At 41.1% G+C, this 72,089-nt stretch overlaps 1 protein-coding gene, 1 long non-coding RNA gene and 1 pseudogene across 6 annotated transcripts; 2 read left to right on the plus strand and 1 right to left on the minus strand.

Annotated features, from left to right (window-relative positions):
* Positions 1–1,467: 1,467 nt before the first annotated feature.
* LOC148006567 (zinc finger protein 431-like) lies at positions 1,468–14,748 on the plus strand. Of its 3 annotated transcripts, none has more exons than XM_087654994.1 (5): positions 1,468–1,616; positions 9,865–9,949; positions 10,155–10,215; positions 11,257–11,444; positions 13,700–14,748. In XM_087654994.1, exons 1-5 carry the CDS (start codon positions 1,614–1,616, stop codon positions 13,723–13,725), a joined length of 363 nt encoding a protein of 120 aa, XP_087511120.1. In that variant the 5' UTR covers positions 1,468–1,613; the 3' UTR covers positions 13,726–14,748. The 3 variants fall into 3 exon arrangements, with proteins under 3 accessions (XP_087511120.1, XP_087511118.1, XP_087511119.1); XM_087654993.1 differs by having other exon boundaries at positions 1,494–1,616; positions 9,823–9,949; XM_087654992.1 differs by having other exon boundaries at positions 1,472–1,616; positions 9,823–9,949; positions 11,257–14,709.
* A 6,126-nt stretch (positions 14,749–20,874) lies between these two features.
* On the plus strand, positions 20,875–21,727 carry LOC148006568 (protein S100-A11 pseudogene; annotated as a pseudogene). The gene has a single exon (XR_015684983.1). The product of XR_015684983.1 is annotated as a protein S100-A11 pseudogene (transcript).
* A 26,725-nt stretch (positions 21,728–48,452) lies between these two features.
* Positions 48,453–63,493, minus strand: LOC102549488 (uncharacterized). Of its 2 annotated transcripts, none has more exons than XR_015683877.1 (5): positions 63,059–63,493; positions 59,874–60,071; positions 58,985–59,060; positions 57,582–57,734; positions 48,453–54,387 (listed from the first exon to the last, which is right to left on the minus strand). It is a non-coding gene; the product is annotated as an uncharacterized LOC102549488 (long non-coding RNA). The 2 variants fall into 2 exon arrangements; XR_015683878.1 differs by having other exon boundaries at positions 48,775–54,387; positions 62,956–63,070.
* Between the last annotated feature and the right edge of the window lie 8,596 nt (positions 63,494–72,089).

The raw sequence follows: 72,089 nt of genomic DNA on the forward strand, positions 1-72,089 counted from the left end.
TTGAAGGATTAGAATGTGTGGCTTTGATAGAGGAAATGTGTCAGTTGGGGTAAGGTTTCAAAAGCCCTCAGCAGTTCTAGCCTCTCTCTCTGTCTCTGTCTCTGTCTCTCTGTCTGTCTCTATCTCTCTCTGTCTCTCTGCCTCTCTCTTCCCCCCACCCCCGCTACCTACAGCTGTAACACACTCAACTTCTGTTACAGCCCCATGCCTGTCTGCTTCCTATCATGGAAATTGTAAATAAATTGTAAGTAACTTTCTGAAATTGTAAGTAAATCCCCAATTGAGTGCTTTATTTCATAAGACTGACTTTGGTTGTGTTGTCATGGAAATATAACAGTGGATACAAGTTTGGTTCCCAGTGCCCATGTGGGGCAGCTCCCAGCAGCCTCTAACTCCAGCTCTAAGGTATCCATCACTCTCTTCTGGACTATGTGGGTATCTGTACACACACACACACACACACACACACACACACACACACACACACACACACACACAGAGAGAGAGAGAGAGGGGGGGGGTTAAGAAAGACACAGCACATGTTCTGGGCATCTGAAGACTGGGAATGTGCACTGTTCCAAGATCTGAGCTGTTTGAAAGGCAGTGTAAAGGGAGTGAGCAGTAAGAAAGAGTTAGAACGGTGCTCCACAGACACTGCAGGCAGAACCTGCAGACCTTTCCTGAAGGCTGCTGGTCGCTGTGCACAGCGACCCTGGTGCCCATCAGAAGAGTAATGATCCAATGCTTTAGTTGTGGCCACAAGACACCTGGTGCTATTGCTAAAGCTGAAGAGAGTGACAAGGACATTGTCCAACTACCCCTACTGAATCAGTCTCCTGGGGCACCCAATGCTGATGTTGCTACTGGCCAGTTGTTAGAAAACCTCAGTGGTTGTGTCCAATGCTACTCGGTCATTCTTGAGGCCATTTACACTTGAGATTGCTGATTCAGGTCCATTTCTCCAGGCTCTTCTGCTTCTCAATACTTCTAGCCACACTTCATTTTGTCCAGTGCTCATGACTTCCGAGCACGCAGCCTGGATTCTCCCAAGTCGCTCCTCTATGTTTTCATTCAAAATTGCCTCTTCCCAGTGTTTTGTGGCTCCCACTCATATGCTTCTTGATTAAATGCTTCTTGGTACTTATTGATCATAATTTTATGGCTGCATTATATTTTATATTATGTATTTTAAGACACTTTCTCATAGCTTAGCCTGCCCTCAATCTGTAGTGAAGATAACCTTGAACTCCTGATCTTTCTGTATCATTCCAAGGGCTGGGATTGCAGGTGTCTACCACTACGCCTGGCTTTCCAACATTAGTACTACTGAAATGCAAATCTGTTGGAGGAGAACTGGTCGCAGCTGGAACCACTAAGTACTTCCTCTAGAGTAAGCTAGAGTTCTAAGGGTGGTGGTCATGTCCCTCAAGACTCACTAGCCAATCAGAACCTCCAACCGGGTCTGCCAGTCAGAAGAGGAGGCGGCTCTTCCTGGCACCAAGCCTGCAAGTTCCTGTCTGATCCTTAGCCTGCTCAAACGTTTCGGCGAGTTATGTTCTGAGTTCCTCTGCTGGGTGCTGTGAGGGAGTTCAGACAAGCTCGAAACTCCAGACATGGTAAGGGAAGGGTCATCCGCCACAAAGGGGAGGAGCAAGCAGCTTAGTAAGGGGTGTGTGTGTCTTCCCAGCAGCTGGACTGTAAGCAGCGACCAGACTGATATGGCCACCTGTGAGGTGCTTTGTGGTTCCACTTTGTGGTTTCTTGGACCCAGCGGTGGCCTCTGAATAAATTTATTATGGGGGCTGCATCTCCACAAAGCATTTGGGGTAGGGGGGTTGCGTGCACAAAAATACTTGACAGGATGTCAAATCTGAGAACCCTAGTTTCTCTATTATCTTCTCTAAGTTCTGCCTGTAGCATTTGGAGGTAATTTTATGGAGGCTGTACGAGGCATCTCATATGTTGGGTAGCACTCCCAATATTAAGCTGCGATGTAGATGAGAATTTACCAATTCCTTTTAAAAAAGATTTATTTTATATATATGAATACACTGTTGCTCTCTTCAGACAGGCTAGAAGAGGGTGTTGGATTCCATTACAGTTGGTTGTGAGCCACCATATGGTTGCTGGGAATTGAATTCATGTCCTTTGGAAGAGCAGTCAATACTCTTAACCATGGAACCATCTCTCTAGCCTCCAATTCTTCTTCTTCTTTTTTTTTAATCTTTATTAACTTGAGTATTTCTTATTTACATTTTGATTGTTATTGCCCTTCCCAGTTTCCGGGCCAACGTCCCCTAAACCCCTCCCCCTCCCCTTCTATATGGGCTTCTCCTTCCCATCCTCTCCCCATTACCACCCTCCCCCCAACAGTCACATTCACTAGGGGTTCAGTCTTGGCAGGACCAAGGGCTTCCCCTTCCACTGGTGCTCTTACTAGGCTATTCATTGCTACCTATGAGGTTGGAGGCCAGGGTCAGTCAAGAATTGGGTAGTTAGCCCCCAATTCTTATAGTGACACCAAGTAGGGTGTAGCTGAGGGAAGACTGCCTCAACAGTAAGCCACAGGTATAAAGTATGCTACCAGGGCCTGTTAGAGAACAGTATGCATGTGTTTGTTTACCAGGATTGTCCAGACATTTGTCTCCAAACCAGAACAAATGAGACAACTCTGGTTTACAGTCAGGCACTGGGCTGCTCATGAGATAGCAAAGAACAGGCCCTTAACAAGGTGCTCAAGGTAGCTTTATAAGGTGACAAGCAACATTAAGGCATGGTGTTGATTGTACTCTGACACTTGAGTGAGAAGAGATAGAGACTAGTGAATGAGTGTCCTCCAACCTCCTTGGATTGGGGTCAGGGGATTACAAATAAAGAGGGACCTGTGTGAGAATCGAGTTCACTGGGCTGGAGAGATGGCTCAATGGTTAAGAACACTGACTGTTCTCCCAGAGGTCCTGAGTTCGAAACCCAGCAACCACATGGTGGCTCACAACCATCTGTAATGAGATCTGATGCCCTCTTCTGGTGTGTCTGAAGACAGCTACAGTGTGTTACATATAATAAAAATGAATAAATCTTTAAAAAAATTCATCTCACTGACCAACTTTGAAGCTGGTATAATCACAGCACAGAATGGAGGGGGCAAAGGGAAGGTGCGGGCTTTTTTGCTCTGACAGTAGTTGGCAACAGCAATGAGTAGTCAACTAATCAATTTCAGGAAATCAGTAAAATTCCAAACTGGCCATCTTTGGGGTGGGGGGTTTCACAGAACAGGGCAATCAGGAATCTGGATGAAGGACTGAACTCATTTCTAGAAACCAAATCTCTATATTTACAGTAGTTCAAGCAACACACGATCTAGACAAACGAGTGCTGTGTTCCTAAAAGGAATGTTATTTTCCCTGTTAGAAAATACCCAATGTGAGAGAAAAGACAGGATTAACACTGGGTGTGCCCTAGTACATATGTTTAGTATCTGAATAATACTGGACCATAAAGTGTTTCAAGTTTTTTAAATAGTTTTCGAAAGTATAATTAAATCGTTTCTTTCTTTTTTCTCCCTACTGTTAACTCAGAAACCTTGGAACAAATGGTTGAGGAGCGGATTTAGGAAATCAAACACAGCTGGCTATCAGCTTCTCTCAGCAGACCTCAGTCCCTACCTATTATGTCACATGGCTGACGTACCTCACTCTCTAGCCCAGGGCAGAGCTCCCCTTCTCCCAGCCGCCATTCCTTTTGTAATCCAACCATCACGGTTACGTGATCATTTTCATCTGTCATCCTCATCTCTTTGTCTGGATCTTGCTTCTCCCTTCCTCCCTCTCTCCTCATGGCTCAGCTTCACATCTGTTCTGTATCTTCCAGATGTTCCTAGCTCTTGTTCTGTTCTCTTTTACATAAAATAATCTTTCTACTCCATCATCCCTGGGAGTGGTCATATCCTTTTTTTTTCATTCACTTCTCATTAACTGCTCCTTGCTATAAGATTCATAGACACTTTCTTTTTAATTAGGTCTGTGTGGTGATCTCAGCAGAGGTCCTCGGCCTCTGACCCTTACTGAGTCTGGATTACAATCAGAGCGGGACACTCTAGTACACTGACTGTGGAAATCTGTAGTGCTTATAATGTATAATGTCATTATCCAGGCTGTACATACAAGCATTGTTTTTGATGTGTAGTAGGAAGACATATTAGAAGTCTGAAGGTCTGGTTTCTCAAATTTCTGACCCTTCCACATTCAGTGCTGGGGGACAAATAGTTTAGGAATCAGTAGAAAGGAGGTGATAGGGATTATCCTTCAGTAATATTTGGTTAGAATCCTTCTACCTTTCTACTACCTCCACTCACAGTGGCATGATGCACCAAAATTTAATTCCAGAGTTCAAAAGGAGTCTCTAAGGTGCAGAATTTCTCAGGTGTCCATGGTGTTGGGTATGTGGATAAGACAGATTGCACTTCAGTGGGGCTACTTTTACCTGAAGTCATAAGGGGTCATGAGGGATTGCAGAGTCATAGCCCACCTTCCTGATCACCTTCATGCACAGAGAGAACTCTAGAACATGGGGAGTTGGAAAGACAGATCTGCAGTCACTGGAGGGATAGAAGTATAACAGTTTGGAGGTGACTTTGGGTTATTTTTATCGGGATCATGAAGTCTGTGTTTATTTAATTTCTTTACACATACAATCACAAGGAACATTGGCCAAGTTCAATTTTTTCCTGGTGTAGTTTCCTTAGGTATTGATGAAAACTTGAATACATTTTTATATGTTTGAATATATTTTTGGCCTTTTCTCTCCTTCCCCACATTCTTTCAAAAATGTTGTATGCATTCTTGATTATTGTATCTCTGTTGTAAATACAGAAATCACACTGTCAATGTGTATACTATTTCCTCAAAATACTATTAAGAATTGTGAGTTTTCTCACATGACATATAGCCTTGAAATCAACTTCCCTGTTATAAATTTTTAGATGTAATGTTTTCTTTGTCCTTGTGTCCATTCCTTCTAATGTACCTTCCGTGTCTGAGATTCTCTCTTCCGTCTGTGTTCTGTGGGTGAACCTTGACCCTGTAGTTCCTCTTTGCAGTCCTAAAATTTGGCTTACAGGATTCCCTCAGTTTGTGCTTTTTTAAAATTTTTATTATTCTTTTTCTTATTAATTTTTTTTATTCATTTACATTCTAAATGTTGCGTTTTTTCCTGGTTCCCCTGTCTAGAGTTCTTCATCCCATCCCACTCCTTAGCCACTCTGAAGGTGCTTCCCCACTCAAACGTCTACCCACCCCCATTGCCTACACCCATAAAGTTTTACACCGGGATTAGTAATTTCATGTAATTGAAGAGTATTGTATTTGGAAGTACAAACCAAATTAAGAGGGGTATCATATCATAATGTTTGAATACATTGTTGAGATGTATCATTTTTTTCTCTAGGAAAACTACTTTTCCCCTCTTTTATTAAATTATTTTTTCATTTACATTCCAAATATTGACACCCTTAATGGTCCTCCCTCCCAGAGTTCTTCACCCCTTTCCCCTTACTCTTTTCATCTGAGAGGATGCTCCCCTACTCACACACACCCTTTGTACCCACCCACCCCCACCTTACCCTCCTAGCACGGAGTGGTCTTTTCAGGTTAACTATCCCCACTGTTGTGCATGGAGTCCTGAAAGCCTGTCATATCACAGGTCTCTGGAACTTTCAGCTATTAAAAACAAGCACATCATGAATTTTGTAGGCCAATGGATGGAACTAGAAAATGTCATCCTGAGATAGTTAACCCAGACCCAAAAGGACATGCATGTTATATACTCACTGATAAATGGATCTTAGCCATACTTTTCAGATATTCATGATACAACTCACAGAAAGTATGTAGTTTAACAAGAAGGAAGGCCCACGTGAGGATGCTTCAATCCCACTTAGAAAGGAGAACAAAATAATCATGCGAGGCAGAGGGAGGGAGAGACCAGGGTGGGAGAGAAGGAGAGAGGAAAAGGGGATCAGGATCAGTTATGGGAGAAAGATAGGAAAGAAGCCCAGAGGCCCAGGAGAATGAATGGAGATGAGCAACCACGTGGTATGGGTGTGGGCAGAACCTCTATTTTATGCTTTCTTTATATTTCTATTTCCATTTTACCATCACAAACAGTTACATTTTCTTCAACTGTTTGCCTGTTTTTATTTCTATATTGATGGAATTTCTTGGTATTGTCTGTTGTTTGATGATCTTTCCTGCATTTATCTATTTCCTCTTGAGGGCCTCTATCACATCCATACGTTTAAGGTCTTTCCCTTGTATTTTCATTTTTGTTGGGATATTCAGGATTATCCGTGGGAGGATAGCTTTGCTCCCTTGGTGACATATTTTCCTGGCTGTCATTGGTTATGTTCCTAAGCTGCTATGTAGGCATCTAGGTTTGGTGTCATTATAGGTCTAGGTTCTGGTTTCTGGGTTTGTCTTCTTTTGGTGGGATTTTCGATCCTCGGTTTCTGTTGGCTCTCTGGATTTTGAGAGAGTTTATTGGCTGAGTGTTGCTTCATTTACTGCTCTGTTTTTGACTGTGCTCATGGCGGAAAGCTTGCTGGTTTTGGAGGTTGGGGGATGAAGACTCAAGGGAAAGATGATCTTAGTAATCCACAGGACACTGAACAGAAGAGAGGGGAAGCTGCCTTTTGTGTTCCTGTCCAGTGCTGTAAACGTAGTGTCGAGGGTGACAGATCGTGTGTTAGATCTAAGGACAGCCTCAGTGGTCTTCTGGCAAGCATGGCACATGGTTGAGAAGGTGCATCTTGCTGAGCAGGAGCTGGGACACAGAGACAGATAGGGCAGGAAAAGAAGGGCACTTGGGGATTGTCTGTGGCATTTATTGGCACCGTGGAAACTGGGACAGGAAGCTTTCCCTGATCCTGTGCTGCAGTGCTTCAGCAGCTATGAGAACTGGGTCTGGGGTAACGTAGTGGATAGGTCTTTGGACAGAATGCCTAGTCTTCTGGCAGTCATGGCCTGTTTCAGCAGGGAGTTTCTGCCTATAATCGAGGGCTCAGACACAGAGATGGCACGAGAAGAGAAGAGAAGATGGAATGCTCTTTTGTATCTACAGGAAGCATGGACATGTGAGAGGAAGCTGCAGTCCTAAGGGCAACCTTTAGTATTGGGTTTCAGGCGGCAGAACATGGGGACGGTCTGGTGGCATCTTACCTAGTTTCTTACTAACGCTTAATACTCAGGCGTCAGGTTCCCAGGGCTCATTTATTTGCTTCTATATTTACTTAGGTTTTTGTTGTTTATCTATGAAAGACTGTTTGCTTGTTTTTGATAAAATGTACTATGTGCATGGTCAGTCAGCAACTGTTCAGTTTGGAGTTGACCTGAGGTCAGATGCCAACAGCCAACCCAAACTGGGAGGCTCTTACCTACCCGCTCTACAGATCTAATGGTCTGACACCCTATTCCCTTGTGTATCATTTGTGCACACATGGAAGGCATTTTTTCTCTCTTATTCACAAACATGCATGTAAAATGGTAATAGATATAATTTCAAAACTGCTATGACTTATACAGCAGTTAGCTTAAAACAAGTTGTTTAGGTCTATAGTACAAAGCATAATCTGTTTTTTTTTTTTTAAATCTACGTACTTGCACTTGGTTTTAAAAGTTAGCATTTTCTCACATTGGTACAGACTTGTATCCAGTCATTAGTCACTGAAAACAAATGATTTCTAAGTGATCCCAAAGCACATGCTTTTCTTTATCATAAGCGAAGGAGATACTTTTAGCAGTCAATATTTTCTCCAGTGTTGCACCATTCTCATGCTTTAAGCAGTAGCCCAGCCGCCCAAAGAGGATGCACATAGGGAGTGAAAGAACTGGAACTGAGAGGTGCGTGAGGAGTTGCAGGGACAGAGCCAGATGAGCACTTTGAACCTGAAGCCCCATGTGTCTGAGACAGAGCTGCAGGAATTAGTATTTGCCCTCTTAGGTTTCTTGTCTTGGTCCAATGTATAATCTTCCTCCATGTTGGAATGGAAAAGGTTTTATCGTGCCAGTAAATATTTGAAAGACATCATTTGTTGTCTGATTTTACAAGATGTGGCAATCACAAGATGGCCTTGAATGTCAAAGGATTCTTTGGAAGTTTGAACAGTTCGGAGGCTTTTGTAAACATTGAAAAAAAATATATATGATTTATTTATTATATATAAGTACACTGTAAATTGCTGGGAATTGAACTCAGGACCTCTGGAAGAGCAGTCAGTGCTCGTCACCACTGAGCCATACCTCCAGCCTGATATATAGCTTCATGAGAGGAAGACCATGAACCTAGAGTGACCAGAGTCACAATGTACTCAGCACACTCGACCCACTTCCTGTTCTTTAAGTCTACTGTGTCGTGGTTGAAACTTAGCAGTCAGCTTCTTTCTTCTGCTCTCATGTCCTCATCATTACAGACTCTGTCCCTAGGTCACATAAGATGCAATAGAAGCGACTGTTATTCAGAGCTAAGACATTCCTTTCCCTAGCCTGACATTTTTATGTTTTGAGTTGTGTTTATGATTCTGATTTTGAAGACAAAAGTATTTCTGTGTGGCCTTGACTGTCCTGAAAGTAGGTTTGCTGAACAGGCAGATGATAATGATCCGTCTGCCTCTCTCTCCAGAGTGCTGGAATTAGATGTGGGGCAAAATGCCTAGTTTGTTTTGTTTTTATGTTAGCTGTTGGGGCTGGAATGTAGATTTTGTATGAGCAAGCATATGCGCATGTGCTGAACTTCAGGTACACTTGAACTGTGAAACTCGCAGACAGTCTATTATATTTCACAGGGTGTCAGGCATTCATGTCATTAGTACTATGTGGATGTTCATTGGATTACAGGTGTGTGTCATCATTTCTACCTGTGGGTTTTGTTTTGAATTTTTTGAATGAATGTATTTTCCCTGTACGCATGCGTAAGTTCATCCTTTGTGCCTGATGCTCACAGCAGGCAGAAGATATCTTTATAACTCCTGAACTTGGTCTAATGGATATTTGTGTGCCTCCATGTAAATATTGGGAACTTACCCCAATTATTTGCAAGACAGGGAATACCTCTGGTGAGCCACATCTCTGCCCTATGTTGCTCATTCATGATCAAGATTTATATAGCTAATATTTTCTTCTCTCCATTTGTAACTTTTTAAACATACATTCACTTTTATTAAGAACTTATTAATTTTACTGTTAAAACTGGGTTACTTAAGGTTTTTGGAAGATGACTACAGACCTGTAGTGAATGTACAATTCTCTGTAGGTACTTCAGAATAGACCTCTGGGTTTTTTCTATTTTTCTTTTTGTTTCTTTTATTGATTGATTTTTGCAGGGGAATTAGCATGTTAGTATGTACCTGTTGATGTCCTGGAACTTAAGGCACAGACCAGGTTGCCATGCCATGGGTCTGCCACTGATGACTGGGATTAAAGGCCGGAGTGAATGCACCAGCTTTCTCATCACTTCCTTATTAGTAATTATCATCACAATTGGTCAGATATATGCTCAGTACTGTTGAACTATTTTCTTGTTTGTCTTTATGTCTGTTAGTTCCCATTTCTCTTGCAAGACTTTATTCTATTCAAGGGGTGCAGAAATGACAGAGGTAAACCCTAATTATTATTAAGTTTTCTTCTAAAATGACTTGATTTCATTAGAGCATTTGTCTCAGGAATTAAGAGGAGTAATCCCCAAAATTAAGACTATATTCTCAATGAAGTATACATTTACAATGTTCTCAGTAATATGTTTTCTTATGTACATATGTATGGGATATTTTAGGGTATAGTGACCTATGATGATGTGCATGTCAACTTCACTCAGGAAGAGTGGGCTTTGCTGGATCCTTCTCAGAAGAGTCTCTACAAAGATGTGATGCTGGAGACCTATAGGAATCTTGCTGCTATAGGTAAGAATGAATTTCCTTTCACTTTTTAAAATGTAGGGACAAGTATTTCTTTGTTATTGTTACTTGTTCTTGTAATATCAGCTGAGAATAGTAAAAATGTGGTGAATAAATCAGGCATGGTTCTAAAATTCACAGAAGTTTTAGTAACTTAAATTTTGCCTAATTTCTAATAGAGTAACATACATTCTCTGGTACTATATTTTAGGCTACATTTGGGAAGATCTTAATATTGAAGAACATTTTCAAAGTTCTAGAAGATATGGAAGGTAATTTTCATGTGTAAACTGATAAAAATATTGCTTGGAAGAAATTTTAGTATGTTTTGCAAATTTTAAAGACAAGCAACATGGTAAAAAATGCACTACTTTAAGTTATGGATGATTATTAATTAATGACAAACCACATATGTCCATGCCAGATATCCATTTTGTGTTTTCACGCCATTCCTCTAAGTACAAAACAATTTGTTAACAGATCTTACAATTTAAATCATAGCGAAATAGAGCTATGCTGTAAACTGCCAGTGTGTTTAATCTCCTACAACTTAGATATTTCAAGGATATACATATTGACTAGGTGATAAGTATATGTCCAAAATCTTCTAATAAGCAAATAGTCCACACTAAAGCTGGTGTCAATAATATACTTGTAACAGTGTTGCTAAGTTTAGGAAGATGGACGGTTTATGACAGTCAAGAATGCTGCTGTGGAGGGACTTTATTGGTATTTAAAAGGGATGTTATATGTTACAATGTTACACGCCATGTGAAAATAGGAATATATTGAAAGAAGCAGCAATGCTCTCTCTCTTTCAGCACAATTAGAATATAACGTAGTACTCCCCACTTTGAGTAGGCTTTCTACATGTGCTACAAGTTTACAAATAAGTGCACCTCCAACAAACTTGCTGGGGACTATTGCTATGAGTATTAGGGACATGAAAAATTTTCTGTTTGCCTTGGTTCACTTTGCAAATGTCGTGTTACTGTCACCATAGCAAAAGTTATGAGTGCAATCATTGTGGGAAAGCTCCGAGTTCTTCCTGTTCACTTCAGATATGTGAACAAATTCATATAGAAAAAGGATGCTATAAATGTCAGCTATGCAGTCAATGCTCTTCCCAGTCCATGTATCTTCATCAATGCAAGAGAACACACAATGAAGGGAACTCCATACTCCATACGTGTAAACAAAGTGATAATACATTACTATCAGGTTGTTCTTTACAATTAGACAAATTGTAGATGAAAAGATTCATCAATGTAATGATGTGAGAAAGCTTTCATATTTGCCAATTGTCTTTGCAGACATGAGAGAAGTCATACTGAAGAGCAGTCTTCTCAGTTTATTCCATGCGGTGAAGCCTTGGTACTTCACCGTTATCTTCAAATACATAAAAGGACACACACTGGACAGAAATCCTTTGAATGTAACCAATGTGGTAGAGCCTTTTCAGGAAATCATCATCTCCTAAGACATAAAAGAATACATACTGGTGAGAAGCCCTATGAGTGTAACCTATGTGGTAAAGACTTCACACGACACTGTTCTCTTCAAACACATAAAAGAATTCATACAGGAGAGAAACCTTATGAATGTAATCAGTGTGGTAAAGGCTTTGTATGTCACAGTAGTCTCAAAAAACATAAAAGAACACATACAGGAGAGAAGCCCTATAAATGTAGTCAGTGTGATAAAGCCTTTTCAAGTCCAAGTGGTCTCCTGTATCATAAAAGAACACATAATGGAGAGAGACCATATGAATGTAATGAATGTGGTAAAGCCTTTAATCATAATGGTCATCTTCATATACATAAAAGAACACACACTGGAGAGAAGCCCTTTGAATGTGACCAATGTGGTAAAACCTTTGCACGAAACAATCATCTCCTACAACATAAGAGAGTACACAGTGGAGAGAAACCTTATGAATGCAAGCATTGTGGTAAAGCCTTTGCATATTATAATAGTCTCCAAGTGCATAACCGAACACATACAGGAGAGAAACCCTATGAGTGTAATCAATGTGGTAAAGCCTTTTCATGTACAAGTGGTCTCCTGCATCATAAACAAATACATAACACACACAGGGGAGAAACCTTTTGAATATAATCAATGTGTTAAAGCCTTTCCAAACCAACCTAGTCTGCAAATACATAAAACAACACATACTGGAGAGAAACTGTTTGAATGCAACCAATGTGGTAAAGCCATTGCATATTCATGGTCTTCTCTGAATACATGAAAGAATATCTACTGGAGATATATATTATGAGTGCAAGCAATGAAGCCTTTGCAAAAATCTGTAGTCATCATCTTGGAAGAATCCATACTGGATAGAAACTCTGAATGTATTTAATATGGTGAAGCCTTTTCAAATTCCACAAGTCTTCATAATCATCAAAGAGAAACCCTATAAATGTATTTAATATGGTGAAACCTTTGCACATTTCTACAGTTTTCATCATCATGAAAGTACTCACACTGTAGAGAAAGTCTGTGAGTGTAGCAGTGTGGATAAGCCTATATGTAATATGGTCCTCTGTGATCCAACACAACTCAAAACTCATGCAATGAAAATGACTAGAATTTATTGTAGTGAAGCTGCTGCTGCTGGATCAAGGCCAGAGAACATACTTGAAGGCTGAACTGTGACCCTCCCAATTCACCTCCTCACACTGAGCCACAGTGAAAACCAGAAAGGTCTGTGCCAAGTTACAGCTACATTTCCCCACCAAACAGGATTTAGTGATAGGGGCTTTGTTCATGGAGTTTACTATGTCATCTGATACAGAACGTAGGTGTTACAATCTAATCAATCATATCCACTGTTCTATTGTGGTTAGGAACAGGCATTATGTTTTGAAGAGTAACAGATGAAAGAACAAGAAATTATTAGGGGCACTCATTATGTTTTCAGGAACAAAAAGATGCTCAATGGAAGCTGGTCTACTATTTGGAAGTCTCCAGCTGCCCTAGGGCCTGGGAATTTGAACTTAGTTTCACCTTATGATTACAAAGAAGTTGATAACAAAAAGGCAATACTTAGGACATATTTCTTTTGCTTGTTCCCAACATTTATATATCACAGTCATTTTGAATACATAAAAAAACCACATTGGAGAGAAACCATGCAAATGTAATCAATGTGATAAAGACTTTTCACAACACAGCTCTTTGCAAATACATAAAGGAACATATACTGGATAGGAATCTTATGAATATACAGTTGATTAATTAGTTGCATGTAGTAGTGTGAAAAGTCATGAAAAAATGTTATACTGCAAAGAAAGTCATCATTGTAATCAGTGGGGTATTATTTTGTACTTCATGGTATCTTCATACAAGAGTAAAACATTTAATGTATAATCCATCTTTTAAAGCCTTTCCATATTACAGTCGTCTTTGAGGACCTAACCAGCTTTTATTGAAGGGAGACTATGACTATAAAGGATTTGGTAATATCTATAGCTGACACACTTACATTAAGTTACACAAGATTTTTCTGGAATTCTTTATATATTTTGTATATTACTTGTCTATTGGATACAGGGTTAGTGAAGAAATTTCCCCAATCTGTAGGTTGCTGTTTTGTCCTATTGACAGTGTCCTTGCCCTCCAGAAGCTTTTCAGTTTTATAAGGCCCCGTTTGTCTAGTTTTGATCTTAGAGCCTTAGTCATTGGTTTTGTTTAGAAAATTTTCTCCTGTGCCAACGAGTTTGAGGCTATATCCAATATCTCTGCTTTTAGACTCCGTGTATCTGGCTTTATGTTGAGCTCTCCAAAACACGTTACCCCATTAAAAAATGGGGACAGAGCTAAACAGAATTCTCAGCAGACGGATCTTGAATGGCCGAGAAGCAAAGAGTTGTTCAACATCCTTAGTCATCAGGGAAATGCAAATCAAAATGATCGAGATTTTACCTTACACCCATCAGAATGGCAAAGATCAAAAACTTAAGTGACAGCACATGCTGGTGAGGAAGTGGAGGAAGAGGAACACTCCCCCACTGCTGGTACAATTGCAAACTGGTGTAAACACTCTGGAAATCATTCTGGCAGTTACTTAGGAAATTGGAAATTGATCTACCTAAAGACCCAGCTGTACCACTCATGGCCATATACCCAAAAGAGATGGGCCCACCCATCCATCTTCAAAAATGTAACCCAGAATTGTTCCTGTATAAAGGAAGTGCATGGATAAAAATGGAGCAGAGACTGAAGGAAAGGCCATCGAGTGACCTGCCGCATCCCATGGGCCTGCATCAGACACTGACACTATTACTGATGCCATGCTGTGCTTGCAAATAGAAGTCTAGCCTGACTGTCCTCTGAGAGTCTCTACCAGAAACTAAGACTGATGTACATACTTATAGCCAACCATTAGAGGTCAGGGACAGTAATGGAAGAGTTAGTGGGAAGATTGAAGAAGCTGGAGGTGACAACCCCATAGGAAGAACAATAGTATCAACTAACCTGGACCTTCAGAGCCCCTAGAGACTAAGACCCCGACCAACGAGCATACATGGGCATGTCCTTGGCCCCAGACACATATATAGCAAAGGACTGCCTGGTCTGGTTTCTGGGAGTCTGATCCTGTAGAGACTTGCTGCCCCATGGAACTGGGATGCTGGGGGGAGGGTGAGGTTGTGGGGATTGGGTGCAGGGAATGCATGTGGGTGGGGGAAGAACACAAATGTGGGCAACATTTGGAATGTAAATAAATATAATATTTTAATTAAAAAGGCAAATTTTTTCTGAAGAATAAAATGTGACAAGTCCCAACAATTTATTCAAGCATTATGATATGATGCCCCTCTTTATTTTGTTTGCACTTGCTGATGCAATGCTCTTCCATTACATGAGTTACTCGTTCAGGTGTAAAACTTTATGGGTGTGTATTAGTGCCTTTTCTGTCGCTGTGATAAAACACAGTGTCTAAGGCACTTCATAAAAGATTTTAATTTTGCTTACAGTTTCAGAGGAGGATGGGATCACCATCAAAGTGGCAACACTATTGTCACAAACTCTCTTCAGATGTGCTGTTATCTAACCTGAAATGGATGTCAATCATTAGTCAAGGCTACATTTTAACTCCTGATTCTCATGTGTCAGCCTCCTGAATACAAGATAAAATATAGAATATGTACCCTAATGTGTGCTCCATTATCAACACATTTTAACAGTTCTAATGTTAAAATGCTCAATAGAAGGGAATATAGCAAACATTGTATTCTTCATATGTATTCAAAATAGTTTTTCATCTATCTGCCAGAGATATAATGAAGTAAGATGATTCGCCATCAGCTGTATATCCCACAGCATAGCTTCCCTGTTGTGGATGTGCACATAGCATTTGATGCCTCTTCATGTTCCCATTGTTACCATTGGGCACTTCAACTTGAAGTGTGCCTTCCAGGGGGATTAGAGATGCTAGATAATGAAATAGCACCAAGAGTTATTTTTAATAAAGCATTTCCTCTCTCTCTCTCTCTCTCTCTTACCCCCTCTCCCCCTCTCTCCCTCTCTCCCTCTCTCCCTGTCTCCCTCTCCCTCTCCTTGTGCCAGTGTATGTACATGTATGTATGTATGTATATATATAATGTGATTATGGGTTTTTAAGCCATGACAGGTATGTGGAGACTGGGTAACACCATTATCTATTTTGGTCATCATTATATGATTATCAAGGTCAGGTTGCCAGCATTGTATATCTTAGACATTTCCTACTGAGCCATCTTGTTGATGTGCAAATAATATTAGCTGTAACATTACAACATTACAGCAGTAAAATATTGTCTTCTTTTTCAGACTGTAAAGAGGAAGTCATTTTTTGCTTTTGTCATTTCCATAAGAATAAGCAGCCTAGTTTTGGGACTAGTATCCACAGGCAGGCAACAGAGTCAGGCACTCTCCCTGCTCTAGTTCTTGAGGATCTTGCTTGAATATCAAGCTGCACATATGCTACACAGTACAAGCCCATGAGTGCCCTTTGATTGGTGGTTCAGTCTCTGGGGACACCCAAGTGTCCAGGTCAGTTGACTCTTGTTGTTCTACTGTGGAGTTCTTATGCACTCTGGGTTTCCCAATCCCCCATGCAAATCCTCCACAAGACTGTTGGAGCTCTCTCTAATGTTTGGGGGTTAGATTCAACTTATACAGTTGCTGTCTGGAGCCTGTAAGAAGACACTTACGTTAGGTTCTGGTCTATAAGCATGACCGTATTGTTGACAGTGTCAGGGATTGCTTCTTGTCCATGGGATGGGTGTGAAGTCATTGGTAGGCTATGCCCTCAGGCTCTCCTCCTTCATTGTTTATGCACCGCCTGTAGGCAAAAGGTTTTGTAAGTGAGTTGGTATCAACATTTCTTCACTAGGGGTTTTGCTTGACTACAGGAGGTGGTCACCTCAGGCTCCATATCACCCAGTGCTAGGAGTGAGTCTCAGCTACAGTCATCCTCCTAGACTCCCTACAGCCTTCCCCCATTCCACATCTCTGCCACATCCTAGAGATGTCCTCCATCAGCCTGCAGCTGCAGCTCTCCACCTCTCCCCCTGCAATGTTCCCCCAGCCTTCCCCTCACGTCCCCCTCTCTCACACAGTTGCCCCTCTCCATTCACAACTAAAGACTGCTATTTCCCCCTCTGAGTGAGAGTCAAACATTGTTCCTTTTACCCTTGTAATTTAGCTTCTTTGCGTCTATGGATTGTACCATAGTGATCCTATAATTTGTGACTAAAATCCACTCATAAGTGAGTACAATCGAGGTATATCCCTTTGCGTCTAGGTTATATCACTAGGTTGTCTGATTTTTTTATAGTTTAATCCATTATTTTTCCTTGTTTTAATATCTGAATAGTAGTCTATTGTATAAATTACATTTTTTTAACTGTTCTGTTGAAGGATATCTGGATGGTTTCTACATTCTGACTATTACAAATAAAGCTATTATGCACAGAATGGAGCATGGATCCTATGGTATGGTGGAACATATTTTGGGTGTATGCCCAGGAGTTGTATGGCTGCGTCATGAGTAGAATTATTCCTAGTTTTCTGAGAAACCACCAGATTAATTCGCAGAGTGGTTGTACAATTTTGTACTCCCACCAGCATGGAGAAGTGTCCTCTTCACTATACACCCTCACTAGCATGTGCTGTCCCTTGAGTTTATCTTGGCCATTCTGATGGGTATAAGGATAAATATTAGTGTTATTTTTATTTGCATTTCCCTGATGACTAAGGACATTGAACATTTAAGTGTTTCTCAGCCATTAGGGAGTCCTCTTTTGAGAATTCTCCATTTAGGTCTGTACCCCATTTTAAATTGGGTTATTGGATTTGTTGGTGTCTAACTTCTTGCACTCCCTATGTATTTTGGATTTTAGCCCTCTTTTGGATGTCAATTGCCATTCTGTAGTCTTCTACTTTGTCCTATTGTTGGTGTCCTTTTCCTTTTCAGTTTCTTGAGGTTTTCTTTATTTATTGATCTTAGTGACTGAAACATTGATGTTCTGCTCACAAAGTTGTTTCCTATACCAGAATTGATGCCTATGTTCTATTTTCTATTCTATTAGAATCAGTGTATTGTGATTTATGTTGAGATCTTTGATCCATTAGACTGGATTTTTGTGCAGTGACAAGTAGGCATTTAATTGCATTGTTCTACACACAGAAATCCAAAAAGATCAGCCTCAGCTGTTGAAGATACTTTCCTTTTAAAAAAACATTTATTTTATGTATATAATTATCAGACACATCAGAAGAGGGCATTGAATTCCATTACAGATGGCTCTGAGCCACCATGTGGTTGCTGGGTATTCTCAGGAGTTCATAGCAGCTCCTTGTAAAAAAGGACACTGTCTGAGATCCTGAGAAGCAGGAGACACATCCCTCCAGGTGACCTGTAATTTGGAATAAGGGACTGTGTGCAGTAGGCCAGGATGTCTATTTTATTAGACATTAGATATTAGAATGTCTATTCCAGCTTGTTTCTTGGGTCACTTGCATAGAAAATCTTTTTCCAGCCCTTTATACTGAGGTAGTGTCTACTGTTGGTGCTGAGGAGTGTTTCCTATATGTAGCAAAGTGAAAGATCTTGTTTATACATATACTTTGTTAACCTGTGTCTTTATATTGGGGGAGTTGAGTCCATTGGTGTTGAGAGATATATATGGCTAAGGATTGTTAGTTCCTGTTATTTTGACATTAGTGATAATACTGTGTGTGTGCATATATCTCTATCTATCTATCTATCTATCTATCTATCTATCTATCTATCTATCTATCTATCTATCTATCTATCTATGTGTGTGTGTGTATCCCACAGACACAGTGATTCTACCACCACGCTTTCACTTTCAAACAAGCACAGCCTTTTCTTGGGAGGGGTACAAACTGACAGGAAGTTTTTCAACACATAAAGTTATTCTTTTCTCTCTTGGCTCTCTTTCCTTCTCACTTGATCACAGCTCGAGGCTGCACATACTCTGCATTCTTTTGTACACTCTGCTTTATCCTGTGTGCTCTTTCTCTTTTTTTTTCTCAAAATTTCACACGCCTACACACCTCTACTCAACTCTCTTTCACTCCCACACACTCTTCATAACACCTCACACACCACTCACATATATACTTCTTCACACACACCTCACACTCTCTCTTCAGTCACTTTTCACATGCTCTTTTCATTCTCTCTCTCTCTCTCTCTCTCTCTTTCTCTCTCTCTCTCTCTCTCTCTCTCTCTCTCTCTCTCACACACACACACACACCCCCCTCACTCTCTACTTGCTCTCCAATTGCTCTTCATATGCTCACACATGCTGTCCACATTCACCTCACTCGCTATCTCTCTAGCCTTTCTCTTGCCCCAGTCTTTTATTGATACTCCAAAACCAGGTAAAAAAGACATTGTATAATCATTGCCAAATCAAATTTAGAAGAATAACCATATCCTACAAAGAATTAAGAATTACAATTGTTCCCCAAAGTTGCAAGCTTCCCCTATTCCCAGGCCTGTAGCCAAACTAATAATAATTGCAAAGTTATCATTATTTAAACGTTACCTTTTGACTTACTGTACTTCAGAGCTCAAAGCTCTGAGGTCAGCTACTTGCATTTTCCTGTCAAGCTCTAATGATATATGACAGGACCAAAGCTGCCAGGAAATGGCCAGAAAGAATCAAGTTAACTCTTTACTCAGAAGTTCCACTAGCTTTCTGCTCCTGCCCATTGCACACAATGATTCTCTTCAGAGTCCCAGTGTTTTGACTTAGCTGTGCTAGCATAAGATTTTACATATTCTATACTTTCTTATCCAGGAACCACTCTCAAATGTTGTGCAAAACTTATTTCATAACTTGAATAGTTTTTTTCCCTTTTTCGGGGATCCCAATGTTTGCTTTAATTCATTTTCTAATAATTTCTTCACACTTTCTTTGCAAGTCAAGCATTAGCCTGTAACTACCATTGTGCAATTATTAGATTGTTTCCAAGATGAGAACACATAGCATTCACCTAGGCCATTAGGACTGTGCTGTGCTGTACCCCTAAGCCTCAATTTTTAATTGTTTAAGAATCATTACATCAGGGAACATTTAGTTTCATAGAATTCACCAGAGCAGAAGGAAAAAGAAATAGGAAAGCCAGATATAATAGGATAATTATGCACACCAAGGCCCACTGTAAAGAAGTCACACACAAATGAAATCTATAAAGTCGTAGTCCAGGGCTTTGATTAGGAGAAATGGAAACAACTGTTTTTTACAAAGAGCTGTCCTGGAGACTGAGATGTCTCTTTCCTGGCCTACTGCAGGCAGTCCCTTATTTCAGATGGTGGATCCCCTGGAGGGATGTGTTGCCTGCTTCTCAGGATCCTAGACAGTCAGCACTTTTTTTTTTAAACAAGGAGCCTGTTGATTGTCTTTCAGCTCTAGGCATGGGCAGGAATCAGAAGGGTCCTGTCCCTGATTGTTCCTAGGTCCTTGCACCCAGAAGGCACAGTTGGTACTAGGTGATTCCCTCTTGGGTCTGGAATGTGGGAAGAGGGTTGTCTCCTCTGATTTCTCAGGAGTGTCTGCACTTCTGAGGATCCAGCTCTCTCTCCCACAGGATTTGGGTGCAGGGAGTTCTTTGGCCGGTTCAGTTCAGTCCTTCGGGCATACCAGAACGGCAGGTACCGGGGACTGACTGGTTCCTGTTTTCCTGTGTCCAGAAGCACTGTGCAGTTTCCCGTTGGACCAGGGATGTGGGCAGGAGTATGCAGAAGTGGCAGTCTGTCCTACAGTCTCAGGGTGTCTGACCTCAGGTTTTTTTATTCTATGGATTTTTGTGGTGTCCTTGACCCCTCTTGAGAAATACAAAATAGAAAACTAGTCCCTAGAACTTTTGCCAGTCTGATATTTAACGTGTCCTGGGAGTGTTGTCTGATGACTGACTCATTGATGGGTCCAGGAAGCAAACTCTAATGAGAATGATGAGTCAGGGACTGGGTTCCATCTTTTTTCACAGCCATCAGGATGAACAGGATCAGGAAGAGGCTCGTTTTCACGGTGTGCCCTGGGAACTTCTTTTGTGATCTAGCATTCAGCCTGTAAAGTGGGACAATGGATGTCATATCACTCCTCTGTATCTGTTTCCTGCCAACCTTAGGATGGGCAAAGGGATACTGGGAGGCTGAGATGCTAGTCAATGGGGGATTTATCAGACGCTGGTACTGATGAAAGAGAAGGAGCTATCACACCAGCTGGACTGGTTAACATCAGCTTTTAGCATTTCCAGAGTTCAGCAGTCCCACAGGTGATCCCTGGATCCCTGGATGGAGTCTGTCAGCCAGGTGAAAGAGTGCTGAGATGAGTGCAGACTCGCAACAGAAATTGAAATTGTCTAGTAGTTGAGGAAGGTAAGAAATCCCAACACCAAGAGGAAAATCCCATTTTTAAGAATAAACAGGGGTTTTGTCCCAGTCACCATCAACCTCAGTTGCAGCTGTGCCTTGCTCCTCAACTTGGCACTAATGCCTACAGAGACAGAGAGATGCATTGAGTCCCTGATTGCTCTTTTCCAAAAGTACAATGGGAAGGATAAAAATAGCTGTCAACTCTCCAAAACTGAGTTCCTTTCCTTCATGAACACAGAGCTGGCCACCATTAGGAAGAACCAGAAAGACCCCAGTGTCTTTGACTGCATGATGAATAAGCTGGACCTCAACAGTGATGGGCACCTAGATTCCCAAGAGTTTCCCAACCTTATTGGTGGCTTAGCTATAGCATGCCATGAGTCTTTCCTTCAGACTTCCAAGAAGAATATCTAACCCTGTCCATTCACTTCCTGCCAGCAAGTCATCACCTTCTGCACCCCCACACCCCATCCACACCTGGGCTAAGCCTACCACACATACCACACATGCAGCCCACACCTGATTGGGAAAATAAAACAATGTCATTTTTTAATGTAAAAAAAATTAAGCAGGGATGCTGATCTGGAGTCCATTTAATCTGTGGTAGGCAGATCCACGTCTGTGGTTTCTTGATTTCCTGAAGTTTGTGCTAACTTTTGCTTACTAAAGGATAAACATAATTTCTTGCCATTGTATTGAAATCCATGTTTTAGAAACAGTAAGTAACTTGTGTTTGTTATAAACTAGAAGTAAACTCATGCCTCTAAGACCTAGTAAAAGATATAGGCTTAAAAGCCACAGAACATGGGTTCGATCCCCAGCTCCGAAAAAAAAGAACCAAAAAAAAAAAAAAAGCCACAGAACATTTTCTTGTCCTGACAGAAAGCCACATACGAAGCTTGAACAGAGAAGTTTTTAGCAGAAGTAGAAGCATCTTTTTGTTTGTTTATATTCAAAACACAACCAAATTGAAATGAACATCTTGAGCTTGTGGCTGAAATGAAAACTGCCAGTGTTCCATTATCTTATCAGAACTCCATTGTTCAATGATACTTTTTTTTCTTTTTTTTCGGAGCTGGGGACCGAACCCAGGGCCTTGCACTTGCTAGGCAAGCGCTCTACCACTGAGTTAAATCCCCAACCCATTGTTCAATGATAAAATTTGGAATTTGAAATAGCAATAGTATGCAGTGGAAATATGAACCCTTCCCCATTTTTTATACCTTTCTTATATCTCTATAACTTCATATGCCTTAAAATAATGTTTTAGAACCTAAAATAATTATAACTTTCATTTACCAACTTTAAACATCTTTCATCTGAAGCATTTTTATTTTTAAATCACCGATTCAAGTTGCTTTACATCCTCTAATTTTCATTACTTGCATTTATCAATCTCAAACATTTTCCATAAATGTTTTTCTAAGACATTAAGTGAGTTCAAATTTTATATTTTTTCCCACCAATAATTTAGTATGAGGTGTGGGTGGTTGGGTGGAAGAACATCCTCATACAAGAAGCGGGGGGTAGGGGATTTATGGATGGGAAACCGGGAAATGGGGATAACATTTGTACTGTAAATAAAAAATATCCAATGAAAAGAGAAATCAGCTCACAAGGGACCCATTCCTCAGTCAAGATGGCCCCGGTTTCAGAGTTAAAAATCTACTACTATTGCCAGATGCAGAGGAAAGTGGGCCAGAGAGGTCTTTCCTTGGTATTCAAGGCTTCAATGAAAAGTGATTTACTTTCCTGTCCACAGTCCTGCATTATATCCTTTCCGTCTTAGAATCTCAGAGTAAGCACAGCAGCATACAAGACTCAAGATTAGCCACGCGTCCTCCACGGAAACAGATTCCAAGAAGTGCATGCTCACAGGAGCTTGATATAGCTGTCTCCTCAGAGGCTCTGCCAGAGTGTGACAAATTCAGAGGGCAATGCTAGCAGCAAACCATTAAACCGAGAACAGGGTTCCCATTGGAGGAATTAGAAAATGGATTGAGGAGCTGAAGGAGCTTGCAACCCCATAAGACCAACAATACCAACCAACCACAGCTCCCAGGGACAAAATCACAACCAAAGACTACACATGGGCAGACCCATGACTCTAGCTGCATATATAGCAGAGGATGGCCATGTTGGGCACCAATGGGAGAAGAAGCTTTTGGTCCTGCCAAGGCTGGACCTCCCCAGAGTAGGGGAATGTCAGGGTGGGGAGGCAGGAAAGGGATGTGGTTGTGGAAGGGGAACACTCTTATAAAAGAAGGGGAAGGGGATGGGATAGGGGGCTTATGGCCAGGAAATTGGAAAAGAGAATAACATTTGAAATGTAAATAAAAAATCCAATATAAAGAAAAGGAAAAGAAAATGAAATACAGCCAATATTGAGACCCCAAGAAAGGGAAAATTATTGAAGTTAGGATATAAGTTTTTCATAACATTTGAGAGTGGTTCCTGGATAAGGAAGTTTCTAGTAAAACTAAGTCAAAATACTTCGACTCTGGCAAGAGTCATTGTGTGCAATGTAAAGGAACAGAAAGGTAGTGGAGCTACTGAGTTAAGGATTAACTGTTTCTTTCTAGTCACTGCCTGGCAGCTTTGCCCATGTCATTTATCATTAGGCTTCCCAGGAGAATGAAAGCAGCTGACCTTGGAGCTCTGAGCTCTGAAGTATAATAAGTCAAAAGTTAAAGTTTCAATAATGATAACTTTGCAATTATTATTAGTTTGGCTACAGGCCTGGGAATAGGGGACGCTTGAGACTTTGGGGAACAATTGTAATTCTTTTTTTTTCTTTTTTCTTTTTTTCGGAGCTGGGGATCGAACCCAGGACCTTGCGCTTGCTAGGCAAGCGCTCTACCACTGAGCTAAATCCCCAACCCCAACAATTGTAATTCTTAATCTTTTGTGGGATGTGGTTATTCTTTTGAATTTGATTTGGCAATGATTATGCAATGTCTTTTTGCTCCCTGCTTTTGGAGCATCAATAAAAGACTGGGGCAAGAGAAAGGCTAGAAAGTGAATAAGAGAGCGAGTGAGGGAGCAAGTGAGGGAGAGAATGAGAGCATGTGTGAGCATGTGCAAGAATGTAAGGAACAAGTGGGAGTAAGTGGAGAGAGAATGATGTGTACATGAGATTGTGTGTGTGTGTATGTGTGTGTGTGTGTGTGTGAGAGAGAGAGAGAGAGAGAGAGAGAGAGAGAGAGGAGCATGTGAGGAGTGAGTGAAGAGAGAATGTGAGGTGTGTGTGTGAAGATTGTGTGAGAGTAAAAGGAGAGACGTGTAAGGTCTGTATGAAGGGTGTGTGTGAGAGTGAAAGAGTAATGAGCAGAGGTGTGTGTGAGTGTGGAAGTCTGAGAAAAGAAAAGCACAAAGGACAAAAGCAGAGTGCAAAAGGGATTGCAGAGTGTGCAGCCCCAAGCTGCAGATGAGTGAGAGAGAAAGAGAGCAGAGAGTGAGAGGGCGCGGGGAGTAACTTTAAACCTTGAAAAATTGCCTGTCAGTTTGTACCCAAAACAAACAAACAAAAACAAAAAACCAGTTTTATTTAATAAAAGTGGGAAGTATCCACTGTATTGAGAGGTACAAACAATCCTACTGAGCATTTTGGTTTTTTTTTCACATTAGTTTTACATTTGCATAAATTCCTACTAACTCTATTCTTCTTTTTCTACTCTGTGAATCTCTAACAGATTTCTTATGTAACTGTATAGAATTCTTATTAATCATTCTAATTGGCTCTTCCTTGTGTTATTGATATATGTGTATTCATGAATGTAACAAATAATTTCCTTAACCATAAAAATATAGAAAAGAGTAGAATCAGGGAAAGAAGAGAGAGAGAATAAGAAAGCGAGGAGGGGTTCAAACAGCCCCTTTCATAGTAAGCCATACCTAACTGTTAACGCCAGGTAACTGCTAGGAGGAGCCTAGAAAGAATGTTAACAAGCTCTGTGTCAATGGTGGAGATAGGCCCAGTCCAGTTCTTCCTCAGACCTGTGTGACTCCACTAATCTTAGAAAGACACTAGCATCTGTGGGCCAGGATACTCTTGCTCTCTGCCTTCCCTTCCTCCCCAAAGTCACTCACGCTGCTCATCTTAGAGTGGGTACTGCTCTATAGGTTGGATTGATCCCAAATCCTGACCCAGGTCTGACCCATTAGGCCCTTTTCTCCAGTGGACCCAGAATGTCTCCATTAGCAACTGGGTCTTGTACTTAGCTGAGTCCTGGGCCCACCTCATATCCTTCCCACTGCATGAACGTTGGGAGGAAGAGGAAACCTCAGACATCTGCCTGCCTCAGACAACTGTCTGCACTGGGTTTAGCATGGGCCTAAAGCTCTGCTAGTCCGTAGAGCAATGGTTCTCAACCTTCTTGATGCTTCAACTTTTGAATACACTTCCTCATGTTGTGGTTACCCCCCAACTGTAAAATTATTTTGTTGCTACTTCATTACTTTAATTTTGCTAATGTTATGAATAGTAATGTGAATATCTGATATGCAGGATACCTGATATGCGACTCCCAAATAGAGAATCACTGTCTTAGAGGATCTGCCCGCCATGCTGAACCTGGTGTGGGCTGAGCTGCCTGGCAAAGGGCCTCTGGACCATGGATGTGAGCACAGTACAGGAGTCTTCTCCATGAAGGCAGCTGAGGTTTGACATTCTACAGAGACTCTAAGAGGAGAGAGTGGAATCTGATCAGTCCCAGAAAGCAGACCCTGTTGTACCCCACACTCTTCTCAATACTTAGTCTTCTGGCTCCCCTCCTGCCTATGGCCTCCATATCTATCCTTCCCACCAATCTTTCTCACCTTCTCTCTCTCACACCCCAAATAATTAAATATTCTGTGTATGTCATTCCCAGATCCTGCAGAATGAATCTGACATTCCAGGACAGGGAGTGAGTTACTTACTTTTCAGTTTACTATAACCAAATGCTGATATTAAGCAACTTAAGGGCAGAGGGCAAATTTTCACTTACAATCTGACGGTAGGGATCAGCACAATAGCAGTGATGTGAGGTCACAATGTGTCTCATTAGGAAGCAGAAAGCAGACAGAAAGTGGAAATTGTCATAGCTTTTAGTATTAATTTATTTATTCATTCCCTTTACATCCTGATCACAGCACACACACACACACACACACACACACACACACACACACACACACACACTCCTCTCCCAGGTCCCTTCTCATGTAACTGTAATATATCCAGTTTCACCACCAGGGACTCATTTCCTCAACTGGGCAGCACTTCTAACAGCTCCCAACTGGGGACCATCTGAGCCTGAGGGACATCTGACATTCAAGCCACTGCAGGGAGGGGAGAAGCAGTGTGAGTGCTTACCAGGTCTCTCTCTAGTGAGTTAGGGATGCCCAGGTCTGAATGTTTTGTTCCTCAAAGCTGTATGTTGAGACTTGGCCCCAGAGTGATGGTCTCAACAGATAGTACCCTTGTGTGCCATTAGATCATGAGTTCAGAGCCTCCTCCCTGGGGTTTACTCCACTTATGTAAGCTGCCCCATGGGGTTGGGGAGAGAGCTTAGTCAGTAAAGCACTCGCTGCACAAGCATAAGGTCCTGAGTTCAATTCTCAGCAAGCACATAGAAGCCAAGTGTAGTAGCTGTATGTAGCACCTATGATTTCACACTGGGGTATGGAATATGAATGAAAACAGCTCCCATAGACTCATAGGGAGTGACAATATTGGAGATGAGGTCTTGCTGGAGTACATGTGGCCTTGTTGGAGGAAGTGTGTCATGGGATTGCACTTTGTGGTTTTAGACACTCAAGTCAGACCCAGTTTCATTCTCTCTTCCTGCTACCTGCTGATCCAGATGTAGACCCAGCTCCTTCTCCAGCATCACGTCAGTCTGTGTGTCACCTTACACGCCATCACGGTGACAACGGACTAAACCTTTGAACTCTATGCTAGCACTAATTGAATGTTTTTCTTAGAAAAAAGAACATGCTTCCTGGTTGCTGCCGCTGCAGAGAGCCCGTGGGGAGCACCCCACGAGCGAACCTGAGCCTCGGGACCACAGGTAAGACCAAATTTTCTGCTGCAAGAAAGCTGCCTGGTGAGCTTGGGACACAGGAAAGCAGAATTTCTCTAGGACCGGGCACGTTCTGTGTTTACCGGAAGTCCCACACCCGCGGATTCCGGCCCGCAGCAGCTCTCTGCTCCCAGACCCGGTGAGAGAGAGACCCAACCGCCTGGTCAGGTGGGCACTCCTGAGGCTGCAGAGCGGAAGAGACCACCAACTCACCCCTGCCCACATCCCTGGCCCAAGAGGAAACTGTATAAGGCCTCTGGGCTCCCGTGGGGGAGGGCCCAGGAGCGGCAGGACCCCTGTCCCTGAGACACCGCCGGAACCTGAAAGAAACAGACCGGATAAACAGTTCTCTGCACCCAAATCCCGTGGGAGGGAGAGCTAAACCTTCAGAGAGGCAGACAAGCCTGGGAAACCAGAAGTGACTGCTCCCTGCACACACATCTCGGACGCCAGAGGAAAAAGCCAAAGACCATCTGGAACCCTGGTGCACTGAAGTTCCCGGAAGGGGCGGCACAGGTCTTCCTGGTTGCTGCCGCTGCAGAGAGCCCGTGGGCAGCACCCCACGAGCGAACCTGAGCCTCGGGACCACAGGTAAGACCAAATTTTCTGCTGCAAGAAAGCTGCCTGGTGAACTCAAGACACAGGCCCACAGGAACAGCTGAAGACCTGTAGAGAGGAAAAACTACACGCCAGAAAGCAGAACACTCTGTCCCCATAACTGACTGAAAGAGAGGAAAACAGGTCTACAGCACTCCTGTCACACAGGCTTATAGGACAGTCTAGCCACTGTCAGAAATAGCAGAACAAAGTAACACTAGAGATAATCTGATGGCGAGAGGCAAGCGCAGGAACCCAAGCAACAGAAACCAAGACTACATGCCATCATCGGAGCCCAATTCTCCCACCAAAACAAACATGGAATATCCAAACACACCAGAAAAGCAAGATCTAGTTACAAAATCATATTTGATCATGATGCTGGAGGACTTCAAGAAAGACATGAACACACTTAGGGAAGCACAGGAAAACATTAATAAACAAGTAAAAGCCTACAGAGAGGAATCGCAAAAATCCCTGAAAGAATTCCAGGAAAACACAATCAAACAGTTGAAGGAATTAAAAATGGAAATAGAAGCAATCAAGAAAGAACACATGGAAACAACCCTGGATATAGAAAACCAAAAGAAGAGACAAGGAGCTGTAGATACAAGCCTCACCAACAGAATTCAAGAGATGGAAGAGAGAATCTCAGGAGCAGAAGATTCCATAGAAATCATTGACTCAACTGTCAAAGATAATGTAAAGCGGAAAAGCTACTGGTCCAAAACATACAGGAAATCCAGGACTCAATGAGAAGATCAAACCTAAGGATAATAGGTATAGAAGAGAGTGAAGACTCCCAGCTCAAAGGACCAGTAAATATCTTCAACAAAATCATAGAAGAAAACTTCCCTAACCTAAAAAAAGAGATACCCATAGAAATACAAGAAGCCTACAGAACTCCAAATAGATTGGACCAGAAAAGAAACACCTCCCGTCACATAATTGTCAAAACACCAAACGCACAAAATAAAGAAAGAATATTAAAAGCAGTAAGGGAAGAAGGTCAAGTAACATATAAAGGGAGACCTATCAGAATCACACCAGACTTCTCGCCAGAAACTATGAAGGCCAGAAGATCCTGGACTGATGTCATACAGACCCTAAGAGAACACAAATGCCAGCCCAGGTTACTGTATCCAGCAAAACTCTCAATTAACATTGATGGAGAAACCAAGATATTCCATGACAAAACCAAATTTACACAATATCTTTCTACAAATCCAGCACTACAAAGGATAATAAATGGTAAAGCCCAACATAAGGAGGCAAGCTATACCCTAGAAGAAGCAAGAAACTAATCGACTTGGCAACAAAACAAAGAGAATGAAAGCACACAAACATAACCTCACATCCAAATATGAATATAAAGGGAAGCAATAATCACTATTCCTTAATATCTCTCAATATCAATGGCCTCAACTCCCCAATAAAAAGAAATAGATTAACAAACTGGATACGCAATGAGGACCCTGCATTCTGCTGCCTACAGGAAACACACCTCAGAGACAAAGACAGACACTACCTCAGAGTGAAAGGCTGGAAAACAACTTTCCAAGCAAATGGTCAGAAGAAACAAGCTGGAGTAGCCATTCTAATATCAAATAAAATCAATTTCCAACTAAAAGTCATCAAAAAAGATAAGGAAGGACACTTCATATTCATCAAAGGAAAAATCCACCAAGATGAACTCTCAATCCTAAATATCTATGCCCCAAATACAAGGGCACCTACATACGTAAAAGAAACCTTACTAAAGCTCAAAACACACATTGCACCTCACACAATAATAGTGGGAGACTTCAACACCCCACTCTCATCAATGGACAGATCATGGAAACAGAAATTAAACAGTGATGTCGACAGACTAAGAGAAGTCATGAGCCAAATGGACTTAACGGATATTTATAGAACATTCTATCCTAAAGAAAAAGGATATACCTTCTTCTCAGCTCCTCATGGTACTTTCTCCAAAATTGACCATATAATTGGTCAAAAAACGGGCCTCAACAGGTACATAAAGATAGAAATAATCCCATGCGTGCTATCGGACCACCACGGCCTAAAACTGGTCTTCAATAACAATCAAGGAAGAATGCCCACATATACTTGGAAATTGAACAATGCTCTACTCAATGATAACCTGGTCAAGGAAGAAATAAAGAAAGAAATTAAAAACTTTTTAGAATTTAATGAAAATGAAGATACAACATACCCAAACTTATGGGACACAATGAAAGCTGTGCTAAGAGGAAAACTCATAGCGCTGAGTGCCTGCAGAAAGAAACAGGAAAGAGCATATGTCAGCAGCTTGACAGCACACCTAAAAGCTCTAGAACAAAAAGAAGCAAATACACCCAGGAGGAGTAGAAGGCAGGAAATAATCAAACTCAGAGCTGAAATCAACCAAGTAGAAACAAAAAGGACCATAGAAAGAATCAACAGAACCAAAAGTTGGTTCTTTGAGAAAATCAACAAGATAGATAAACCCTTAGCCAGACTAACGAGAGGACACAGAGAGTGTGTCCAAATTAACAAAATTAGAAATGAAAAGGGAGACATAACTACAGATTCAGAGGAAATTCAAAAAATCATCAGATCTTACTATAAAAACCTATATTCAACAAAATTTGAAAATCTTCAGGAAATGGAAAATTTCCTAGACAGATACCAGGTATTGAAGTTAAATCAGGAACAGATAAACCAGTTAAACAACCCCATAACTCCTAAGGAAATAGAAGCAGTCATTAAAGGTCTTCCAACCAAAAAGAGCCCAGGTCCAGACGGGTTTAGTGCAGAATTCTATCAAACCTTCATAGAAGACCTCATACCAATATTATCCAAACTATTCCACAAAATTGAAACAGATGGAGCACTACCGAATTCCTTCTACGAAGCCACAATTACTCTTATACCTAAACCACACAAAGACACAACAAAGAAAGAGAACTTCAGACCAATTTCCCTTATGAATATCGACGCAAAAATACTCAATAAAATTCTGGCAAACCGAATTCAAGAGCACATCAAAACAATCATCCACCATGATCAAGTAGGCTTCATCCCAGGCATGCAGGGATGGTTTAATATACGGAAAACCATCAACGTGATCCATCATATAAACAAACTGAAAGAACAAAACCACATGATCATTTCATTAGATGCTGAGAAAGCATTTGACAAAATTCAACACCCCTTCATGATAAAAGTCCTGGAAAGAATAGGAATTCAAGGCCCATACCTAAACATAGTAAAAGCCATATACAGCAAACCAGTTGCTAACATTAAACTAAATGGAGAGAAACTCGAAGCAATCCCACTAAAATCAGGGACTAGACAAGGCTGCCCACTCTCTCCCTACTTATTCAATATAGTTCTTGAATTTCTAGCCAGAGCAATCAGACAACAAAAGGAGATCAAGGGGATACAGATCGGAAAAGAAGAAGTCAAAAATATCACTATTTGCAGATGACATGATAGTATATTTAAGTGATCCCAAAAGTTCCACCAGAGAACTACTAAAGCTGATAAACAACTTCAGCAAAGTGGCTGGGTATAAAATTAACTCAAATAAATCAGTTGCCTTCCTCTATACAAAAGAGAATCAAGCCGAGAAAGAAATTAGGGAAACGACACCCTTCATAATAGACCCAAATAATACAAAGTACCTCGGTGTGACTTTAACCAAGCAAGTAAAAGATCTGTACAATAAGAACTTCAAGACACTGAGGAAAGAAATTGAAGAAGACCTCAGAAGATGGAAAGATCTCCCAAGCTCATGGATTGGCAGGATTAATATAGTAAAAATGGCCATTTTACCAAAAGCAATCTACAGATTCAATGCAATCCCCATCAAAATACCAATCCAATTCTTCAAAGAGTTAGACAGAACAATTTGCAAATTCATCTGGAATAACAAAAAACCCAGGATAGCTAAAGCTATCCTCAACAATAAAAGGACTTCAGGGGGAATCACTATCCCTGAACTCAAGCAGTATTACAGAGCAATAGTGATAAAAACTGCATGGTATTGGTACAGAGACAGACAGATAGACCAATGGAATAGAATTGAAGACCCAGAAATGAACCCACACACCTATGGTCACTTGATTTTTGACAAAGGAGCCAAAACCATCCAATGGAAAAAAGATAGCATTTTCAGCAAATGGTGCTGGTTCAACTGGAGGGCAACATGTAGAAGAATGCAGATCGATCCATGCTTATCACCCTGTACAAAGCTTAAGTCCAAGTGGATCAAGGACCTCCACATCAAACCAGACACACTCAAACTAATAGAAGAAAAACTAGGGAAGCATCTGGAACACATGGGCACTGGAAAAAATTTCCTGAACAAAACACCAATGGCTTATGCTCTAAGATCAAGAATCGACAAATGGGATCTCATAAAACTGCAAAGCTTCTGTAAGGCAAAGGACACGGTGGTTAGGACAAAACGGCAACCAACAGATTGGGAAAAGATCTTTACCAATCCTACAACAGATAGAGGCCTTATATCCAAAATATACAAAGAACTCAAGAAGTTAGACCGCAGGGAAACAAATAACCCTATTAAAAAATGGGGTTCAGAGCTAAACAAAGAATTCACAGCTGAGGAATGCCGAATGGCTGAGAAACACCTAAAGAAATGTTCAACATCTTTAGTCATAAGGGAAATGCAAATCAAAACAACCCTGAGATTTCACCTCACACCAGTGAGAATGGCTAAGATCAAAAACTCAGGTGACAGCAGATGCTGGCGAGGATGTGGAGAAAGAGGAACACTCCTCCATTGTTGGTGGGATTGCAGACTGGTAAAACCACTCTGGAAATCAGTCTGGAGGTTCCTCAGAAAATTGGACATTGAACTGCCTGAGGATCCAGCTATACCTCTCTTGGGCATATACCCAAAAGATGCCTCAACATATAAAAGAGACACGTGCTCCACTATGTTCATCGCAGCCTTATTTATAATAGCCAGAAAATGGAAAGAACCGAGATGCCCTTCAACAGAGGAATGGATACAGAAAATGTGGTACATCTACACAATGGAATATTACTCAGCTATCAAAAACAACGAGTTTATGAAATTCGTAGGCAAATGGTTGGAACTGGAAAATATCATCCTGAGTGAGCTAACCCAATCACAGAAAGACATACATGGTATGCACTCATTGATAAGTGGCTATTAGCCCAAATGCTTGAATTACCCTAGATCCCTAGAACAAACGAAACTCAAGAGGGATGATCAAAATGTGAATGCTTCACTCCTTCTTTAAATGAGGAAAAAGAATACCCTTGGCTGGGAAGGGAGAGGCAAAGATTAAAACAGAGACTGAAGGAACACCCATTCAGAGCCTGCCCCACAGGTGGCCCATACATATACAGCCACCCAATTGGACAAGATGGATGAAGCAAAGAAGTGCAGACCGACAGGAGCCGGATGTAGATCGCTCCTGAGAGACACAGCCAGAATACAGCAAATACAGAGGCGAATGCCAGCAGCAAACCACTGAGCTGAGAATAGGTCCCCCGTTGAAGGAATCAGAGAAAGAACTGGAAGAGCTTGAAGGGGCTCGAGACCCCAAAAGTACAACAATGTCAAGCAACCAGAGCTTCCAGGGACTAAGCCACTACCTAAAGACTATATATGGACTGACCCTGGACTCTGACCCCATAGGTAGCAATGAATATCCTAGTAAGAGCACCAGTGGAAGGGGAAGCCCTGGGTCCTGCTAAGACTGAACCCCCAGTGAACTAGACTATGGGGGGAGGGCGGCAATGGGGGGAGGGTTGGGAGGGGAACACCCATAAGGAAGGGGAGGGGGGAGGGGGATTTTGCCCGGAAACCGGGAAAGGGAATAACACTTGAAATGTATATAAGAAATACTCAAGTTAATAAAAAAAATAAAGAAAAAAGAAAAAAGAACATTATTTAAATGACTAATTAATAGCATGACTAATTAAATTCTTTCATTTTGTGTTTTTGACCTAACAGAGCCTGCTCTGTTTACTGGAATTTGTTAGTTACCTGGATGTGAAAGCAGAATGCCAAGAGCTTTCCCCTAGTTTCTACCAAATCTATATGTAGCAGATGTGCAGCTCAGTCTACCTGTGGGACCCCCAAACACTAAAGTGGGGGCTGTCCTTAAAGCTGTTGCCTCTTTGTGGATCCAGTTCCCCTAACAAGAAGCCCTTCATTGGCCTCTGTGGAGGAGGATGTGCCAAGACCTGCAGAGTCTTGATGTGCCAGTCTAAGGAGATGGGAGGGGGAGGTGGGCTCTACTTTGTCACAATAGAAGGGTAGGGGACCTGTGTGAGGGGGGTTTCAAAGGGGGACAGTGATAAGGATGTAAAGTGAATATAAAATTAGTGACAAACTAAAGAAAAATACAAAGCTTGTTCAACAAAACAACTTGACACACATATGAACTCTAAGACACCACATGCATGCACATATCAGGACCACATGGTATCTCAGGGCTGTGAGGAGAAATGACAGAAACCTCTATGCATGACCCAGAAACTATCTCCCATTGATAACAGTTTACATAGGAAAAAGATTAGTTCTCTCCAAATAAGTGTCAGTGGGTTTACGAAGCATGTTTAAGGGTAGATCCAATGCCCAAAACTAGGCAAACAATGCAAAATAAATTCAGTGCTTCTTAGGGATTGCTGCTTGCTTGCCTGCCTGCTTGTTTCACAAGGCTTTGGTTTAGGTTTTTGCCTTAGTTGTTTGTTTTTCTTTTAGTCTTTTTAACTTATGGGACTTTTGCTTACATACACAGGATTTTCCTTCTGTGTTTGGGTGGGTGGTCGTTTTTGCATACAAACGTGTTTTTTAGGTTTTGTCTTTAGCTCTTTTTTTATCCATTTGTTTTGTCCTATTGTGATGTTTTAATTTTGACTTGCTTTTTTATAATCATCTTATTTCTTTTTAGATGGCTGCTCGTTTTGTGAAGATATAGGGATAGGGTATGGATTTGGATAAGTGGGAAGGTTGGGAGGATCTGGGATGAATTGCAGGATGTTCAACCATAATCAAATCACAATGTATAAAATAATCTATTTTTATGTTGCATATTTATACTAATTTGACCTCCATCCTGTATTTTATCTAGGATTACAAATTCACCCTTGGCAAGTATCTCATATGTGAAGAAGGATTTCAAGGCCAAAGACAAGGGATTTTAGAAAGAACACTGTTCTAGGACTGGAGTGAGACGCTCAGGAAAGGAAGAAAGCAAGGCTGTCTGCCAGGAGCCATTGCCACGATGTGGTGCACTGTGCTCAGTGGTGCTGCTCTAGGGCCTGTTAGGGCTTTCTTGACATGACCATGGCAGGTATGTTGGTCAGCACATCTGTCCACTCAGGATTTGTTCAAGTTCAAGAAGAGCAGTATTTCTCTGATCACTTCATATGAAGATGCTCTAAAGCCTGTCAGAGGGAACAAGAGTACAATCAACTAGGTGCTGACTGTAAGAAAGACATATTCTTCCATGAGTCTGACCTCACGTGTATCTTCCATAAAGCTGTGGTCATCCTGTGTAAAGGGTAGGAAAGATGATCAGAAATTAGAACCTGAGTTCCTAAACACTATTTGCAATGTAAGCCTTACAGCCAGGACAGAATTGCTGGACAATTCCAGCTTCTGAATGATGTAAAGGTATAGAACTACTATTTTAAGGTGTCTGCCTGTCACCTGCCTGACCAGATTGTTTCTCCTGGTCACAGCAAAATCATCTTTAATATCAATTAAGCACATCTTGCTTGCTCAGCAGTTGCTGCCATAGCATGCAAAGCACAATTTGTTGTTGTTGTTGTTATTAATCATTCCACATTTTTAAGTAGATGTTATCCTACTTCCGGGTTACCCCTCCACAAACCTTCCTCCAATATCTGCCCTCTCCTCTGTCCCCTTACCTATGTGAGTGTACTACCCCACAAAATCATCCTCTCTAGCCCTGTTGCTCCAGCTTCCCCCCCACGCTGGGGCACCAAAATCCCACAGCACCAAGGGTCTCCCCTCCCATTGATATGAGACAAGGCAATCCTCTGCTACCCATGATCTGCAGCCTGGAATCCCTTGCAGTATGCTCCATGGTTGGTGGTCTAGTCCCTAGGAGCTCTGGGTTGTCCAGCCAGTTGATGTTCTTTCTACAAGTTTGTAATCCTCCTCAGCCCCTCCAGACCTTCTGCCAGCCCCCCACCAGATCCCTGACCTCAGTCTGATGGATGGCTCCAAGGGACTATATCTGCATTGGCCAGTTGCTAAGTGCCTCTTGGCAACAGCAACAGTTTTGGGGTTTGGTGTCTGCATACAGGATAAATCCCCTGTGGGGTGGTCCTGTGATGGCCCTTCCTTCAATCTGTGCTCTAGTTTTTTGTCCCTGTCATTCCTTTGGACAGGAACATTCCTGGGTTAAAAACTTTGAGATGGGTGGGTGGCCCTATCCCTTGACTGGGGGAGACAATACCTAGAGGTATTCTCTCCAGGTTCTGTCTCCTGTTCCCTGAGCATTTTGGCTAATGTCAGCCTCTTGGGGTCCAGGGAGCCTTCTCCTTCCCTTGTATAAGACCCTCCAGTTGCTACCCCCTTTTCCTCATCCCCCACTGCTACATATTTTTATTTGATTTCCTGATCCTCTGTACCTCTCTCAGATCCCTTCAGTACCAGATACTGTCCCCTTATATCTTCCCCCTCATCTCCCCCTCATCTGCCTCTCCCAGTTCCCTTCTCCCTCCACCTCTCCTGACTGTCCTGTGTCCCCCTCAATGCAGGACTGAAGCATCAAAGCACATTTCAAAACAATAGACGTCTTTTCCCACAGCTCTCTTTCTACTAGGTAGGACAGAGTTGGATCTTATTCTTCTCCATTCTGACAATCTTTCACCTGATGTTTTTGATCTGTCTTTATATCACATCATCATTGATATAATTGATGACTATGATCAAGAGCAGGAAATGGAGGCATAAAATCTGCTAGAGCTGAAAATGTGCGTGTAAGATCTGACTCTCCCAAATTTAACTTTCAGTATACTACTGCCCAGTGGAAGCTATGCTGGTGATATAAACGTGAGTGAGTAGGTTATCTTGAGTTGCATATATTACAACAGGTATAAGATATGGTGTAGGTCCCTGTTTACAAAGAAGGTCAGTTAACTGGTGAAGCCATCTGCTCTGAGATGTGAGTATTCTCTGGACCTCCTAGGTATGCCTGACTCTTGAGATCACCAGATAACAGATGACTAAAGTAAGTTCAGCAGTATATTTGTATGACCCATTCACACTTATTTATATTTGTTTTTGTCATAGAATGTTGTCTGCAGCAGCCTAAATTTGATAGGACATGTGGTTTCGTAATTTTATTATGTAGAATCAATTTGTGTTTATTGGTAGAGAGTACTACAATGGGCCTGACAGTAGAGTGTGTATTATCTGTTGAGGACATATCCTTTTCCTATTACTGTTTACATATTTTTGCTCCATGATTATTTCCAACTGTGTTATAAGCATCTAATTTCTGAGCCTTGCAGGGAATCTATGTTAATAAAGATGCTTGGTGCTCACCTGGTGAGAGAAATTTGATTTTTTGAAACCATGTAAAGGTAAAAGAAAAAACAAATTCTATAAAATTATCCTATGATTTTAGGGATCTGTCATGGACTATTTACACCCTTGAATGTACTTTCCAACCACACAGTATGCACACCCAACTAGAGAAGGATGTGTACACACACACACAGACACACACATGCACACACACACACACACACAACAAAAAGCACAAGCACCTGAATACACAGAAACAGAGAGAGAGAGAGAGAGAGAGAGAGAGAGACAGAGAGAGACAGAGAGAGAGAGACAAAGTGGGTGGGATGAAGAGAAATAAAATCAAGGCTTCTGGTGATGACTCCACAGATAAAGGCCCCTGCCTCTAATCTAGATGACCTCTCTTCAGTTGTGCTTTCACTGCACATACACAAAATCCATGCTGCATATGACCATCACACACAGATAATGCTATTATAAAGCATGTATACATGTGTAAGTGATTAACAAATATGTTCTATTGCCGAAGGGGAAGAAAACAAAATGATGTGAGACTATTACACTATGACACAGGCCAGTTTGTTTACTGCTCAGAAGCAAAAAGGTTTTTGTGTCATCAGCTGGCATGATTTTTCCCTTTGTGCATCTCTGCAAGGTAGTTTCCTTGGGAAAGTAGACCCTTTCTGTCTCTAGTCTCTGTAAACGTTCAACATGGGGATACAGTACTGTTGTGATGGACAAGGTATGGAGAAAAGGCTCAGGGACCCAAAGAACTGAAGGGGCTTGCATCCCATAATAAAAACAATGCCAGCCAACCAACCAGAGCTCCCAGGGACTAAACCACTGCCCCGAGACTATACATGGACTGACCCAGGGCTCCAGCTGCATAAGTAGCAGAGGATGGCCTTGTTGGGCACCAAAGGAAGGAGAAGTCCTGGATCCTGCCAAGGTTGGACCCCCAGTGTAAGGGAATTTGGGGGAGGTGTTGGGAGCGATACCCTTGAAGCCCTCCATTGTTGATGTTATTATGGTTAGAATTAAGTATGACTGGGTTGATGGAAAATCCCCAGCCAGCTGCAGAAGACTAATACAAATCTGGTGGTCAAAATGAATAATAATATGATTCGTCAAGATACCCAATGTGATGACCTGTAACCTTTCTGAAAAGCCAACATCCTGCTGACTAATAGATATGACAAACCTGTGACCTTTCTGACATCCTGTCAACATCAGCCTATTCCCTGACCACACGAATATTGGGTCCTCGGCCTGCGCAAATGTTTCTTACTTCCCACCTCCCTCTGTTACCCATGTTATGGTATAAATTCAGCCTTGGGGAAAAATAAAATTGTTGCCTTGATCAAACTCTTGTCTTGGTGTCCTTCTTTGAGTCTCTTGTCCCTCATTCTCTTCCAGGTACTCTGCAGCCCGTCATTGATGGGGGGGTGGCAGGAAAGGGGTATGGGGAGGGGGAACACCCTTATAGAAGAAGGGGAGAGGGAGGGGATAGGAGGTTTATGTATAGGAAACTAGGAAATGGAATAACATTTGAAATGTAATTAAAGAAATATCAAAGAAAAAGAAGACAACAAGGACGACCTGGGGTCAACACCTGAAACACACATACAGATCACAACACTCTATAATGTCAGTTCCAATGAGCATTGCCATTTTTTAGCCTTGCAAGCATGGGTTAGCCAAGGCAGCACACATGTAAACATGCAAAGAACACATGCACATGAAACAAAAAGAAATGTTTGAAAAAGATCTGTAGCGTTCATTCTGTATTGGAACTTACTTCTGCTGAGCTCTGTACTTTGGTCCCTATCTACATGGAGTTGATAAGAATCTCAACTGTATAATGAATTCAGGAAATATTGAAGATTTCTTCACTTTCCTTTTCTTGTGTGGTCATCTAAGAAACATGTTTCCTAAAGTCCTGTGTCTAGGGTATTTTCTTTCATTGTTTCTTTTTGTGATTGACACAGGGGGCCACTTCATAGAAAAGATTTACATGGAACTGGGTATAAAATTCAGACTGCCCCAAGTTTATTAAATGGCTTGTTCTGTCCCTCAGTGAGACAGATACAGGCTAGATTAGGGCAGATTAGTAGTAGATAAAAACATATTAGGAAGCGGCTGTCCAGTGGGTTCAGAGATCTCACAGGGGAAAAAGAGGGAAGTCATGCTTGTAGGCTAAAGCAAGGCAAGGGTCTTGGGGTGGTGGTGACTTGGAAGGTAAGAGCTGGGATTATGTCCAAATGTGGTAAAAAACTGAACCCCTGTGTACGCACTCCTGGGTGGTTTGCTGGAAACTAAATAGATTAGGCTTGATGATATGTTGGTCCAGAGTTTGCTGCAACTGGCAGGGAGTTTTCTCTGTGGAATCAGGTTTGGGGAAGAAGTGCAAATGTGGTTTTCCAGCTTGTGCAGGAAATGAGCAGGTGTTCTAGCCTAACATGTATGATCCTCCTCCTTCCTCTTACTACATACTGGCATTAAAGATGTGATACACCAGACTAAGTCCTTTAAAATGTGCCATATTTTGTGCTGTGCCTTACCATACATATAGTGGAACTGAAATGGAGTTAGAGTGAGGCATATCTCTTGAGACACAACTCAAATGACTATTCATCCCAGATATGGAGCACAGGACAGAACACAGAATAGATAGGAACAAATGCCATCTTGGTGAACAATGAGTTTTATTGGGGTTACTTACAGAATTCTAGGGGAAAAATTACTTACAGAAGTAGAAATTATTCAAATACAGAGTCATCATCAAGCACGACAAAGCATAGGTGAGATCTCACAAAAGCTGGGAAGTGGCAGCACACTGCACAGCCTACAGATATCACAAGTGGGAGAGTGTTCTGTGAGGAAGTTCAGCATATACTATAAAGTGACTCAGTTCATCTTCTAGTCAGTTCAGCTACTTTGTTTCTGCAAGGCACCTGATCTGATCTGAGAGTCTTTAGAGCTTGCTTTGACTGCAAGTCTTCTTAGAAGCTTTGCATCATTGAAGAAACTCTCAGCAACCAATAATGTTTACTCTGGAGAGGGGTGTCCTAGTGAGTCTGTTCATTTCAGGGACTTTCTGAAGCTAATTTGTTGATTACCTTCTGGATAAGGAGCATCCCTGTAGGGTGTAATTGTTCAAACTCCCAGGAAACAGCAATATAGCACTCTACCCCCATCCTGCAGCTCTCACATTCTTTCTGCCACCTCTTCCGCAATGGTCCCTGAGCCTTGGAAGGGAGGTCACAGTTATCCACTTATGGCTAAGAATTAGGCCACTGTATCACAGTAACAGTCCCTTGATCTCAAGAGCTTCACTGATGATTGAGTTGATGCTGACAATTTGACAATGTATGGCATTAAAAGCCCTCTTGTTTAGAAGGCAATATGGCAGCAACATCTAATCCATCTAATAAAAGGACAGAAACTGTTCCCCATTTTGACCTGTGACCAGCACATCTAAAGGCTTATGTCCAGACTTATAGTATCAGATAAACTCCCTCTTATTGAGTGGGTCTTCATTCCAATCAGAAGACATTTGGACTTCTTCATGTTAACCCAGCAACTACAGAATGAGAGGAACATCCTGTTTGGCTTGTCACTAATTTAACAGCACGGTACATAGGGAAACAGGAATGCTGGTGACAGATCTCTACCAACAACCTGCATAGCACCCTCTTTCACTATGATTGCCTACCAGCAGGGTGGGAGCTTTTAGATCAGTCCCAGCATCATTCCTATGTCCTATAGTCAACAAATTGTCTTCAGCAAACAGTGTCTTTCTATTTACTTCTGGCATACAACCTGCATTAGTAGCAATAGAATGTATGCTTTGTAGGCTCTCAAGGGTTTCCATGGCCATCAACTCTCAGGTATGTAGCCGATCCATTGCACTTGGTTTTCATTTAGTTACCACATGCCTTCTGGGAGTTATCATTTTTTATACAGGAAAGATACCATTTGTATTTTTAACTTTCAATTAACCCAGCCCCACTAGGACTGTGAGGTAGACAGAATTACCCACGAACCTGGATGGCTCTCCAATAGCTTGCAAAACACTCAAAGATTACCCTTGTGTCATTCATGTAAGAGAATGTTTTCCAGAGGATGGGCAGGAGAAGGCCATGAACCAGCATCCCCTACCAAACCGAGGGATTAAAAAATGACCTTATTGAAGCACTCAAACTGTCTCTTTCATCTATTCTAAGCAAGGGACCATGAATCTCAGAAGTTCACAACCTAGAAGATACTAAAGTTGAACATAAGCAAAGTCTAACTCACTATGGAAACGTTTTATCCAGTTGTATCAGTATCACTTCCTCCACAGATTAAAGTAGGTATAAAACAATGACATTAGCCGCTAACTGACTTAGCTCCCTGTAATGCTCAGTCATTTCTCTGAGCTGTTAGATTACTAGATCCTGGAGCTCTTTCATAGAGCCATCTACATATCTCCATCCATCGTTAGCTCAGTAGGTCTGACTTAATGGGATCGACCTACTCAGGAACAAAGGGACAGCTGACTGTGCTCTTGCCTGCTGTACCCGCTAGGTTCATATGTGTGTGGAGTGCTTGGTTAGCACTGTAGCTGTCTCATATAGCTTTAGCTTCCCCCATTCCACAAATGTCACTCTTTCAGAGTTTATACCTGAGCAAATCATCCCCACGCCTATCCTGAACCTTTCCAAGAAGGAAATACACACTGCTTATTCGTTGGGAATGTTTGCCTCTGACCTGATAATCTTCACCTAAATATTCTCTCACAGATGCCATCAGCCTACTGTTCCTTGGAATTTTAAGCAATCCAGAAGCCCTTTAGCACAAAATTTGCCATTCCAGGAGTGAGTATTTTTGTTGTTGCTGTTGAGGGATAGAATGCCTACTTCATACAAATCATTCTACTTTTTCTTTGAGGAGCCCAGACAGACCTCTTCCTCTACTTTTCCATAGTCTTAGCTCATCAAGGGCGCCCTCTCATTTTCCAGACAGTTTCCTTCTTCCTCTAACACATTCAGATCAGCAAAAGCTTTGACTATTTTTAAAGGGGCAGCAAGGTTGTTAACATTTTATAATACACTGGATCAGTCCACTGGATAAACCTTTTCTTTTAGGAGTCAAATGAATACAATTTCATTGTCCTAGTAAAAGAGCCAAACACAGTCTCTTCTGATTTTTCACAGAAGATTTTGTCCCTCTCTTTCGGTCTTCCATTCCCTGATATTTAGGGCATGCCATGGAGTTAACCATGTGTTTCTAATGGATTTGACTTGTCAAACCAGTAATGAGTTGTTTCCCTCACACAGTCTCGGGTTACTTTTTTTTTTTGCCTTAAGGAATGGTGGAAAGTTACATTACTCAGCTTTCCCAGCACTCACACTGATTATATTTAATTCCTATCTTTTCCTGTAGCACCATGAGTTAGGTGGCACCAAGCTCTTTTGTTCCTTGTTTAAAAGCCTCTTTTATTCCAGCAGTTCAAAAGCTAAGAACTTTCTGATGACCATAAGTTCTTGTAAGAGACCAATGTTAGGGACCTTACTGCATGTTGGATTATAGATTTTTCTCTCTTTTCCTACTATAGCTTGGACTTGAAGTGCACCTTTCATTGCTCTTCCTACCACTCTCCCACCTGCTCTTTGACCCACTTTCCTGGCCAAACCAGAAGTTCAGATGGAGGACACTAGTCACGTCTCCCTTTTCATGTTTCATTAGTTTCTTTATAAGATTATCTCTCAATAATCTTGCTGCCGTCTCAACAAATCCAAGTTGTGAGCCTTAGGAACTCTCAGAACCTAGGCACAAGCTTATCCTCCTAGGGAGGCTCAATTGTATTTTGCAGCAAGAAACTTCAGGATGAGAGACCAGTTATAGAAGCCTTAGAAAATGTCAGCCCATGCTCATGGAAACACACACTCATGATGACATCTGATGACTGTGCCAGGGTGTTTGTTATACTGAATAATATTCAATAGAGGTGTCCAGAGGCACACAGTATAAAGTTCTTTCCACTGATATTGCAAAGCTCACTGTCATCCTGTATTTTTTTTACTGTACGACTTCTGCTTAAAAATCACAAGAAACCCAAAAATTGAATAGCAATTTTTGTTCAAAGTTTCAATTCTCCCTATCTTGTGTACAAGTTGGAGGAAATTTTAACTAATTAGCTATGAATATTTGAATCTACAAAATGTTCCATAGTCATATAAGCCATAAGAAATGTGAATGTGCTAGGAAAAAACAAAAACAGAAGCAATAACAACACAACAAAAATACATCATCCTCAAAAGCAGTTCTGAGAGAGGACTTTCAAAATCACACTAGAATATTTTTAATTGAATACTAAATCCAGGATATAAAAGATGCTTCAAAGCACTTTGAATATGAGCATGTAAAGGGAATATATTTAATCACGAATATGAAGTCAGCCTGGCAGATCAAATCTGAGTACTGTATAGGATAGGACTCTACATATGTTGTACAATAAAACAGACACAATTTCTCAACTCGCCTCTGCCTCTAAGGGACTGAACCATTACCCCTACCTTTCTCATTTTGTCCTCTTGAAGAGGAGCTTCCCTTACATAACCTATCCCACCATGTACATGAGCCTCCTTTCAGGAACACAACTTGAGGAAAGACTTAGAGCATCATGGATTCCGAGGATTTATTGTCAACAAGAAAATCTCCACAGACGTAAAACAGGAAAAATCCCAGATGTCATCACTGATAGCACTGAGAACCTAGACATAAGCACATCCTCCTAGCAAGTATCTCTGGGTGAGCGCGCAAGCTGAGAAGCCTCAGCATCTTCTCATACAGGGAAACAGACGCTCAGGAGCACCTGTGCTAGGAGTACCAGAGCGAGCCCTGGAGGGCGTGTTGTGCGCTGGGGATTTAGTAGCACAAAGCATGAAACTATTCCTATTGCAATGTCCATCCCTGGGGTGATCAGTGCTGAGCCATGTCCCATTCAGGATGTCGAAGAATTCCAAGAACAATTGGCAGAATTTATCCTGAATCTTGCATTCTGAATCACCTCTTATAAAAATCTATTAAATCCATTACTGACTTCGAATGACACAAAGAGGGCCCACTGTTATTGAGGTCATAGCATACCCATGGCTAAGCCATGAAGAAGACACATCACCAATGTCTTCACAATGAGTAACAAAGGAAAAAATTCCCAACCACTCAGTAGGATGCTTTTTGATGAGATAATAAAAACAGGAAATAAGGCATGCCTTAAGAAACAAATTTAAGAGCATGTAATGGCACCATGTTTGATCAGAAAACATTCACTCTGTGCCTGTCAATTGACCTATGTGGTTGCCAGTTAACAGAAACTTAGTACTCAATAGCAGAGCACAAAAACAGGAGTCTATCAGGAAACACCCTTTATTGAGGTAAACTCAGGAAAAATCAGATACAAGTATTTCTGGTGCATATAGATAACTTTTCAGGATGGACTGAGATTTTCCCCCACCAAATACTAGAATGTGCAGATGCTTATATAAAATACTAAAATAAATTCTTGCAATATATGGTTTTTCTAAGCTTGTAGGGTCAAATAATCGACCTATATTTTTGTCGCAGTTAAATTAGAGATTAGCTAATATTCTGGTGATTCATTGGAAACTTCATTGTGCTTACAGACCCCAGAGTTCAGGAGAGGTAGAGAAGATAAAATAAACACTGTTGGCGACCTTAGCTAAATTAATCTTAAAGACTAACAGTAACTGGGTGACTCTTCTTCTCTTAATTCTCTATAGAGTACAGAACTCCCCATACTAGATGGGGCTCACACATTTTAAAGTTATGTTCAGTTCACCTACTTACAGAAGTTGTAACAGAAGCAGATGAGTACTAATTATTATATGGTTTCAAGGGTATCCAGTGGGTACACAAACATGTTTGGCTTAAACTTTGTGCTTTCCATAAAATACGCCAACTGTCTAGTTGGAGCTCCACCACCTATAACCTGGAGATTGGGCCATAGTCAACACACACTGCCAGGAGTCACTAGAGTCACTGAAAGGGTTCATGTGCTACAGAGTTACAGTGTGAATGCACTGCACATCCATTTGCAGTTGGAAATAGCCTGGCTAGCAGGAGGAGAATTGAACCTCAGAACTCCCTGCTGTCTCCCACTGATGAGCTCCTGCCCATGCTCCAGTGACAGCACAAAACGTAGCCCTGTAACTGTTCTCATAAAAGCCCACGATTGGGCCTTCTAGTCATAAGAGAAATGGGGGCCAGGAGAGGCCAAATCTTTTAAATTCAGATGTCCTTTTGGAGGATCTGACTTAAGTTTGAACTCAGGTAAACTAAAAGGCTGATACCTGGCATTAGTTTCCAAGTTACCACCCCTGAAGAAAACCTGAGCCTAGCTACAGACTCTAGGCTAACTAGCCACAATACCTGTGGCTCCAGGTTTTAACCCCAACAAGCCCCGTGTCTCCAGATTATTCCCCCAAGAAATACACACCCCCAGATTACAAGCACAGCCCCTGTCTAAGGAACAACAATGCAGGGAAAGCAGGAATTAAGTTTATGATATGATCCCTGAGCACCAGCCAATTATGTTAAAGGCCAGGGTAGCTGTCCAATTCAATGCTTGCACACTCACAACCCACCCCGCTTGCAGTTTATTATAAAGCCTTGACCAGTAGACATTCAGGGCTCCTGTCTTCATGCAAAACCTCCCTGTCAGTCAGTAGTAAGCTGAGGGGCCCGAGCTAGCTCATATAAAATAAAGGTCCTGCTGTGAGAACTGCACCAGAACAGCTCCTGTCTTTTATTTGGTGGGAATGGGGGTATCACTAGCAGTTCCCTAGCACTACAGTTCATTTAGGTATCTCTGATGTGTAGTGTTAGGATTTGTAAATATAATCATTCCTAGAACAGATTTATTCCAGGAAGATATCATTTAACTATATATTTATTCACTTGTATACCTTATCACTTCTACCAAGAGAAGGAAATAGTGAAAATATCAAATGAGCTTAAAGCCAGTTCCTTTGAAGAAAACATCTCCCAAAAATTATGTCATGGGCACTGTTTCAGGGACCTTTGGCTTTCTATCTTAGGACTAAGACCTTGTGTTCATCCAAATACTTAGTGAAGGCAAATATAGACTCCCTGGTCATGTCCGATACTGAGGTCCTGAAATCACTACATCATTCTCATATCAAACAACTGTTGCAGGTCATCAAGACAAGGATGAAAATCCTACCTGGATGTGGAAGAGGAAGCAAAGTTAACCTTCTAATACGTGGCACTAAATGTGGGTGTCTGGCCGAAGAGGAGGAGGCTGCAATATGCTATGTAGGGGACACTTGTGGATATGTCTATCCTTCACATACCCACCATATATTTAAGTGAGTTATTAAGCAAGATAACATCTCAGTAGCTTATAAAGAGCTCATTAAATTTAGTGACTTAGGTGTGAGGAGAAAACTCAGCTCTCCAGTGGAACCTCTGCATTTTGATCTCCTGCAGTGTTCAGAATACAGTGGGTTATCTATGAAAATACAGGACTTGTTTTGATCCTCTATGTTTTAGAGACTGGATAACTCTCAACCGTAGATGCAGAAAATTCAAAGGTCCTTAGAAGAATTCTAAAAGGAACCCTGATCCCATTAGAATCTTTTAAAAGTGTTACTGAACCCAGGAAGTCCAAGATTCTTTAAAGCAACAACAATATGTCCCTGTAGTGGCAAACAGTGAATTAAAAGGTAGAAGGTCACTGAGCAGTGCAAATTGAAGTGGGCAGAGTTGTAGACAATCACACACACAACCTCCCAACTTCCCATTGACTCTGAGGGGGAAGTGTCCTTTCCTTCAAACCTTCTTTTCACCTGGTCTACCAGAGCTGCCTGGAGATGGGAGGAAATGGCATGAGGAAACACTGTGACGTCTACTCCTTCTTTCTTTAACAGAATGTATAAGGCAAAAGCTTCCCACAGCGTGGATATTGTCCTTTTCTGAGGAACAGGAGAATCTGAGAGACAGAACAGCAGCACCAGCTCCAAAGATTCACTGTACTGAGCAGGTTTGCAGAGTATTCATCTTCACAAACATCAAACATGAAAAACCCAAGGTGTGACCAGTCATAGCTCAGAACCTAGACACAAGCACATCCCCCTTTAGAGGAGGATCGCTTCATTTTCTAGGGAAATAGACAAGAGTAAGAGCACAAGCATAAAAGCCTCCAATGTTAGCAGCCCATCCTCCAAGTAACACACCCTATGGATTACATACAGGATTAGAACCAGGGTTTGTTTTAGACTGAATATTGTATTCCAGAAAGGCTGTGTTGCACACATTTGGATGTAATTATCACTGACATCTGGAGTTTAGGTGTATAGTACTAGGAACTAATTGGGTATCTCCCATTCAAATTGACAGAAAATTCAAATAATACATGGTAGATTTCATGCTGAAATCTTGTACCCCCACTTCGACTATCATCACATCACTGAATAGAGATTGATGATGAACTTCATCAATTCAGGACAGAGGTTGTCAAAAAGAGAATCATAATAATGGAAGGCCTGGCACACCTGTAGATGCGCCAAGCTGAAGACAATTAGAAAGGATCCTAGAAGAAATCCAGAGGGAGCCAGAATCCAAATCTGGATTATAAATAAGTAATATAGAGTGAATATGAAATATAGGATATAAAATATGGTTTAAAACAACAAAATTATGATCCTAGGATCATTATTCACTCCTGTTTGGTCTTGATTTGCTCTTATATTCCCAAGCCCTTCAGTTGTATTTTCACTACTTCTTTAGGTATGTCTAACTTTTAATTTTATACACATAACAACATCTCAGTAGATTAGAAAGGGCTCTCCTCTACAAACTGAAAGGTCCCAAGCTTCATGCTATCACTAGATACGGTTTTCCCAAGGTGTTGTGGCACACAGAGTATGAAGGGCTTCCCTTGACAGGCTGTGGCCTGTATTGATACTATACTACTTAGTTATATGATATCTCCCATGTCAGAGAAAGAATTCAAAACTCAAAAAGCCAGGTTTACCAAATGCAAACTTCTCTGCCTGATCACCTCTTCCAAGAGTTTAAAAATCTACTACATCAACAATTAAAGAGAAAATCACATACTGTCCTGTGGTTCTGAACATTATGGCACACCCATGGCTGATCCATAATGAACACAACAAAGATTTCCTCAGAAGAAATCCAAAGGGATACCAGACCCCTACCTGGCATTAGAAAAAATTAATGGGTTGCTAAATAAAGTAAGTCAGAGGTACTTTAAAGCAACCAAAGTCCAACCATGTTTCAGAAAATATTTCATTATGAAGAATTTCACCAGGCAGTGTCAATGTGACCACAGTAGACAGTAGAGTTGTACAATGACCCCATGCACAATTTCCAATTCCCCACTGCATTTCAGGAGAGTACAAGTGACCCTCCACTCACACTTTTATGCCAACCACTCTAGTTAAACTGCCCGGAGCTGAAAAGTAAAAACATGAGGGCACCTCTTGGTCTCTTGCTCTTTTTCTCCTCTCTTGCTCTCTTTCTCTTATCCTCTTGCCCCTTTGTCCTTTCTCTCTCCACCTTCCATCTCTCCATGTGCTCATCGCCGGCCTCTACTCTTCTCTTTCTCTACTTCTCTACATTTCTCTTCTCTCTTTCTCTGTCTCTCTCTTTCTGTTTTTCTCTCTTTGTCTCTGTCTCTGTCTCTCTCTCCAGCTCTCTCTGCCTTTCTCTGTCCTACCCTCTTAACTCCCTCCCTATTCCCTGAATAAACTCTATTCTATGCTTTAAAAAAAAGACATGAAGGCAGAGTGTGCCTTCTACTGTATCTTCCCTGAAGACCTTCACAACTAAAGCTTCCCAACAACATGGACACTATCCTCACCTCAGAGATAGTGTTCGCGAAATATTGAGAGCAGCATCCCCTTTAATCTTTCTCTGCGATTAAGAATGCTTTCAGAGTTTTCCTTCCACTACAAAAAACCCCAATATGTGACCACTCAGCACTCAAAACCTAGAGAAAATCACATCCTTCTCCACAGGGGCATTGGGTCCTTATCCAGGGAAGATTCCCATAGGAAGAAAACAAGCATAAATCCTTCAAATGTTAGAAGCCTGTCCTCCAGTGAAACATGCCCTCTCTAGCACTTCCATGGTTAAATCATGGTTTGTATTAAACTGAATATTGTGTCCCTCAGGTGCTCAGAAGCACAAATGCTGGAACTCTATACATGTCCCATACATAGAGACAGAATTCAATGGCTGAAGGGTAGATACGTTCATGAAACTTCTTCCTCTCATCATCTATCCCCAGAGCTTCAAGACCTACACAATCAGTAAATTGCAGAGGATGCCAGAACAGGTTCATAATACTGGAAGTCCTGGCATGCCTGTAGCTACACCAGGCTGAAGACATATGAAGAAGGGCCACAGAAAAAATCTGAAAGGAAACAGACCTGGAATAATAATTATATTAAATGCAGTGCGAAATACAGGGTATCAAGTAAACCCTCAAGCAACAAGATACATTGAACCACATTTAATCCTATATAATTATTTGATTTGCCAATGAATATTTGAACACAATAGACAGAGGGAACAAAGTCCCAGGTAAAACCTCCTGAGCTCCCTCTGCTTCTCAAGAGGGGAGCCAGTGTGTCTACACTTGCCACTGCTACTACCCTAAACATGGTAAAGAGGACACTACCAGAAAAAGACTGACCTTATCACTTAAGACTTGTCACAAAACAGGACTCACAGAGAGACTGGGTGGATCCTGAGATCTAAGGGATTATTATCAACAAGCACACATTTACCGACTTCAAACTATGATCACTGATAGCACAAAGAACCTAGGCCAACCACAGGCTCCTCTGTGCATTGAGGCCCTTTCTAGTGAAGACGTCCAGAGTAAGAACACAAGCGTAGAATGCTTACAGACAGCACCCATCCTCCAGTGAAACAGATCATGAGTAGCAACTTTGATGGCTGTGCAATGGTGTGAATAAGGCAAATACTGTGCTGCATGGGTGGTCAGGAGCATTATCTGAAGGGCTTCCCACTGATACCTTGGGCCTTTCGGTTGTCCTCTGCTTTTTAGTGACAATGCATTTACATTCACAGTGACAGGAAATTCAAATAACAGGTATTGTTCATGAACAATATATATTGTTTTTTTAAATATACTCACACAGTAAACTCTCTTAAGAGCTTGAAGATCCACTTAATGAAATACCAACAATGAGGCTACAAGGAGAGCAACAATTATCATATCACGACACACCTGTGCATGCCCAGTCATGTAAAATCATCAATGATTCTTTTAAGAGAAAATCCATAGGGACATTGCTCAAAGGCAGCATTAGAAATGTTCTTAATGTGATAGGGAATACAAAAGATCAAGGCCTTTTTGAGCAACAAAACCACGAAAAGAAAACCTGCTTAATCCTGGAAAAGATGACCTTATTGGCAGCACAAATTTGAACACCATAAAAGTCAGGGCTGAACCCTGAAAGATTCATGACCTCTCCAACCTTCTCTGCTTCTCAGGAGCAGAATTAGATCACATTTACAAGTTGAGCCTTGGAGTGGTCCTCTAAGAATTAGTAAGCATTCACACCCCTATCAGAAAGACAGAATTTGGGGTTCCAATCTCAGACTTCTTCCTGAAATATGAGTCCTGGATTGTTTCGCACAACACAAACATTTATACTACATCAAATACTAATAGCAGTGAGTGTCATGAAGTGCCTACATTCATGTGTGTATTGGACACCCTTGCTTGTTCTTTGATGGACACACGTCAAAGATTTTGTCAGTCAAAATCCTAAGGGAACCAGATCTCAATGTTGCCTTCAAAATGTTTTTCATGGGGTACAAAAAGTATCCACCTGTCAGTGGAAAGGTAATTACAATAGAGGCTAGGGTTGTCTAATATCCCCTGAATAAGCTCCCAACCTTCCTCTGCATTAAAAGAAGGATGAGGGACCCTCCCTTCACACCTTCTCTTGGACTAGCTACCTGATCTGTCTGGAGAGAAAAGACTGAAGAAAACGTAATGTACTCCCCCCACTTTCTTTACTGAAGAGGGCCTTTCCCGAAGAGGAAATTTACCAGGCAAATTGCACACTAGAATGTCCGTATGCTTCACTTCAGGAAGAGAACTTGGAGAGGGACTGAGATCAGTGTCTGCTCTGGTGTATAATCATTAAGTGTGTCTTCACAAATCATGATTATTACCAGACTGCATGGATAGCACTCAGAATCTAGACCCAAGCCCATGTTCCTTGTGTTTCTTTTCCAGCAAGAAAGCCCATGGTGGGAACCCAGCTTAAATTGCTCAGAGGACAGCCGCCCATCCTCCTGGGAAACAGACTCTCAGGAGCATATCAAATATCAGTGTGTCATGTTCAACTTTGGTCTTGCCCTGAGAAAGCAGGAAAAAGGGTACCATCAATAGTAATTTAAAATGCCTCCATGCATAAAACAAAATAAAACAAAACAAACAATCAAAATCCTAACTATTGAGCGAATTAAAATCGTGGCAGCAAATGAGGGAGGTCACAGAGAAACCAGCTAACACATGTAGGTAATATGGTAATGAAACCCTTTTCTACTTAGTCATGTATGCTTTGAATACTGGATTCTTTTTTGAATCCTATATTCGTGACATAAATATAGGTGTTGATAATGTGTCAGCAAGATTCATTCATTGATATAGCCCAGATAGAAAACCCATCCTGTCCTTACTCCTAACAGGAGTCCTAAAATATTTGAACGAGATGTAGAAAGCAGAGGATGGTAGCCCTAGAGTTGTGGAGGATGGAGGTAAATATAGTGAAGGAAAGAGTGGAACACTCAGGAGGAATTAGAGACTCAAACCCAGCTCAGAGCCAGCACAGCCAGAGCTTAAGTCCTGCACATTTCTATTAAGAGACCCTTCCATGTGTCTGTGTCAAGTGTTGTAGGAGGTGCTGTGGTCCCTGGAGCTCATACCACAGAGCGGAGAGCAACTTGCTGAGGATGCAGACAGTCACAGGAGACAACAGAGGGGTGGGGAATTATAGGTGGGAAAACAGCAAGGTCCCCTCTTATGACTAGGTGGTTTACTGCTGGTAGGACATAGTGATTTGTCATACTTCCAGCAAATGAAAAGACACAGATACATTCAAGTATATCTAGCTGGAAACAGAGTTTTCTGCCTCCTGGGACATATGTGTAGAACAATTATTTTTTATATTTGCATAGGTACCACAAAGGATCTTGCAATTACAATGTCCTTGCTCCTGATGCTGCTCCTGGTGCTGTGGCTATTACTGCTATATTTTTCTTTTTATTGTACTATGAATGAACAGATACTTTTGTTACACAAATATGAACTTTCCAAAAGTCCATGCTAGAGATACTGAAAATCATCAACAACAACACACAGCATTGTCAAGGCCTGAGACCAGCCTCATAAGCAAGGTCAGGGATACAGCTAACTCTTTGAATGATACACCCTGAGTGGAAGAGAGGCACTCAGGTGTTGCTCCCTGGCTCAGGCCAATAGAAATCGGTGGCCTACTACACGGAATGGACAACAGAACACTTTGTACTTTTTACTGTAAACTCATGTTTTCAGGTCTCTTTGAATGAAGAGGCTACTGCATCCTCACCTAGAAGGAAGGCCAGATCCAGATGCTCACGAGTCCATGAACTAAGCAACACAAGAAAAATAAAAATGGCTGTTGGTTCCTGGAACATCCAGTCCTTGGCTATGCCCCCTTGTTGTAGAAGGACACTGTCTCTGGAAGTTTGCAGACCTTCCTCACTGAGAGCGGTGCATCTCTGCCCTGGCAGGAGCCAAGTCCGTGTAGGGTGATGCTCAAGTCCCCTCTCTCCACCCCCTCACCTGCTGTGTACATGGGCACTGAGAATTTACAGGTTTTACTCTAACACTAGACCTGGTAAGGGATGCCAAGTCCTCAATAAGATGATGCGAAAAAGTTATAAACTGACAGGGACAATCATACATGAAACTAACAGTGACCACAGTGCTATTTTATATGAGTGTGCTATGGAGCAGTGACTTTAATCAATAAATGAAGAACTGAACCATGATGCAGAGAAAGAAGGAGCTCTGTGACATGAGGGAAGCCTGGTTTATAGAACAAACTCCAGTCTAAACAAAGATAAAGATGGCTACATGATGAAATACTGTAATTATAATTGCAAAACTATACTGTGATGGTTTCTATGTGCTTGGCCCTGGGACTGGCACTGTTGGGAGGCGTGGCCTTGCTGACGTAGGTGTGTCACTCTGGGTTTGGGAATTAAGACCCTCATCCTGGCTGCCAGGAAGCTAGTATTCTGTTATCAGCCTTCAGATGAACATGGAGAACTCTCAGCTCAGCCTGTGCCATCCCTATCTGGATGCTGTCATGCTCCTGCCCTGATGACAATGGACTGAACCTCTGAACCTGTAAGACAGCCCCAATTGAATATTGTCCTTATAGGAGTTAGCATGGACATGGTATCTGTTCACAGAAGTCAAAGCCTAACAAAGACAATTATAGAACTGATTTTTGTTAAAATTAACCCCAAAAGTAAGTGTCCCATAACAAGTGCTGCAACTCCTCCAGAGTCACTGTCATCCCAACAGGCAGATTAAGGGCAGGGACAAATACAGCACTGTGATCCAAAGATAAAAATGTTTACATTTGCCATCACCCAATATAAAATTATGAATTGATAGTGCAGCCCTAGTACCATTAATATTGAAAATATAATACCTGTGTGTTTTCAAGGAGCTCAATTTAAAATATGATGTAACCTTAAGTTCCTCCTGCCTCCGGGCTTTGTTTCCCCAGTTTATTCACACCTGTCTGCCAGTGCTCTACAGGCAGTAGGACCTAGGAGAATGGAGCCCAACATAACGTGTATTAAAGGCTTATACTAAAGCCATTTTCTTTCAAAGCCTCAGATATTGGAATCACTCTCAAGTTCAATATATAATTCTCCTGAGTTCAAGCTGTGTACAATCACAAGAACTAGCTACAAGTTGCCAAATTATGTTTTTCCATAAAGGCATATAAAGGGTAGTTTAAACCTTAGTTAAATTTCAACAGGAAGCAATAATGAGCAATCTGAAGTAAACTCATTCCTATCCAAAACACCAGGAAAAGAGCATGAAAACACAGTCCATGGACAATTTGGGATCTTGAAGAAACTTTGGTCACAAGGCCATCGGACTCTTAGGAATATTCTCACAAGCACTCAGAAGTCTTCTCACAGGACTCCATTCCTGGACCATGTCTCATACCTGTCAAAGTAATAGAGGCGTTACAGAGACAGAAAAAGAATTAATGGTCTCTTCATTGGTGCGGAGTACAAAATATTCAATCTAGCTCATATTTTGGACCAAGACACTCAACTAACCTCAAACCTTGAGGGCTCCCAGAGATTGAACCATTAACCAAACAATATACATGGACTGGACGTAGCCCTTCCAAGTCATAAGTAATAGATTACACCTTGGTCTTCATGAAGGCGCTCCAAAAAATGGAGCAGGGAGTTGTCAGTGACTTGTGAGATGAGATTGGGAAGAAAGGGGTGCTGTGATACAAATGTAAAGGTGAAGATAGATAGATAGATGATAGATAGATAGATGATAGATAGATAGATAGATAGATAGATAGATAGATAGATAGATAGATAGATAGATAAATACACAAATAAATACATAAATGGAAAGTTTTTCTTCCTGTTTGCACCCTGGGGTGAGGTGTCCTGAAACCGCACACTTCCATCTAATGTCCAGGTACTGAATCTCTCACAATGGTAGCTATGACTACAAGTGAATCTATCAGTAATCATTAAATTAGATTGTAAATGTAGATGTCATCGGGTATCATAGTTTGGAGAGACCATTTATCAGCTAATGCTCTGAGTAGACTTGAATACAGACAGTTTGGGGAACAGCCAGGTAATGGGATACCAGAGAAGACATGTCTAGGACATCAGACAAGAACATATTAGGAAGAGAGTAGGAAAACAGACACCTAGAGGGATAGATGGATGGAATGGGTGAGAGTTTTGCTAGATAAAGAAGGCATAGACTAAATGAAAGTGTTGCGTTCCCCAATCCTTCATGTAGAGCACTGCATGTAGAGTGTCCTTGGTCTGCCAGTGCCTGTGCTTTTAGAACTACAGCCTGCAGACCACTATGACATGGGATCCTGAGTACTCGACCTGTATTAGACATCACCATGCTATGGGACCCTCTATTGCCAAGGAGGTACAGGAGGCGTACCTGTTGTGCATGGCTACCGGTCCTCCCTGATGTCAGCATGGGATTGGTGTCCCATGAACCAGACAACAATGGAGCAGCATGCCATTGGGCTGCTAAGTATTGCGTTTCTTCTATTGGGCCTTATTCCAGTGGCATCCTGGCTACCAGTTCACTCAGAGCATTGTGAGGTCAACCTAAAACTTGCTTCTTCTAGACCCATGGCAACTGGGCTTGTGCTGTAAACTCACATCTTACCCTATTTCTTATATTGGGCTGCTTGATAACAGGCCTAGCACCTGATGGAATGTGTTAGCCATTTCTAAGTTAATGGTATGTTCTTGGGGGCATCATGCATGCATGTAGTGATGTCTGTGTTATGACTGCACTAAAAAAAGCATGCACATTGTATGCTTGGGGTATTAGTATTGTGGCTCAGGTGTCCAAGCCATTCTCCACAGAGTGTCTCATCTGTCGTGGCCTGACCCTTAGCTCCTTAGGACACAGTGCAATATCACAAGAGCCTAAAGCTCTGCCCATGCCCTTCTCAGTGATCTCACAGACATGGTACATAAACTGTTCTGTGTTAGCTACCATAAGCAAGTCAGCAAAGTGATAAAATACTGCAAACACCAAAACATAAAACAAAGAAACAACACCGTTACAGAGAGATATTTCCTCATAAAATCTGTAACTGCTATTTTAGAAGCCAAAAGACATCTATTAAAGTATTGGCACTTGATGTCAACCCCTCCTTTGGATGATAGATCTCTGTGAATCCAAGACAGCCTTGTCCACATAGTAAAGTTGCAGGATGGAGAAAGCTATGTAGTGAGAGTCTGATTCAGAAAACAAAACAAAGATCAAAACAAAACAAAAAACAAAAACAAACCAAACAAAAAACAAAAACAAACAAAACAAAAAACAAAAACAAACAAAACAAAAAACAAAAACAAACAAAACAAAAAAAGCGTTACCCTCCTGAAGGATATTGTTTCCTTTCTTTCTAAACATGGATTTCCCTCTAGAATTGTGTCTTCTGTGAACATTTATAGATTTTTTTCCCTTCCATGTGATTCTCTGTGTGTTTCCTCTGATCCTTCTCATCCTTTTCACTTTCTCCAAATCTCACTCTTTTGTGAATTTCTCACTATGTTTGGCCTATTTGAAATTTCAAAATATTATAGTCATGAGGATTATACCAAGTGCCCTTATCTGCCTAACACAGAGAACTCTATCTTCTCATCTTTTAACTTTCCTGAACATTGTAGGCCACTTTAATTCCCCCTAGTATAAATTTAAAGATTTGTCACATCCTCTACCCAGGTTCCTGATACTCTAGTTCCTTCTAGAATCAAAAATGGAAGATCCCTCATTTGTCCTCCACAGATCTTGTTGTTACTAGGCAGTATGGATTGGTAGTTGGTTACTACATCCTATTTGTATGACATTTCCTTCCCCCAGGAGCCATGGTGGCACTTATTACCATCTGATACTATAAACACAAAAGAAAATACTCAAAACTGACATCAAATGGGGAAAGATACAGAATTGATAGAACTGGCGTAGAAAGAATTCATTTCATTGACCTCTGACTTTTATGGCTATTCTATCTGAGACTTGAGTTCCCTAATAAAATTTATTTATTTATTTATTTATTTATTTATTTATTTATTTATTTATTTCAATAATAGTGCTTGTATATTTGTGACCCAGTGACTCTGACAGGATGCTCACCTCAAGTTTATTTTCAGTAATCCACAGTAAAATTGGACCTTTTCAAATTCAGTTTTGTGAATCAAAACAAATAGAATTGTATGAAAACTGCTGTGATCAAGAGAAAGAATAGTGCCATTGTCTCAAATAATTCATGCGATGCTCCTTACAGTCACTCCTTATTTGACCCTTCCTCTTTAATTGCCCCACCCTAGTTACTTGCCCCTCCCACTGGTCACCATTCATTTGACAACCTTTTAGCTCTCTTTTTAAGAACACCAGGGTAGAATATCACAGTGTGTAAAAGTTTTACACCTCCTTATTTCTTAATTATCAGAATGCCTTTTAGATTGAATAATTTGTGAATGTTAATGTAGCAATGATGCAGTTGCATGTGAAGGCCAGCGGACAACTTCAAGGCTCTATTTGCCCTTTTTTCTTTATAATATCATTAATAATAATGAAGATTATTATTAAGATTTTTATTTATTCACATTGCAAAAGTTGCCCACCTTTTCTGTCCCCTCTCCACAGGTTCTTCATCCATATCCAGCTACCAGATTGTCAATGCGCCAGACTGCAGAATGCCAAGAGTGGTCACCTCACATGTTTATAGAAGACATGACCTCCCAGCATGCCAGAACACACACAGAGAGTGGTAAGGCCTAGGAAACAGACAAGGGAGTACAACCCTCAGACCGTTAAAAATAAAAGCATCCTTAATTTGTGCATGCATGTTTTTAAGATGCAAAAGTTCTGGCTTCCATCAGCTCCCCAAGTTGCCCAAATAGTTTCACAGTAAATCACACTGTGACTCAAAGACACTCGGCAGCAGATTGGAGATCTTGTGTGAATGGTCATACTCAGACAGTCAACTTGATGGTTCTCCATCAACCAATAGGGCTAGAATGGAGTTCCCATTTTGAGGGATGCTGGTGATTCTGCTATTGGTCACGCTGAGTCACTTGGGAGGGATCTGATATTGGGTTTTGTGGTCCCACTAATGCCTAAAGGCTTCTGAAATGTCTCTCTGACTAGAATGCTGGAGAAGGGTGGAATGATTTCTCACACCTTCCCTTTCTCCATTACATGGGTGATTGTTGTATTTTATGCAAAGGAAATTGGTGACAACAATAAACATATTATTGATTATTGAATCATAATGATATTGAAAAATGATTAAAGTGCTGGGAGTATTCAACCATTGTGTGCCCAGCCTTAAGCAGAACATGAATAGCTATCCTTCAATGCTAAGAAGACACCATGGAAAGAGGGAAGAAAGAATATGAGTTACAGGTGATGGGACTAATTGCTGTGAAGCACTGACTTTATGAGAGAATGTGGCCATTAGACTTATCAATCCACCTACATGAGAATAAGGGGTCATTTGTCAGGTTCTATACTGAAAAGTCTTTAACATTCAATGATTGCCACATTCAATGCTGTGCTCTTTCCGAGGGACATGTTTATGTCCTAGTGAATAACCTCCAACCCCAGTCACATAGCAACCCTATTTAAAACTAGTTCATCAAACACACAAAACAAAGAAAGATCTGAAAAGGGGAAGGCTATTCATTGAGAAGAATTGTAGGTTTACCAGGTATTAGAAGCAGTATTAGAAACAATGGGGGAGGGGTGCATGACCAAAATACACCTGTACATGTATATAAAGGAATACTGATGCCATAATCATATAAAATTGATAGTTATTAAATCAGAATAAAATTACAGATATGTCTTCAGGAAAACAGGGTGGAACAACCAGCATGCTACTTCTGTGGAACCTAAGACAATGGGGTTTATGGTTGGAAATTCATTCTTCTACTATATGGACTCCTGGGCTTTCATAAAAGTTTTCATTTTAATTTCTCTACATCCCTGTTTTACATACTTACAGATACAGGTTAGGACTTACCAATCCAAGTTTACTCCTGAAGTTTTCTATTTCCATTGCTACATCCTGAGTATTCTTTTTGAGCAGAAGAAATAATCTATATAAAAAGACAAAGCAAATAATGTATGTAAATATTTTAAAAATAAAATTTAAAAAAATTAATCTCTACAGGTAAAACCAATGTCTGTGACATTTTAGTCGTGGGAATGGTTCTTGCTATTGATAAAAACTAATTTTCATCCTTGACTCATCACCAGAACCAAGACAGAAAGATCATGAACAATCCTTGACCTTCTCTCCTAGCAATGAAGACATCTTCTGAGACTCTACCATTTCCCTTGTAGGAGTCCTTTCTTTCCTACCAGTAGATGATTCCCAGAGATTGAACTCAAATCATCAGCCTTGGAAACAAGTGTCTTTTCCAGTTCAGCCTTTGAGCAGCCATCTAGCTAAATTTATATACAAAATCTTTCTGTTGTTCTGATACTTTTGCAACTAGTTCAGAATATGTCAAGCAACTTTTGGGTTCACTAATTCCATAAAGAAAACAATAAAAATTCTACTTAGTTATTTAAATTACAATCAATCTCTGTAATATTAAAAAGATTGTGGGGCTGGAGAGATAGAGATTTTTCAGTGGTTAAGAGCAGTGACTTTTCTTCCAGAGGTCCTGAGTTCAATTCCCAGCAACCACATGGTGGCTCACAACCATCTGTAATGGGATCCAATGCCTTCTTCTGGTGTGTCTGAAGACAGCTACAGTATACTCATATGCCTGAAATAAATAAAAAATTTTATAAAAAATATTGTGTCTTAATTATTTGAATAAAATTAGCACCACAATGAAAAGAATGCCAATTTCATGAAAATCATCAAAAGAATTGCACAGAATTTCCATCAAAATCATCACCTCAGACAGGAGTCTCAGCAAGCCGGACTCAGAAGTAGCCACTGGGACATGAGGTAAAGTCTAGAGTGAATCACCAGGAGCAGCTGAACACAGCATCACAGAAGACGCAGTGATGCACTGTGCTAACGCTAGGACAGGCCGGTCAGTGCCAAGGGCCGACCACTGTATTTGGGTGTGGGGCAACAGGCTTTCTGTGACCTGAAAGACAGTGAGAATTTCATTAAAGTGAGAGAGATGAACGTGCACTTGCTCTGAATTCCAAACAAAATCAATCAAAGCGCCAGACTCAGTATGAGCACTAGACCCTGAGAATGTCTCCTACAAAAGTAAAAAAGAAGAGTCAGAAGAAGCTGTGTGATAAGGAGAGATTGTATTGGTTTGTGTGTGTTCATGAGCATGTAGGTTTCAGTGCATACATGTATGTTTCCATGTTGAGAGCTTAGTGGTAAAACTTAGTTGTCATTCCTCACAGACCGTCTACCTTCCTGTGTTCATTTTGTCTTTTGACAATTTCCTAATCAGGGACTGAGGATCACTGATGGAATTAAACTGTCTGTGTGGACATCCGTTTGGAAAAGCTAATGAAACAGTCTACATCATGGAAGCTGTAAGGACCTCACTCCACAGGCAATAACTCACCGAGAGATCACTGAAAGCACGAGAACACAATTTGACTCTGAGTTCCGGCTGTGTGTTTAACCCAGTTTAAACGAACCGTCTAAAAGTCAACCCTCTTTACCAGAACAATTAACACTCAAGCTTCCTTGCATCCATGTAGACAACTTTTATACCCTTTGCCAATACATCACTGAAATCTTAAATTGTACGTTGTTCCAAGATCTGCAATAAACTATGTGTGCTGTTTGGGAAATCAGAAAATACCAGCGTTGAAAATACTCTAAAATCTCTCACACGTTTTGAATTCAGTATTTGGTTATTGGTTGATAAATATTGATATTTGCATTACTGCTTTTGGTCTTGGCCACTTGAAGCCAAGAATTTAATCACATTTTAAACCTCTGTTAAATATTTCAGTAAAGTTTCCCATCATTTTTCATGTGATATTTCTGCGCAGTTCCATTAAAAAAACAAACAGATGCCCTTTTAGTAGAATCAGAGACAAAGAAAGCATAAAAGACAGAAGTCACAACTGAACTCACTCTTGCTTATATATCTCCAAGGGAAAGGACTTTAATTCTGCGTCCTAATGCCACAAGGATGCATTCTAGGTTACTAGGACTTAGTCTCTAAGGTAGTGATGAGTGCAAGATCCATTGTACAGTGATAAGATTACAGGCATTAATCATAACATCACTCTCCTCCTCAAAGCTTACGGGAATTAATGTCAGGCTTCCATGGTTGCGAGGAAAGCACAGTTCCAACTGAACTTTCAACTGGGTTTTCAGAGGAATTATTTCTGTCCAGGAAAAAACAGTAAGCTGTATGCTGCTGTAGATTAAATAGTGCTCTCCTAAAAAATTCATTGGTGCCCTACCTCCAAAAGCTAGGATTATGACCTTCCTTGAAATTAGATTTGTCTTAGTTACTTCATCATTGATGAAATAAAATGCCTGGCACAACAAAATTAAGAAATCATTTATTTTAACTAACTTTCACAGGGTTTATTCAATATAGGTGGGCCCTTTGTACTTGAGGAGAATGTCTTTCCATTGCAGGAGAGTGTGGGAAGAGGACAGAGGTTCAGAGTACAAAAAAAGAGGACTAACAGTGTCCTCTCCCCCAAAACAATCTCAAATCAAAAACAGCCAAGATCCATCTCCCACTGAGCAACTCATTGGATTGAGGCTTCACATTTCAAAGTTTCCTTAGTCTCTTCAGACAGCAATACTAGCTAGGGAAGGGACTACTGAGAATTAAAACATGAGTCTGTGGAGACATTTAAGTCTAACAAAAGTAAAGGTCTTAGAAGGCTTAATCATCTTGAGGTCATATGTCTGCAGACACTAAACAATTGATGTTCATGGGAGAAGCAATATTTGCAACAGGAAGAGCAGAAAGGGAGTAAGGGGAAATCAGAAGTAAAGAAAATGCATGCAAAGAGAGAATTGGAAACAATGACTCTACAAACCAAAAGACTGTGGATGGCCATCCAACAGCTCAAGGTAAGTGGTAGCAACCTAGTTTCTAAGAGCATTCTGGCTGAACAACCCAGGCAACTGTTAGGTTTCAAACCCTGAAACATATAACTAAAGTGTCTATTTAAAAGATCAAACTGGCAGCCAGGTTCTCTCTACATCCCTCAGTCATTTGGTCTCTCCTGGCTGGCATGCCTCAGCCCACACCCTAAATTTCCCCAGCCCCAGAGGTTTGTCTTTTCTTCCCTATAAAATAGAAATATGATGTTGGTTAATTGCTTTTTGAAACTTTGTGTCTCCTCATTGCTTCAACTTGTTCCCCTCTTTCCTTCTTCCTCTCCTCAGATGGCCCAGACAGTCTTCTCATGTCTCTTCTAGATTTTTTTCCAGAAGGCACTCCATCTTGGCTATGGTCAACCACATCACTATAATAATTTTTTTCCTCAACATTATTTAGCAGTAGTCATGTTCCTTTTTTCCCCTCAGCTCTTTGATGCTAGACAATAAATTTCTATTTCAAGCCACTGATTTCCTTACTATGCGATGGCAGACTTGGCTACCCACACTTATGGAGACTGGAAACCAACAGGACTGATTGACATTAAGATATGGCAATATCCTTTAGTAAACAACATCTATAAAACATAGGTAACCTACTTCAAAGAGTTCCAAATTATTTGTAAGAAGCAGGAGAACAAAGCTTTGGCTACTTGAAGGGGTAAGCACGGGAGACAGCACTCACTTCACCTGACTAACAGGAAAGTGCCCTGTTGCAGTTAGAGGCAGAAGAAACAAATGAACCTCATCTAATTACAATGTGTACATGTGAGAAATTGCTGAAGATAGATTATTTTAAACCAAGTAATCATAGACCCAAAGTTTTGGTATATACAAAGCTGAAAGACCCAGGCAATGGTACTTGTATTATAGTGTACCATTATATAATTGACTATTTCTAATCTTTGTTGTACTTAACCCCTTCTTACCTTTGGCAAGAAGCCCACAGAGCGCAAGGCATGAGATGCCCCCAAAGATCTCCATGGCCAAGAAACAGAAACACCTCCCAAATGTTTTACTCAGAGGCCTTACCTGAACAACTGCTTCACCCGGAGGCGTTCGCTTCCTCGTGCCACTCCCAGTTAACTGCTCCACCCAGAGGCCTTTGCGCCCACGTCCTCGTGCTATCCCCTGATAAATGCTTCACCAGAGACCTTGCACCCTTGGTAGCAGCACAAACAGAAGAGTTCCCGGGACACATTTCTACCAGTCGCCATTGTACTGGAGGCAGTAGCAAAGACTTCTTCCATCAGGACTGACAGAAACACACTCTAGGTGGAGGTTGCAGAAGGGCAAAGGGAGCCTTCGTTTTCCCAGCAGAAGATGGGCATTAAGAAAGTGAATTTCTGTAGACCTAAAGTGAGTTAAAATGAATTTCATGTCCTATGAGAAAGGTGTGAGTTTTAAGGTACTGCCGTGAACGAGGTGTGATTGCAGCCCCGGACTTGCAGAAAGGTGCCTTGATATGAAGCTTATGCCGCATCAGAAGCAGCTTTGTATTCCAAGGTCTGGCAGAAGTCCAAGTGTATCAATTGTACAGCGGTTTGGATTCTAGGGAAGAGGGGATTTTTTTCTGTATGATTGAAAGTGAAATACTGGTAATCAAGCAGAGAAAACAAAGTATAAACCTCTTAAGTGTCGCTTAGTAAGTGCAGAGGTAGAGTTAAGTTCCTAAACTCTTGAATTCTGTACAGTCAACACTTTCTTCTGGCATTACCCTGTGGGATTCAGGTTTGAAAGACTCAGCATATTGTTATGGATTACCACCCTAAGCTGACAGATTTGGAATCCTCAGCTATGGTTGGCCTACAAGCACTTGGATAAAGACTGCTGTCACAGCATATTTCCAAAGGCTATGGATTCAGAATCTTGGGCTGACATTGAGGGCTGTCCAGAGAGCATTATATGGGCATGACCACGGGAACTGGCTTGTCCTGCCTGGTTCTCCTTATACACATAAACATAACCTACCTCCAATGAGATTACCACATGCACAGAGCTTTGAGTAAGGCCTTACACCTCCATGGCAGGACCTGGGAAAGCTTACTCATTTGTTTTAGTCTCTCTTATAACCACCAGGCTAGCCTGGCCTCCAGTATCAAAGGTTGGCCTCTCTGATAAGCACTCAGGTCCTAATATCCATTTAGAATTTAATGGCAAGGAGAGCTTATTCTTACGGACATGACAAGGTTACAAAAAGTACTTGCTGTTTTTCTCTGCATGCAGTAAAACAAATACTGTTTTTCTTTCCCTCAAAGGATAGCAACTTTGGTAAAATTGTCATGATAATATCAGTGGCATTTTCTCTTTTCATGTTATTCTTTTCTTTCAGAGTTGAATGTCCTTATAGGAAAAAGAATCTCTTACACGTCCAATAATCCTTATGATTAGGAGCAAGCATTGGCAAATGTATAGCTTTATGTAAAGGGCTGTGGAGTGGCATGTATTCTTAATGTTTTCGTCATTTAATGTGTGGGGAAGTTTTTATTTTGGTCTCCGAAATATGAACAGCACACAAGTTATGTACCACAGAATTAAAGTATAAACTCTTGTGTTAAATAATATACTTTGGAACATTGGTACTGATGTATTATTTAAAAAGGACAGGGAGCTTCAATGGATTTGAAAAAGGCAAGAAAAAGTAGTAGAAGTGTTGTTACAGTCAAATTTCAGTATACACACAGATGGATTTATCATGATTAACACTCACTCACTTTGTATAATTAGCATAGGCAAGCAAAACCATAAGTTAAAGCTGTATCATTCTCAGTAAAACAATGCTGCTAGGGAGATGGCCCAGTGCCTCCTGATCTTATGAAAATCCTTGTTTGGGTCTCAGCAAAGCCCTGCTGGCTCACAAACACCTGCAACACAACTTTGAGGAATGAGACGTTTTCCTCAGGACTCCCTGAAATCCAGCCAACACACTTGTTGCATGTAAACCTCATATAAGCATGCACACACACACACACATACACACACACACATCTATATATACATACATACACACATAGAAAAATGAACAAAGTATATAGTTTTAGTACTATAATAACAATGAGTGTGTTTGTAAAAATGACATGTGAAAGGTGGGGGATCTTTTCACATGTAGAGGCATTTGCTTGACAGAGTTGGTTAATAAATGATGGCAATAGGTCAAGGATTCTTGTTTATAAAAACCAAGGATACAGGAATCAAGATATAGGTAGGCTCATGCTTTGGTGATAGTACTAGTGATATCAGAGTTTCTTTGTTCAGGTTTTAGTTTTGTGAATGACTTAATATTGTAAATCTTTTGATAGAAGCTCATGAACAGTTTTATTTAAGTATTGTGAGAAAAACATGAAAGGATAGCCAGAAATATTAGGACCTGCCAAAAGACTGAGTGAAGAGCATAGCAGAAAGCCTTTCCCCTTGCAGTGGAGGTCACCAAGCAGCCATGTGTAGAAGTATGTGCAAAGGCTAAAGATAGTGTGTGAAAACACAGAGTATAGAAAAATGCAGGAATGCATTCATAATCTTTGGCTGCTACTAGAAATATGGGAGGAAGAGTAGGAAGAGCAGGAGGAGGAAGAAGAAAAAGAAAAATTACTCATTTTCTAAAACAAGACTGTGGTGGTTTCAATAATAATGGCACCATAGGTTCATAGGGATTAGCACTATTAAGTGGTGTGCCTTCGTTGGAGCATAAATGGACATGGTGGAGGTTGTGTGAGTGGGGATGGGACATGAGGTTTCAAATGCTCAGCCCAGGCCCAATGTCCCTCTCTCTTCCTGCTGCCTCCCAATCCAGATGTAGAATTCTCAGTTAACACTCCAGTACCATGTAGGCCTCTATGCCACCATGTTTCCTGTCACAATAATAATGGACTGCACCTTTGAATATAACCCAGCATCAATTAAATGTTTTCCATTTGAAGAGTTGCCATGGTTAAGGTTCATCTACAAACTGAGATATTGCCATGATAGGACAGACCATGTTTTCATTTCGAGGAAATAAGGAACAACTTGGGGCTTTGAGCAAAATGAGTAAATGGACAATTCAAGCAGGTTTAATGGGTCATAGTTGTATGATCATGGAAGACAGTGATGTTTGAAGTTATTTAAATGTTGAGGGCCTGGCTCCAGAGGATTCAGAGGAGAATATTAGTATGGGGCCTAGAAAATAATCTTATGATATTTTAGCTTAAGAGCATTGCTGCTTTCTGTCATTGTGTTAAAAATCAACCTGAAGCCAAATTCAAATATTATATCTTTAAAAGTTTTGTCAGAGGACAATTAAGGCAGCCAAGCATTGATTGTGTCATGTGGTTCCTGCTGGCCTGTCTTATAAAGTTCTCTAATGAAAAGGAGCAAGCTGAGCTAGGAACAAAACTAAATTTACAGTTGAGAAAGAGAGCACCAGGGAGTTTAATGCAATCAAATCCTCTGTCTGTGGACATTGAAAAATGGTAATGCTTGATTCTAAATGGAAATTAAGGAATGGTTGACATCAAGTTAAAATGCTACCCAGACAAACTCCCAACTCGTGAAATGGAATTTGAGTTCAGCTTAGGGCCTTGCATATATCTTAATACTAGCACTAGGGATGCAGAGACAAGCAGATTTCAGAGTTCAAGGCCACCCTAGTTTTCATAGCATTTTCCATGATATCCAACCCTAGTCATTGAAGAAACTCATTGAAAACAAAAAGCTGGTTATAATGTGTTTGAAAAAGAGGGCAATGTATTTTCATAAGGGGCCATGTTCCAGTCCAACAAGTAATGGAAGTTGGCAGCGTTGGCCTTGTGGTTTGGGGTTCAGAGTCAAGGTTCCAAGAAAGAGATTGTAGAATCTCTGTCCATGGAGAAGGAAAGTTCAGAGGTCAGACACATGTTAGGGGTTTCCTTGCATAGAGACCATTGCATGAATCTGTGGCAATGAAGACTGGATGGCCTTAAAGCCCCAAAGATGTTGGGGATGCCATAGCCTGGGGATATTTCTTGAACAAACCTGTGAACAATGGGTTGAATCAGCCCAAGAAAAAGAAATGTGTTGTAGTGAACAAGGCTGAAAGGAGTTGGAGATTTGAAGAGTATTTTGGCATGAGACATGAAGTTGCAGAGTTGGGAGTATGTCTAGCTGGTATTCAGTCTTTCTTTGTACCTCATTTCTTCACTATGTTTTTCTTATATCATTTGGGAATGGTAATGAATATTCCCTGTCATTGTTTTTTTTGAAGAATGTGACTTGCTTCTTTCTTCTTTGTGATTTTACAGGGGATTTCATTTAAGAGATTGCATATGTCTCAGAAGAAACTTTGAAATTAATACTTTCAAACAGTGCTGTGCTAGTATAGACATTCAGAGAAAGACTGAATGGTTTTTGCATGATAGGTCTATAAGACTATGGACACAATGGAGTAGAATGTAGTAGTTTGAGTGAAAATGCCCTTGATAGTTTCATAGGGAGTGAGTGACACTTTTAGGAAACATGGCCTCCTTGGACTAAGTGTGAGATAGTGTGACTGGGGATGGGCCTAGAATTTCCAAATGCTGAGGCTAGTTCCTTGTCATTGTCCACAGCTTGTCAATCCAGATATAGAACTTTTAGCTATGTCTTCAACACTATGTCTATCTGCATTCCACCATGATTCCCAACATGATGACAATGGACTACTGCTCTGAACTCTACGAAAGCTCCAAAGTTTCAGAAGACATGCTGAGTTCCTGACTGCCTTCCTAGAGGTCATTCATTGAAGGACCATGGACCCTAGATATTACCCCATCTCATGCCCAACATTTCCACTTAAACTAGACCAATATCCCCAAAGGGCACACGATCTCTGGGTTCCATATTCTGGTTCACAATTATGTAAGCCTCTCATGCCATGAGAACACTAGGGACCACAGGCAATATATGGTACCCTGCATACTAACTTCCCATAGTGTATACCCAACAGCACTGAAGTACACCCCATTTCCTGGGCACAATATTAAACACCACAACTTTGGTAGACCATCTCTGCTTTCCCAAAGGCAATGCAAGTTCTTGGGATACCAGAGGTATTGTTGGTTCCCAAAATCCCAGATGTCATTCAGGCCTTGAAATCCCAGTAAAGAGGCCCTACTTGACATGACGTCTGGCTGATAATGAAAACTGTATGCTACCCAGTCCAGAAGATCAGAAAAGAAACAAAATTCAAGCGGGAAAAACACCCATCCAGTTCACAAAGTAAACTAAGAAATCAGAACCTTAACCTATAATAAACCTACCCCTTGTAATCAGACACGAGTGGAAGAGTAAAGTAAAATACATCCAGGACAATAAAACCCCACTAGAGGCAATGGATCTTACTACAGCAAGCCTTGGACAAGCCAACACAGCCAAAACACATGAAAATATCCTTAAATCAAATTTGTTGAAGATGGTAGAGGAGGCCTTTAAAGAGAACATGAATAGATGGTTAACACTGGAAAACAAAAACAAGAGAAGAAAATGAATAAACTGTTCAAGACTAAAAATAGATATAGAAAATAAAGAAAACACAAAGTGAGGGAATCCTGGAGATGGAAAATCTAAGCAAACAGAAAGTACAGACATAATTATAACCAATAAAATACAGGACATAAAAGAGAGAGTTTCAGGTGTAGAAGAAACATGAGAACTTCATGAATCACCAAGAATATGTTTGTAGAAGTTACTCACACAGACACACATGGTGTCTCAGAGACTCTGAAAGCACCAAACCTCAGAATAACAGCTACATGAAAAGAAAATCCCCAGCTCAAAGGACCAGTAAATAATGTCAACAAAATTGAAGAGGAGAGTTTCCCTAAGCTAAAAACATCTCTATAAATGTCCATGTAGCTCATAAAACACCACATATATTGAGCCAGAAAAGAAAGACCTCCGACTATATGATAATGAAAACACTAAATATATAGAAAAGGAATTTTAAACTGAAAGGGAAAGGAAAAAGTAACATATAAAGGCAGACCCTTTTAAATTTCCACAGAATTTTGGATGGATACTTTAAAACCCAGAAAGAACTAAAAAGCTGACTTACAACTCTCAGACACCAGAGATGCAATTCCAGACTATGATACCCAGCAAACTTCTCAATCAACACAGTTGAAGAAAATACAATGTTCTGTGGGAAAAATATGGTTAAACTATATCTATCAACAAATTGAGCCCTGCAGAAGGTACTGGAAGGAAAACTCCAATCTGACCAGGTTAACTACACTGAAGGAAATACAGAAAATAAAAATTGCACAGGAGAGAAAAACAAAGGAAGGTACACAAACAAGTGCACACCCTACAAGCACACAGAAACACACACACACACACACACACACACACACACACACACCAGGTCTCCAGTACAGAAGAATATAATTTACATACAGCTCCACAATCAAGCACAGTGACTAGGGGATGGGCAACAGCTGGCTGGAAGTAAGGCCAAGATGTCAGTGGCCCAACCACATGCTGGCCTAGAGGAAGTCTTCAGACCCAGGTTTACTGAATGCTAGTACTAGGGCAAACCTATTATCTAGGACACAATAGGAAAGCACAGGACAGACCCAACACCTAGGGTCTTAGTAAATGCCACATATACACAGCTACTTGCTATCCTCAAGGTTGAATGCACACTTAACCTCAGGACCAATCCAAGTCCCTACTGATCAGCTCACATGCTGCTCTCCACTGCAGAACCAAAACTCATGGGGTAGAGGCCATATATTGCACCAGGATTCATCAAGTAGCCTCGAGGATCAACAAATGACAACTTTGTAATATCAATAACTGAAAAGACATGCAATGACCTCTTTTTTTTTTCAAGTAAGCTTCATCCCAGGCATTAAGGGATGGTTTATTTTATTTTTTCATCTTTATTAACTTGAGTATTTTTTTTATATTTCAATTGTTATTCCCTTTCCCAGTTTCCGGGCCAACATCCCCCTAACCCCTCCCCCTCTCCTTCTACATGGGTGTTCCCCTCCCCATCCTCCCCCCATTACCGCCCTCCCCCCAACAACCACATTCACTGGGGGTTCAGTCTTGGCAGGACCAAGGGCTTCCCCTTCCACTGGTGCTCTTACTAGGCTATTCATTGCTACGTACGAAGTTGGAGTCCAGGGTCAGTTCATGTATAGTCTTTGGGTAGGGGCTTAGTCCCTGGAACCTCTGGTTGGTTGGCATTGTTGTTCATATGGGGTCTCAAGCCCCTTCAAGCTCTTTCAGTTCTTTCTAAGATTCCTTCAACGGAGGTCCTATTCTCAGTTCAGTGGTTTAATGATGGCATTCGCCTATGTATTTGCTGTATTCTGGCTGTGTCTCTTAAGAGAGATCTACACCCGGTTCTTTCAGCCTGCACTTCTTTGCTTCATCCATCTTATCTAGTTTGGTGGCTGTATATGTATGGGCCACATGTGGGGCAGGCTCTGAATGGGGTGTTCCTTCTGCCTCTGTTCTAAACTTTGCTTCCCTATTCCCTCCCAAGGGTATTCTTGTTCCCCTTTTAAAGAAGGAGTGAAGCATTCACATTTTGGTCATCTTTCTTGAGTTTCAGGTGTAATTCAAGGTTCTAGGGTAATTCAAGGTTTCGGGCTAATATCAACTTATCAATGAGTTCATACCATGTGTGTTTTTCTGTGATTGGGGTAACTCACTCAAGATGATATTTTCCAGTTCCATCCATTTGCCTATGAATTTCATAAACTCGTTGTTTTTGATAGCTGAGTAATATTCCATTGTGTAGATGTACCACATTTTCTGTATCCATTCCTCTGTTTAAGGGCACTTGGGTACTTTCCAGCTTCTGGCTATTATAAATAAGGCTGCTATGAACATAGTGGAACACGTGTCTTTGTTATATGTTGGGGCATCTTTTGGGTATATGCCCAAGAGAGGTATATCTGTGTCCTCAGGTAGTTCAATGTCCAATTTTCTGAGGAACCTCCAGACTGATTTCCAGAATGGTTGTACCAGTCTGCAATCCCACCAACAATGGAGGAGTGTTCTTTCTCCACATCCTTGCCAGCATCTGCTGTCACGTGAGTTTTTGATCTTAGCCATTCTCACTGGTGTGAGGTGAAATCTCAGGGTTGTTTTGATTTGTATTTCCCTTATGACTAAAGATGTTGAACATTTCTTTAGGTGTTTCTCAGCCATTAGGCATTCTTCAGCTGTGAATTCTTTGTTTAGCTCTGAACCCCATATTTTTTCCAGGAGCTGAGGACTGAACCCAGGGACTTGTGCTTGCTAGACAAGTGCTCTACCACTGAGCTAAATCCCCAACCCCAAACCCCATTTTTAATAGGGTTATTTGTCTCCCTGCAGTCTAAATCCTGGAGTTCTTTGTATATTTTGGATATAAGCCCTCTATCAGTTGGAGGATTGGTAAAGAACTTTTCCCAATCTGATGGTTGCATTTTGTCATAACAACAGTGTCATTTGCCTTACAGAAGCTTCGCAGTTTTATGAGATCCCATTCGTCAATTCTTGAACTTAGAGCATAAGCCATTGGTGTTTTTTTCAGGAAATTTTCTCCAGTGCCCATGTGTTCGAGATGCTTCCCCAGTTTTTCTTCTATTAGTTTGAGTGTGTCTGGTTTGATGTGGAGGTCCTTGATCCACTTGGACTTAAGCTTTGTACAGGGTGATAAGCACGGATCGATCTGCATTCTTCTACATGTTGACCTCCAGTTGAACCAGCACCATTTGCTGAAAATGCTATCTTTTTTCCCATTGGATGGTTTTGGTTCCTTTGTCAAAAATCAAGTGACCATAGGTGTGTACATTCATTTTTGGGTTTTCAATTCTATTCCACTGGTCTATCTGTCTGTCTCTGTACCAATACCATGCAGTTTTTATAACTATTGCTCTGTAATACTGCTTGAATTCAGGGATAGTGATTCCCCAGGAAGTCCTTTTATTGTTGAGGATAGTTTTAGCTCTCCTGGGTTTTTTGTTATTCCAGATGAATTTGCAAATTGTTCTGTCTAACTCTTTGAAGAATTGGATTGGTATTTTGATGGGGATTGCATTGAATCTGTAGATCGATTTTGGTAAAATGGCCA

Source organism: Rattus norvegicus, chromosome 3 (assembly GCF_021556685.1).
Source record: "Rattus norvegicus strain SHRSP/BbbUtx chromosome 3, alternate assembly SHRSP_T2T, whole genome shotgun sequence".
In the NCBI taxonomy this organism is placed as follows: Eukaryota; Metazoa; Chordata; class Mammalia; order Rodentia; family Muridae; genus Rattus; species Rattus norvegicus.

Coding starts and splice junctions, on each gene's coding strand:
- LOC148006567 (XM_087654992.1), top strand. Junction 9,950..10,154: donor TAGGAATCTTGCTGCTATAG/GTAAGAATGAAT, acceptor ACTATATTTTAG/GCTACATTTGGGAAGATCTT. Junction 10,216..11,256: donor AGTTCTAGAAGATATGGAAG/GTAATTTTCATG, acceptor TTGTCTTTGCAG/ACATGAGAGAAGTCATACTG.